This window comes from Anabrus simplex, chromosome 7 (assembly GCF_040414725.1).
Source record: "Anabrus simplex isolate iqAnaSimp1 chromosome 7, ASM4041472v1, whole genome shotgun sequence".
Classification (NCBI taxonomy): Eukaryota; Metazoa; Arthropoda; class Insecta; order Orthoptera; family Tettigoniidae; genus Anabrus; species Anabrus simplex.
The window spans coordinates 22275635-22347723 of NC_090271.1; positions in this window are offsets into that span (position 1 = coordinate 22275635).

Consider the following 72089-nt stretch of genomic DNA (forward strand, 5'->3'; position numbering starts at 1 on the left):
GCATAAGTAGGAACACATACTGACCAGTCAATACATAGAAATATTACCAACAAGAGAGTGTATTTCAGTGCTTTGAGATCTCGGTTAAGCCTAGCCTATATATTAAAGTGCACCATGGGAATTCATGTAAGTACCTACGTGTTAATACTCGTATAAGGTACGATAATATTCGGGGAAATCACATTAATGAGTTCCATTTTATACATACCTTTCTTGTGGGCTTCTGTTATCTTAGTAAAGGTGTCAAATACTCAAACGTTGGATAAGTATATTAAGTTAACCGAAAGAGTGTAAAAACCTTTTTGTAAGATTCCTACATCACCAAACACTGTACATGGCTTGAACTGTACCCATTTATGGTGTCATACAAAAATGTACTAACCAATGTTGGAATGACCAGCCTTGAAAATCAGATAAAAATAGCAGATGTCAACAATCTGCATAAATTATATTAAACAACGAAATAAATAATATGCATTTACTCTCCCTACAGGATTTTTGGCTACCTCGCTTACACTCAAGAGAACGCAGCGCGTTGAAGGCTGAAAGAGCTGTGACCACCGCCCACAACCACTCCGCGCTCTATACGTTATGCAAAAAATATAATGAAGCTGTTAGCTGTTCGGGATATCAATATTCAAATTCATAAAACGTTTTGCAGCTACACTGCCACAACACTAAAGTTAACATCACTCTGAAAACTGTTGCTGGAGGTACTGAATAATTTAATTACTAAGAAGTTTATTTTCTGCCTCTGTGGTGTAGTGGTTAGTGGGATTGAAAAGTGGTACGAGGGCTGGGTCCACTCAGCCTCGGGAGGTCAACTCAGTAGTGGGGGTGGGGGGGTTGATTCCTACATCAACGATGCTCGAAGTGGTTTTCCGTGGTTTCCCACTTCTCTTCCAAGCAAATGCCGCCATGGTATTTAACTTAAGGCCACTGCCTCTTCCTTCCCTCTTCTTTGTCTATCCCTTCCAATCTTCCCATCCCCGCCACAAAGACCCTGTTCAGCATAGGAGGCAAGGCCACCTAGGTGAGGTACTGGTCCTCCTCCCCATTTTACCCCCGACCGAAAGTCTCACTTTCCAAGACACCGCCCTTGCGGCGCAAGAGGTGGGATCCGCCGCTGGGTCCGAGAGAAAACCTATCCTGGACGGTAAACAGATGAATAAATAAATAAATAAATTCCCTGCGTAGTTCTAATTTTACTCACAAGGTAGCACATATTGTCCGTTGTCAACAGTGAAGGACAATACAAAGTCATCGATTTTTCTGAAAAAATTGTGAAACCACCGCCAGGAGCAAAGCGTTCTGAGGCTCCAACCATCCTTCTGGCTGATGACTTGACTGGCAGTTATTTTTTCTTTATACATATTCCATTTTATTTTCAAAATTATATAAGAACATCACAGCTCTGAGTGGGGTCATTGATCTATGGATCTACCAGTATAATAATATGCTGCTTTCTGAAGTTTCGTAGGTGGAGTGTTGCTCCATATCTGAACAAACAAGATGTCAAGAAATGTGGAATGTTACTATGTCATAAAGACGACTCTCAGAGGTGTGGTGGTCTTGTTTTACATAACAGTCAGATTATATCTTCTAACTTAGTCTAGTTCCGAACACTCCCGCAATATATAACATGGCTCCATCCCAGGAAGGAATTCCAGATCGTGGATAAGAAAAATGTCTTAAAAATACTGAATAGAAAGTCAAACCTAGCTGTTTAAGGTGTTTGTTTAGTGACAGGTCACATTAAACACAAAATATGTTGTGGGAGGAAATGGAAACGCTGACTGTTAGTAGGAGACTCTTTCAAGGAAGAAGCACCGTAAATTGAGATTTGAATTCGTTGGAAGTTTTTAAATTTTGTACATTGAACTTTAAGATAATTTCTAAGCATCAAAGTCAGAATATTATTCAGGAACATATAACCGAACAAAAATGAGCCAAAGAACTGAAATATGAAACACAGTATTGTGTTATATCACACCCCTGAACCTAGTCAATCTTAAGAAGCAGGTGAATGCGTGAATACTCCACGCATAATTTCCGCAAAACTTTTAGTGACACTTCGGCTCCCTAGTACTGAATCGGTAGACCTCGGTTGTCATCGAGATATGGATTTTCAAGCATTGGCACAAAAATTGAATCAATTATGCATCGCCGTGAGACATCTGGCGGTATAATCGTCAAACTTCCAAAATTATTGTTATTTATACAGCAAAGCAAAGGTATATGAGAAAAAAATTGAAATTTTGAAACCTACTGCAACGGCTGAGGAAAATCCAAGTAGATAATAGGGACACCTCAGAACTCCTACTCGGAAATGTACATCATAAGCAGTGAGGGCAGGAAAATAATAACAGGAGAAGCAGTTTGCTATGATACCCAAATAGAAAAGAGTTGTTGCACTTCATCCTCAGCAAGTCGATGAAACGAGCGGCGGCAAATACGGGAAAATTTGTTTCCTCGATTAAGAGCATTAAAACAGTTTCTCCCTGTCACCCTGGTCAAACTCCAGGCACCGCTGGTAAATATAGGTAGGCCAGCCTATTTTATTATGACCGATATTATTATAGACAACAAAGAAAAATACGTCACAGCGAGACATGATATACAGGGTGAAGCGTAATTCGCGCACTCGGGCGTCGCAGCGCGACTCCTCACATGCCAGCAATAAAAAAATGTCTGTCACAAAACTTCGTCCTGCGAGTATATCCGGCAGAAAAAGGACGTTGAAGTGTGGCAATCTAGGCACGTAAATGAGCGAAGGATGTGGGTAGATTTTGCAGTTGGAGGAATTAGGACGAGAATTGTCTCAGTGTATTCACCATGTGAGGGTGCAAATGAGAATGAAGTTGACAAGTTTTATGAAGGATTGAGTGACATCGTAGTCAGGGTGAACAGCAAGGATAGGATATTGCTAAAGGGCAATTTCAATGCAAGAGTTTGAAATAGAACTGAAGGATACGAAAGGGTGATTGGTAATGTGGGTATGATATGGAAGCTAATGGGAATGGGAAGCGTTTGCTGGAATTCTGCGCTGTTATGGGTTTAGCAGTTACGAATACATTCTTCAAGCACAAGGCTATTCACCGCACCGAGCTCGATAGCTGCAGTCGCTTAAGTGCGGCCAGTATCCAGCATTCGGGATATAGTAGGTTCGAACCCCACTGTCGGCAGCCCTGAAGATGGTTTTCCGTGGTTTCCCATTTTCACACCAGTTAAATGCTGGGGCTGTACCTTAATTAAGGCCACGGCCGCTTCCTTCCCACTCCCATCGTCACCATAAGACCCATCTGTGTCGGTGCGACGTAAAGCAACTAGCTAGCTATTCACCGCCACACATGGGAGGCTAGGGGTACCTGATCGATAATAGACTATATCTTAACAGACTTCGAATTCAGGAAATCTGTTAGGAACGTACGAGTTTCCTGGGATTTTTCCATGATACAGAAGACTATCTGATCTGTAGTGAACTAAGTATCTCTAGGCTCAGGATAGAGAAAGTGAAATCTGTCCGCAAACGAATAAGGGTAGAGAATCTCCAGGACGAGGAAATTAAACAGAAGTACATGGATATGATTAGTGAGAAGTTTCGAACAGTAGACAGTAAGCAGGTTCAGATATAGAAAGAGAATGGGTGGCATACAGGGATGCTGTACTAGGAACAGCAAGGGAATGCCTAGGAACAACTGTAAAGATGGGAAAAGGCGAACATCTTGGTGGAATGATTAAGTGAGAGCAGCTTGTAAACGTAAAAAGAAGGCTTATCAGAAATGGCTCCAAACAAGGGCCGAGGTAGACAGGAAATTGTACGTGGATGAAAGAAACAGAGCGAAACAAATAGTTGTTGAATCCAAAAAGAAGTCATGGGAAGATTTTGGTAATAACCTGGAAAGGCTAGGTCATGCAGTAGGGAAATCTTTCTGGACAGTAATCAAGAATCTTAGGAAGGGAGGAAAAAAAGGAAATGAACAGTGCTTTGAGTAATTCAGGTGAACTCGTAACAGATCCCAGGGAATCACCGGACAGATGGAGGGAATACTTTGAAAATCTTCTCAACGTAAAAGGAAATCTTCATGGTGGTGTTGCGAACAACCTAGCTGATGGGGAGGAAGAAAGTAATGTTGGTGAAATTACGCTTGAGGAAGTGGAAAGGATGGTGAATAAACTCCATTGTCATAAAGCAGCAGGAATAGATGAAATTAGCCCTGAAATGGTGAAGTATAGTGGGAAGGCAGGGATGAAATGGCTTCATAGAGTAGTAAGATTAGAAGGTACAGTACCTTCAGATTGGACAAAAGCAGTAATTGCACCTATCTATGAGCAAGGGAACAGGAAGGACTGCAACAAGTATCGAGGTATCTCATTGATTACTATATCAGGCAAAGTATTCACTGGGATCTTGGAAGGGAGGGTGCTATCAGTGGTTGAGAGGAAGGTGGATGAAAACCAATGTGGTTTCTGACCACAGAGGGGCTGTCAGGATCAGATTTTCAGTATGTGACAGGTAATTGAAAAATGTTACGAGAGGAATAGACAGTTGTGTTTATGTTTCGTAGATCTAGAGGAAACATATGACAAGGTACCGAGGGAAAAGGTGTTAGCCATACTGGGGGATTTTGGAATTAAGGGTAGATTATTGGAATCAACCAAAGGCATTTATGTTGACAATTGGGCTATAGTGAGAATTGTTGGTAGAATGAGTTCTTGGTGCAGGGTACTTACAGGGGTTAGACAAGTCTGCAATCTTTCACCTTTGGTGTTCGTAGTTTACATGGATCATCTGCTGAAAGGTACAATGTTTCATGGAGGGATTCAGTTAGGAGGAAATGTAGTAAGCAGTCTGGTATATGCTGACTACTTGGCATTAATGGCTGATTGTGCCGAAAGCCTGCAGTCTAATATCTTGGAACTTGAAAAGAGGTGTAATGAGTATGGTATGAAAATTAGCCTCTCGAAGACTAAATTGATGTCAGTAGGTAAGAAATTCAACAGAATTGAATGTCAGATTGGTGATACAAAGCTGGAACAGGTAGAAAATTTTAAGTATTTAGGTTGTGTGTTCTCCCAGGATGGTAATATAGTAAGTGAGATTGAATAAAGGTGTCGTAAAGATAATGCAGTGAGCTCGCAGTTGCGAACAACAATGTTCTGTAAGAAGAAAGTCAGCTCCCGGACGAAACTATCTATTTTCAGACCAATTTTGCTTTAGGGGAGCGAAAGCTGGGTTGACTCAGGATATCTTATTCATAAGTTAGAAGTAACAGACATGAAATTAGCGAGAATGATTGCTGGTAAAACAGGTGGGAACAATGGCAGGAGGGTACTCGGAACGAGGAGATAAAGGCTAAGTTAGGAATTAACTCGATGGATGAAGCTGTACGCATAAACGACTTCGATCGTGGGGTCATGTGACACGAGTGGAGGAGGATAGGTTACCTAGGAAAATAATGGACTCTTTTATGGAGGGTAAGAGGAGTAGAGGGAGACCAAGACGATGATGGTTAGACTCAGTTTCTAACGATTTAAAGGTAAGAGGTATAGAACTAAATGAGGCCACAGCACTAGTTGCAAATAGAGGATTGTGGCGACGTTTAGTAAATTCACAGTAAACTTACAGACTGAGCGCTGAAAGGCATAACGGTCTATGATGATAATGAACGAATGAATTTCGAATCTCCGACTTCAAATGAGACCGAAGAGCCGCAAACTGTTAGCTTCAAACGCGGAAAATCTTTAAAACTACGTCCGTGTGTGAATTACAGTCATCCTCGAAAACATTCAAGGGGGAAAACAAGAAACAAAAATTGAATGCAATAAAACATTGAAACGAAGGCTATGGTTTCAAGAAAATGGATTTGTAAGGCTCACTCCTCTTTTCTTTCAGCCGACGTCTTCATTAGTCAAAGAATTGGACTTCTTTCCAGTCTCAGAATATTGTTCAATGTGGCCAGTGGAGGATGTTGCGGAAGCGCCAATTACGGAGAGCACTTGTGGGGTAACTCAGGCCTCTCGTATGTGCTTGAAATTCCATATGTAGAAAAGCCTGTCCATTAGAACAAAAGGAAGTTATTTAAATAAATTGTGTCACGTTGCCAGTGACTACTACATTTAAGTTACTAGTAAAATATCTTCACCGAGCAAGTTGGACGTGCGGTTAGGACCACACATCTGTCATGGTGGTGGTGATTATTGTTTTAAGAGGAAGTACAACTAGGCAACCATCCTCTACATAACACTAATCAGACGGAAAATTGGAAGGGATCCGAAACTTCGAAAAATTAAGATATCTGCCAAAGCAAGACAAGGGCCACGAAGGGCGTGAAAATGAGACTCCCTAGCCCTCGCAAATCTAATAGCGTCGGGGTCGGAAGAGAACAAGAGTTGACCAAGTGAGGTCGGATAGAATAAATGAAAGTGAGGAGCCTGGCACAAGTAAGTGGAAGCAATGCCAGGACTCAGCTGAGGGCCCCGTGGTCGCCAACCCACGCTCCAAAGTTCAGATCCCTTGGGGCTCCTTTTAGTCGCCTCTTACGACAGACAGGGGATACCGTGGATGTTATTCTACCGCTCCCACCCACAGGGGGAACACATCTGTGAGGTTGCATTCGGGTGATATTGGGTTCGAACCCGACTGTCGGCAGCCCTGAAGATGGTTCTCCGTGGTTTCCGATTTTCACAGCAGACAAATGCTGGGGCTGTACCTTAATTGAGGCCACAGCCGCTTCCTTCCCACTTTTCTAGCCCTTTCTTCGCCTTCGTCATCATAAGACCGATCTGTGTCAGTACGACGTAAAGCAGCTTTCCGTACCCTGATAGGGTGCGGTGGGTCTTCTAGGAGTGACACCGAATCTCAGCCCGGGAGATGTATTGCGGTGATTTCAGATATCGAGGTGAGAGAAGAGAGGCCATGGCTTACAAAAGTAACTGTCCTTGCGTTGGTGAGGAAAATAGAAAACCACGGAAAACTATTGTCAAGACAGCCGACAGTGGGACCAGCCCACCACGTCCCGAATGCAGAGCTTCAAAAGCCACTGACCACTGTTAGCGAGCTAGTGACCCAGTTCTCAGTTGATATATGACGCATTTAGGGTGGGCTAATAACGATACGTCGCCCGCACGTTGCGTGGTAACGCCCGGAACATTCGCTTTCTCACATAATGAATAATACCATGTCTGTTTCACTAACCTTCGTCTTTATGTCACAATAAAACTAGCAGCTCATTTTGTTACTATTACAGTGATGCTGCTGTTCATCCCAAAGGTGTTCGGGACTTGGAGCAGGTACTCCACAACATGTATCTGAACCACGAAGGAATGGTCCTTGCTTTGTGGACAAGGGCATTGTCATGCTAATACAGAAGAAAACAAGGGTGTCTGACAAGAAAGTGGTTCGTTCAGTACGCTTTAGAGCGCTGTGGTACCTATCACTTTCTTTCTTACTTACAATTGGCTTTACGTCGCACCGACTCAGACAGGCGTTATGGCGACGCTAGGGAAGGAAAAGGCTAGGAGTGGGAAGGAAGCGGCCGTGGCCTTACTGTAATTAAGGTAGAGCCCCGGCATTTACCTGGTGTTAAAATGGAAAATCACGCATAACCATCTTCAGGGCTGCCGACGGCGGGATTCGAAGCCACCATCTCCCGAATACAAGCTCACAACTGCGCGCCCCTAACCGCACGGCGAACTCGCTCGGTACTTTAATTCTTAGACCTACCAAAGCGATGACTGGGTTCAGTGCTTTTCTGACGTTTTACTTCACAATAAACCGGGCAAGTTGGCCGTGCGGTTAGAGGCCCGCGGCTGTGAGCTTGCATCCGGGAGGGAGGGGGTTCAAATCCCACTGTCGGCAGCCCTGAAGATGGTTTTCCGTGGTTTCCCATTTTCACATCAGGCAAATGCTGGGGCTGTACCTTAATGAAGGCCACGGCCGCTTCCTTCCAACTCCTAGGCCTTTCCTATCCCATCGTCGCCATAAGATCTATCTGTATCGGTGCGACGTAAAGCAAACAGCAAAAAAAAAAAAAGAACTTCACAATAATATCACTAACAGTGAACCTGGACGAATGTAAATCCCGCGAAATCACTGTGACGGAATGCCCGAACTTGTAGGCCCCTACAATCATACGCCATCCCGTTCTCTACGCTTACTCATTCTGACAGAAGACATGTCTATGATCATGAAGCATTCTGCCTGAAGTTATACAGCCATTGGTGTGTTCGAAGAGTTTTGGTCACTTAGTACATGGGTACAGCATTTTTACATCAGTCTGGCACAGGCCGGCCAGAGATTTTTTTTTTTTTTGCTAGTGGCTTTACGTCGCACCGACACAGACAGGTCTTATGGCGACGATGGGACAGGGAAGAGCTTGGAGTGGGAAGGAAGCGGCCGTGGCCTTAATTAAGGTACAGCCCCAGCATTTGCCTGGTGTGAAAATGGGAAACCACGGAAAACCATTTTCAGGGCTGCCGACAGTGGGGTTCGAACCCACTATCTCCCGAATACTGGATACTCGCCGGACTTAAGCGACTGCAGCTATCGAGCTCGGTTCAGGCCAGAGTTAAATGGTTGTGACAATATGGAAGCTGCTGGGGTATGAGTGGTGCTGAGTAATGACATTAGAAGCATGGCTAGTGAGTCTGAGTGTTACAGAAGCTGCTAGTTATAGAACAGGTCGTGCTGCAATTATCATTTCTGGCCCAGTGAGGAAAACAATGGCAAACTACCTCACTGTTCATGACTCCACACACCTCTTTATAACGCTGCCCGCGGTTTTTCGGGATGCTGTCTGAGTATCCAACCAGCCTTCAGACTAAAGACTTAACAGGCAAACACTCACAAGTCATTTTTAACTGCCGTATATTTTTCTTAAAGTATTTCTCCATTATTATGAAATCTTGCTTTATTATATTTTCTTCTAATATCTTGTTGTCTAGTGATTGTTCTTGTATAACTTACACCAAAGCAAATCCCATATTACAACAGCCCCGAAGACTAAACGACCACTGATCAGCCCGAAGGCCTGCAAATTACGAGGTGTTGTATTTGGCTCGGCGAATCCTCTCGGCCGTTATTCTCGGCTTTCTAGACCGGGGCTGCCATCTCACGGTCAGATGGCTCCTCAATTGTAATTACATAGGCTGGGTGGAGCTCGAACCAGCCTTCATATCCAGGTAAATAGAAAACCCAGACTTGTCCGGAAATTGAACCCGGGGCCGAGGGGTTAAGAAGTAGGCACGCTACCCCTACACGGTGGTGTCGGCTTGTGTAACTTGTAATTTCGTTTTATTTGCTTACTGTATCACAATTTAAACTGTGGAAGTTTTAGTCTGGCATCTCCTTGCCGCAAATGTAGTTGACCTTGATGGTGTACCAGCTCCTCTGGAATAGTTTGTTTCTTGAGCACCTCCTTCAAGATTTCTACGTAGCTGTAGGTCTTCGTCTACCAGCTGCTGGTTGTTCAATTCCCAAGACTCCATAAACTAGATGGTTTTCAATTATTCGTTGGACATGACTATACCATTTTATTTGCCGAGTATCAATCTCCTCTATAATTTGTGTGACGCCCACTGACCCTCGTACATGTTCACTCGCGACCCGATCTCTGATGATCACACCTATTGACCAAAGCAGCGTCTACATTTCAGCAACATCCAGTTGCTTATTTTGTTTGTACTTCTTCACGTCCTAGTAGTATACGTCATTGTGGATTTGACCAATGACTCACAGATATTTCCTTTTAGTTAATCCGGTATTATTTTGTCACACGCTACCCCGGCTATGTACTTCTACCTCATCCACGCAAGCCTCATTCGGCGTATCACGCCAGAATCTCTTCATTTGGGTGTTGACCGCAGAACCAACAATTCTCAGAGGAACATTACCTTACTGTCTTTATTTCTTTTGCCTTGTCTTTTCTTTCCTCTATTTTATTATGTGAGCTGATCTACACTAAAAGCTGTCTTTCTAACTTCCTTCACGGACTAATTTCAGAATGACTAAAAAATATGAACTAGATGAGAGTGCGGGAATACTTCAACCAAACCAAACACCATGGCGCAAGAGCCCCGAAGGGCCATGGCCTACCAAGCGGCCGCTGCTCAGCACTAAGGCCTGCAGATTACGAGGTGCCGTGTGGTCGGCTCGATGCATCCTCTCGGCCGTCATTCTTGGTGTTCCAGACCTGGGCAGCTATCTCACGGTCGGATAGCTCCTCAATTGTAATCACGTAGGCCGAGTGGACATCGAACCAGCCCTCACATCCAAGTACAAATTCCTGACCAAGCCGGGAATCGAACCCGGGACCTCCGTGTAACGGGCAGGCACACTACCCATACACCGCGTGGCCAGCGCAGGTATACTAGATGATCAAAATTTCCGGGGGTGTGCCAACAAAGGCGGTTTTCCGAAAAAGACTGAAAATCCAAACTAAAGGCTCTTCCATCGTCACACTGAAAACACGTCAGTTTCCCGGCTTTAGTTATTTCCATCAACGAGGTCCAAGGGCAATCATTCATCATCCCACTGATCTGGATGGGATTAGTAGAATCATCTTCGGTATCCGCTGCCTGTCATATGAGACGACTAAAAAGGGAAAGTCAAGGGCTCTCAACTGTGAAGGGTAGGTTGTATTGCCTCATTAATGTTATGTTTGCTATCCAACGTTCTTTGTTCAACTCTTGTTCTTTTCCGACCCTCAGGGTATTAGCTTTGCGGGGCCTAGGGCGTTAAACAATTTCACGCCCTTCGTGGCCCTTCTATTTCTTTTGACGAAAACTTCATTCTTCGAAGCGTCTAACCTCTCCTATTTTCCGTCTAAGTAAGGTTAATAGAACATGGTTGACCAATTTTACTTCCTCTTAGAACAATAATCGCCACCATCGCAACCTTCAACAATATGAATGTTCTCCTTGAGATGTCAGTGTTTCCCTGTACAATATTGTACAATATTTTGTGTTCAGGAGAATTGAACTGAAAGAAATTTTAACAATTTCCATTCAGCGTAGTGAGAAACATATTATTAAATCCAAACGGACAAATATTTACAAAACACTTTGTTGATGTAAAGGATATTGCATTAAACTGTTGTGTTCACCTTCCACTCTAGTAACCTTCTTGATATCGCAGTCCACTTTTCTATAATCGTCCATTAAATGCCAATGCATAGTTCACGTATTGCATTCCATTTTCAGTAACAAGATCAACAACATTTACTGCACTTCGGAAGTTATCATTTTATCAAAATAATCAATAACAGAAATTATCGAGTATTATACGACGTAACCCGGCACCGTAGTCCAAAAGTAGGGAGGGTTGGATTCTCGGCCAGAGTCTGAGGCCTGGTTCGATGTCCGCTCAAACTTCGTGAGAACAATTGCTGATGGTGAGATAGTGTTCCCGATCTGGAGAGTCAAGAATACAGTCGAGTGAAATTGTCGAGCTGACCACCCGTCGCCTCGTAATCTGCAGGCTCCCAGACTGAGGTTGGTAGGCCAGAATCTATTAGGACTGTGGCAGCATGGTATTTATACCAGATGAAGCAAAGCCTTGTGGGTGGTTCTTTACGTCCATTTAAAAAATCTCTACTGTATCTACTCATCATGTCGAAAATTACTACAGCTTATTCAGAGGATTATTTCAGAATGTGCAAAAGAATTATTTCATACAATATTCTTGTATGTTAGGTCAATTATCAAATATATCACTAAGTACGGAATAAGACAAGCTATGGGATATGGCAAAGAACTTCCTTTATTATTTTTTTTCTAGTGGTTTAACGTCGCACTAACACATTCAAGGTTTCTGGCGACATAAGGATTGGGAAGGATGCGGCTGTGGCCTTAAGGTACAGCACAATCATTTCCCTGGTGTGAAAATAGGAAACCACGGAAAACTGTCTTGAGGAATACGGACAGTGAGATTCGAACCGAGCATCTCGCGATTGCGAGTTCACAGCTACGCAACCCTAACGGCAAGGCCTACTTGCTCCGTACACATTACCTCAAACCGTTACAGACCTCATGGACATGGCCTACTAAGCGAGCACTGCTCACCCCGAAGGCCTGAAGATTACGAGGTGACGTACTTTTCCGCCGCTATCCTTAGCTTTCTGCACCGAAAATCCTATCTCACCGTCAGATAACTCCTCACTTGTTCTGAATGGTCCTCGAACCAAGCGTCAGATCAAGATCAAAATCCGTGACCTAACCCACAATCGAGCCGGGGTATTTCCAGTAAGAAGAAGCGTTATAACCAGTAGACTTTGAAGCCGGCAATGGGAGACACAATAAGTCACCGAAAAGAAGGCCGTGTTTTTTTCTTCACCAGGTATTAAGCTAGTTCAAAATAGAAGGTAGTACGATGCCCACATAAAAGTCTAAGTAGTTAGACAGGACAGCGCACGACATTGGGTAGGATTTAGACCTGAGGTCACGGAGAACGTAAACCTGTTAAAAAGAAGCCGCAGAGACGGACCTTGTTTCGATGATACGGATTTTGCATAATGATTAGTTCACGACTGTTGTAGGAGTACGACAGAGGGTGATGAGGTAACTCCCGGTATGAGTAATGCAGTATCAGGATGGCCAGCACTGCATGCGAGGAGAAACTCTTTTCTTCCAACGATATTCTAATAAGGCCATTCTCATTGTTAGCTGTCTCGTTGGATCAGAAGTAGAGTATTCTACCAATGATCTCATGTTCGCGAAGAATAGAACGGATTTCCGAGGTTCGGTCAAAAGGTTTTGGCATTCACTGTCAAAGTTGTTTTGTTCTTCCAAGAATCGGAGTTACTTTCCTCTTAACCTCTGATTAGTATTAAAGAGGGTTCATAACCAAGTTACTTTGCTCCTCATCATCTCGCAATGTCCGACTCGTTGGCTGAACGGTCAGCGTACTTGCCTTCGGTTCAGAGGGTCCCACGTTCGATTCCCGGCCGGGTCGGGGATTTTAACCTTAATTGGTTAATTCCATTGGCACGGGGGCTGGGTGTATGTGTTGTCTTCATCATCATTTCATCCTCATCACGACGCGTAGGTCGCCTACGGGAGTCAAATAGAAAGACTTGCACCTGGCGAGCCGAACCCGTCCTAGGATATCCCGGTACTAAAAGCCATACGACATTTCATTTCATCTCGCAGTCTCCCGGTCGGGAAATACCAGCCCCAGTAATGAGAATGTTCTGTGTGTTACGTGCAATTACCCCCAGGGTACTTCATTTGGTGATGCCCTCTGGGTATTTAATTGTCTTTATGTCCTGCATGGTCACCGTTCATAAAAATGAGAGGGTCCTAATGCCAGAGAGTCATTCGTTAGATGTTTTATTTATTTTTACAACTTGCTTTACGTCAAACCGACACATATTAGTCTTATGGCGACGATGGGATAGGAAAGGGCTAGCTGTGGGAAGGAAGCAGCCGTGGCCTTCACTACGGTACAGCTCCGGCATTTGCCTGGTGTGAAAATAAGAAATCACGGAAAACCATTTTCAGGGCTGCCGACAGTGGGGTTCGAAACGACTAATCCTATCTACCGAATGCAAGCTCACAGCTGCGCGCTCCTAACCGCACGGCCAACTCACTCGGTCATCATCATTCGTTAGAGTCCGGTTCCATGGTTAAATGGTTAGCGTGCTGGCCTTTGCTCACAGAAGTCCCGGGTTCGATTCCCGGCAGGATCGGGAATTTGAACCTTAAATGGTTAATTTCGCTGGCACGGGGAATGGATGTATGTGTCGTCTTCATCATCATTTCATCCTCATCACGACGCGCAGGTCACCTACGGGAGTCAAATCAAAAGACCTGCATCTGATGAGCCGAACTTGTCCTTGGACACTCCCGGCACTAAAAGCCATACGCCATTTCATTTCATTCGTTAGATACCGCTTGCTTCTTTTAATTCGATGTCTTAGGGTGGTGAATTCTGCAATACGATGCCAACAGAGAGGCGATCATCGACCCCTGTCTGAGTCTGACTGAGTCTGTTTCATCTTTCTTAATCGGCCTCCATTGTACAAATTCTGTTTGTGATAGTGTTATTATTTGTTTTAACCTCCCACTAACTAATATTTTTACGGACTTCGGGGACGTCGAGGTGCCGGAATTTAGTCGCGCAGTAGTTCTTTTACGAGCCAGTAAATCTACCGACACGAGACTGACTTATTTGAGCACCTTCAAACACCACCAGACTGAGCCAGGATCGAACCTGCTAAGTAAGGGTCAGAAGGCCAGCGCCTCAACCGTCTGAGCCACTCAGCCAGCCACATTTGTTTCTAACGGAGTGTGAAATTCATTTCTTTTCTCAAGAGTCGAGCGCGTACGCCACGATGGGCGTGAAACTGAAGGAATTCGTAGGTCTTACAGACTTACTGTCGTCGGGGTCGAAAGAGAACACGTGCTGATCAGAGGAGGTCGGGGCAACTGATGGGATTGGCGCAAGTGGTCATACAATTTCAGACTCAGCTAGCGGTATCGTGGTCTCCAACGTACGCTACTAACGTCACAGCCACTGGGGTCCGCCCTTTACGACAGGCAGGGAATACCGTGGATACAGTTACCACCCGCAAAAGGAGACATATATGACGGAGTACGGAGAAACAATATGTGGAGCCACCGAGCGACTGGCTGTGTGGTTCGGGTAACGCAGCTGTGATCTTGCATTCGGGAGATAGTAGGTTGGAACCCCATTGTCGGCAGCCCTGAATATGGTTTTCCGTGGTTTCCGATTGTCACACCAGGCAAATGCTGGAGCTGTACCTCAATTAAGGACGTGGTTGCTTCCTTCCCATTGCTAGCCCTTTCCTCTCCCATCGTCACCATAAGACGTACCTGTGTCGGTGCGACGTAAAAAAGAAACGAAAGAAACATATAACCCTTCGAATTTGACATTGATATGATTTAATTTTAGTTTGCGTTTAGTGATGACAATTTGAAGTTTTAAAGTTCAACTTGCGTTCAACGTCTTAAATTTACCAATAATTCTTAACTGTTGTTTGCCATATGGAATATATAAACGATTTTTCGCGATCACTACGGTAAGCTTTAACATTCAAAGACCGATCATTGGTGCCTACTGTCCATGGGTACGTATTGCAAGGAGCAAGTAGGTCGGTAACGTCTTTGAGACGGAGCGAGTGGCACTCCTGAAGCCTGTGGTGTGTGATGGGGAAGGCGCACGGAAAATAAACGGCGGTTGGTATGCGGGGATGTTTATGGGGTGGAAGGATTACCTTCGGTTGTAGGACCGTTTTGTCATCTGTTACGTAATAGAAAAAATAAGGCATCACTGGTATATGTGTTTGATTGAATCCGAATGTACAGTTGAAGGTGTGCTGTAAACCTATCTCTGTCCGAAATGTATGCCCCACATACATAGGTGAAAAGTGATATGTGGCCTCATGCCAACGGTATGCAATAACGGGTTAAGCACGACAACTACGTGGTCCAACCATACGTAACCTTGCATGTTATATATGTGTCAGATTTTCCACTATGTGTTGGTCTCAGAGCATCAATTTGAGAAGTATCTCCATGAGTCAGCGTTCCACCTGATTATACAGAATAACAATCACACACGATGCGTGCATATTTCCATATATAGTGCTCGTTGCGGCCTTGAACTATAAAGACGTTTCCTACAGCCTGTATACTGAACCCTCCGAGCTACGTATTGATGTGTGTAATTCACCGTACCATCCTCTCTCCACATCCGTGAAATCAGAGATGTCAGTAATGATATTCAGAATGAATACCACTATTACCTCCCGCTAAATTGATAGATGCTTCGCTGTGAAGGAGATTCTGTTTCTTCTGCCAAGTTAGAAGTGGAAATTATATGATTCGGAAAAGCAAGGTTTAGGAATATCACTGAAAATTTAATTGGTGAAATTCGCGACTGGTGTTTGAGAGATATTTGTAAAATAATTCTAAGTTGTTGTCCTCTTAGCCTTCATATCGGAAACCATTGCTCTCTTATATAACCAATACTCCTTCATTTCCTCACATCAATCATTAACAAAGTGATCTATTAACAATTAATAGACAGGGCGAGTTGGCCCCTGCGGTTAGAGGCGCGCTGTTGTGAGCTTGCATCCGGGAGATAGTGGGTTCGAATCCCACTGTTGGCAGCCCTAAAGATGGTTTTCCGTGGTTTCCCATTTTACACCAGGTGAATGCTGGGGCTTTTCCTTAATTAAGGCCACGTCCGCTTCCTTCCAACTCCTAGGCCTTTCCTATCCCATCGTCGCCTATCTGTGTCGGTGCAACGTAAAGCCATTAGCAAAAAAAATAATAGGGTTGTTAAAATTAAATTTTAGGTTGCATGATGTCCGAAGATATATTATTTTCAATGCGCCCACAAAGGATTTTGAAAATGAAGGTTTTTCTGCGCTTCAAGAACCTAATACCGTCGGGGTAAGAAGAGAACAAGAATTGTCTAAGTGAGGTCAGATGGAAAATTGAGAGTGAGGAGCTGGGTACAACAAAGAGGAAGTAATGCTGGACTCAGCAAGCGGACCCGTGGTCGCAATCTACACCCCCAAGTTGAAAGACACTGAGGGTTAAACGTAGCTAGTGAAACATAAGAACAAAATACCACATGAGTTGGATTAGAAGTCAAGTCCAGTTAGCACATTGGTCGAAGTCACTCGGGGAAAGATTTACTAGAATTTGTCCCAGAAACGTTCGAACTGAAATGGAAATGGAATGGCGTATGGGTTTTAGTGCTGGGAGTGTCCGAGGACAAGTTCGGCTCGCCAGATGCACGTCTTTTGATTTGACTCCCGTAGGCGACCTGCGCGTCGTGATGAGGATGAAATGATGATGAAGACGACACATACACCCAGTCTCCGTGCCAGCGAAATTAACCAATTAAGGTTAAAATTCCCGACTCTGCCGGGAATCGAACGCGGGATCCCTGCGACCAAAGGCCAGCCCGCTAACCATTTAGCCATGGAGCCGGACAACATTCGAACTATTAGGACAAGATACGACACTCCCAGCTGAGCTTACAACATGAATCACACAACCGCACTGACAGGTAATTTCAGAAAATTACATTCATACAAACACTGGCGGAAAATGAAGTCCCAGGACCGAGAAGACATTAGCTTAGAGAAATGCAATTTAAGCTAAGCAATTGTTTAGGTAACGTATTTATTTCATTAAAGTGTCCAGGTCACATGTTGAAGTATGGGCGAGAAAACACGTACATTTTGGTTCGCTAACAACCGCTTTAGTCGCCACAATTTTGAAACCATGCATGGAAACGTACGAGCATAGCATCGTACAGGTGACGTATGCCATTTTGTGAGATGGAGTTCAACGTCTTACGCACTTTGTCAGTCAAATCAGCAACGGTTAATGCTCATTTAAGATAACCGTAGATTTGTAGTACCGTAATGTCCCTTACGTGCTCAAAGGGCGATGGTAACCACGCAGACCAAGGCAACTGGTCGACACTCTGTAGAGAACGTTGGGTGACAGCAATGGTGTAAAGGCGACCGTTATTCTCCTGGAAAACACACTGCGAATGAATGGCAGCCCAACCAGTCTGATATACAAAGCCGCAACAGATCTCCACTCCGCTCTCCAATGAGCTCTAGTTTGACACCTCTGAAGTTTCAGATGGCAGTGATTCGGAGTTAGTGGCATGACGGCTACAGGACGATTGGCTCGGACCTGACTCTCGAGTAGTCGATTTGTTACAATTAGCCGTGGTGCTAACTGAAGCTCCAATGACTGCTGCAGATGCAGTACAATCCATGTGGTGAATACGACGGTCTTCACACTCCACAGTGTCCCGTGCTGCCGGACACCGGTCTTTTTCAGACACTGCTTTTCCATGACCATTGTTGCCAACACCGATGCAGTCTAGATCCATCCCCGTCAAGTCTTTCTGCAATATCGCGGAAATAACGTCCACCTTCATGTAGCCTTATTACGCAATCTCGTCCAAACTCAGTAAGTACTGGTACTGTCTCCTTCGTCTCCATAAAGGCATGTTTTGTCTTCTTCGTCTCCATAAAGACATGTTTGACTCACACCTATGTCATAACGTCAACACTAGACGATGACTAACGCTCACGAAGTTTGCAGCCCGTATTTAAAGTAAACTTGTTTGCAACAACATAGCGGCTCTAATAGCACCACACACAACCAGCGAGCAAATGTGAATAAGCGCCATCCTTCAAGTGTATTTTATCTAGCACAACTCCTTCTTGATGTTGAGATTTCATTCTTCGCCATACATACATACTTATCACGTAATATCTGTACAACGGCACAGTGCTGGGTTTATAAACATGCCCGCTGGGCTCGGGCTCAATGCGACAACATTTTAGGGGACACGAAATTCGTCTAAGTAGTCTATTTTATTTTCAATGCAATATAAATAGTCTACTTTTTAATGATAAGGAATAAAAACATCAATTAATACCCTCATTATTACAAGGTATTCATATATTTTAAAATGATGATTTTTAACATCAATAAATAGAGTTATTTTGTACCAGTTTCTTCTATTTTCCATTTGTTTGCGGTTCTATTGTTAAACTAATCATTCCATTTGTTTGCGGTTCTGTTGTTAAACTAATCATTCCATTTGTTTGCGGTTCTATTGTTAAACTAATCATTCCATTTGTTTGCGGTTCTATTGTTAAACTAATCATTCCATTTGTTTGCGGTTCTATTGTTAAACTAATCATTCCATTTGTTTGCGGTTCTATTGTTAAACTAATCATTCCATTTGTTTGCGGTTCTATTGTTAAACTAATCATTCCATTTTTTTTCGGTTCTATAGTTAAACTAATCATTCATAATAAAATATAATATTATACATATACGTATCTTTATGATTATTTTTGCATTTCCAGGGGTATGAAATACTTTTTCTTTACAATTTTGCTTTACATCGCACTGACACAAATAGGTCTTGTGACAACGATGGGATAGGAAAAGCCTAGGAGTTGGAGGGAAGTGACAGAGACCTTAAGAAAGGTACATCCTCAGCATTTGTATGGTGCGAAAATTGAAATCACTGAAAACCATCTTCAGGGCTACCGATATTGGGGTTTGAACCCATCATCTTCCGAACGCTAGCTGATAGCTCTGTACAACCAACAATTTATAAAGAGTAGTAAAATGATAATAGGGGGTGCATTCAACTTATATTTTATTTACAAAATTACAAATATTGATGCGTATAAAAGCATGTGTCCGCCTCCGTGGTGTAGTGGTTAGTGTGATTAGCTGCAAACCCCCAGAGGTCCGGGTTCGATTTCCACCTCAGCCATCCTGGAAGTGGTTTTCCGTGGTTTCCCACTTCTCCTCCAGGCAAATGCCGGGATGGTACCTAACTTAAGGCCACGGCCGCTTCCTTCCCTCTTCCTTGTCTATCCCTTCCAATCTCCCCACGCCCACTCAAGGCCCCTGTTCAGCATAGCAGGTGAGACAGCCTGGGCGAGTTACTGGTCATCCTCCCCAGTTGTATCCCCGACCTGATGTCTGAAGCTCCAGGACACTGCCCTTGCAGCGGTAGAGGTGGAATCCCTCACTGAGTCCGAAGGCAGAACCGACCCTGGAGGGTAAGCAGATTAAGAAAGAAAGAATGAAAGCGTGTGATTTTCACACCAGACAAATGCTGGGGCTGTACCTTAATTAACACCACGGCCGCTTCCTTCCCATTCCTAGGCCTTTTCTATCCCATCCATGCCATAGGACCTATATGTGTCGGTGCGACGTAAAACGAGTTGTAAAAAAACATGTGAAACCGTATCCGCCTGTTTTGTAGAAACAATTTGAACCCTCGCCGTATAATTTGGGACTTTGAAAACGAACAGTTAAAATTGCTGTAAAAATGAGTTCCCGAATGCGCATATAAAATGTTGCAGCTTTTAATTGGGACAGGGTTCGCTCCGGAAAATTGTAAATATTGGGCTTTGATGTGAATTAAAACTCAGAATTAGGCAAACGTCTCAAATATTTCTTTGGGTTACAGTATTTGTCTCTACAATTTGTGAGTGATCGGTTTGTTGAATTACAAAATATAATTATTCAAAATCTCAAATGAATGACTTGATCGGGTATGTGTTCGAAGTCTACTTCAGTGATGATGTCAAATTTTCATCAGTGTTGTGGGCTACTGATCCTTGAAACGATCCCCGATCGACAAATGGAGAAGAATCATTCCTTGGACATTGAGAACTTCAGGAACCACACATCCTTCTGTCCATGTTCTAACTGCAATACTTAAGTACAGGGCCGGAACTAGCAGGTTTGTCGGGGGCGGGCAAAGATCAGTTTGCCGCCCCCCTCCCCCGTTTCCCCCTCCCTCTCCCTTCCGCTACCTCTGAAATATAATACCTTCCTAAGCTATTTTTTAAATGTGGCCGTTGAAATTACACACGATATGCATACTATTAAGAAGTTTTATTTATGAAGAACACTTATATTAATATACATATTAATACATACATTACACTTGTATTGAAAACCACATATTAATACACTTATACATGACTAATACAAATAATTTGTTTGTAGTGTAACTCAATTGAAACTACGCAAAAATTTCTTATGTGTTGTACCTCAAAATTGAATTCTTCGAGCTTTCTTAGCTGCAAGTGTAATGATGATGTCTTCAAAGTTGATAAGGGATGCTCGTTTGTGCTCAGTTGATATTATACTTACAAGGGAACATCGGCAATGGCTAAGTCGCCGATCGCGATGAAACTTGGAAAACACATTGAGGTACACGTAAAAATGATGTCGGCATCAATTTTGGGTGCCAACATTCATTAGGGCGTTAACTACGGGGCCTAAAAGTTGCGACTTTTCAAATTCTGCGCGATCAGCGATGAATACCTGCTGGCCAATGCTAAGCTGGCACACTGCGTATCTAGAGACACGCCTCTGCACCTCCTACCCCCTCCCCCCTCCTCCAATTGGTTCGCCAACGCACGTTCCCCTTCTCACCGCGCTTGCCGGCTGCTTAGCTGTTCAACGAGACCGACTGCTTCTTTTCGTACTGTAATTATTGGAATCCTTTAAATTACGGTCCGTTTCACACATAATGATAATAAATAACCTACATTTATATACCCATATTTTATTCAAATGTTATATTTTCATTCCTGCTAATTCCGGTGAGTTGTCACATTCGTGGGTACAACTCCGAGTTAAGTACCACGGAAACGTGGGATGGGGTACCACGTCCTACCTACGCTTAAATTATTATTTACTTCTAAAACGCCTTAAAGCTGTCGATAGTGTCCTTTAGAGTGGACATACATATGGAATTAATTAAATTAAATCACCCACCACTAAATAAATCTCCCACCTTTAAACAACGTTAAATACCTTTTTATGTAAAGAAATTACGTGTCCGGGTAGAGGATCTCAATGAATGTAATGAGATTCGGTACCTCGGGATATCAAAACCTGGTTACAGGTCCAGATCTTCTTTTTATGACCCCTTCCCCCCAGCCATTTTGTGTACGCTACCAGTTGTGTCATAACGAAACGACATCGCGGACGACAACAACAACAATTATAAACTCCGAGTTTGAAACTACTGGTATTTTTCGTATTGCGTACTCTGGTATAATGAATAGGCCTATAGGTAGAATGTTTTTATTTGTGCTTGTACTGAACGATTTATTTATGTTTTGCAGTAACAGGCACAACACATTTCAATTGCAGCAATGGTTGTCGAATATAAATTAATTTAATGCATAGGCAACTTCGATATGAGTATGACATGGAATGTAGTAAAGTTTGACGTAATAAGAAAAGCCTTGAAACATAAAAAAGATGTGCATTTAGCCTATGTACGCAATAGATATACAGTAATCACAGGCAGACCTGTAGTCTTACTGTCAGTGGCGGCCGGTCAGTACGTGCTACCGGGCTCCAGCACGAAGCTTGGAACTGTAAGGAATATTATTTATGTATAGTACAATTATCCTGGTGCCTTTTCGTTGTTCTGAGTACGATATGAATTTGTGTTTTGTGAAAATCAGGACGAGATCTGTCGAACACCTAGCGCCGTTCTCCCGGGGAACAAGGCTCGTGCTCATGTGAAGTGAGCCCTTGCTTGTAGCCTGAAGGAAGCAATACGCAGGCGCAGCCAAGCTTGCAACACTCCCCCTAGCCGGCGGAGTATACCATAAACCGGGATCAACTTTCACTGATCCCGTCTATAGTTACTTCCTCTCCCGCAAGGGGGTAGAAGTGCTCGATGTCTCCTGCTACCCGGGGCGCAGCGAGGGATCCAGTCGGCCGTGCTTATGTTGAACGTGGTGAGCGAATCTGCCACTAGAGAGTAGCATCGTCTGGGCTCGAAAGTAAAGCGTAAGTGGAGGCAATCTATCTCACACATGCTTATTAAAATATCCATCTTCCTTTTGTGTCAAAAATAAGGAATTCGTAGGTGAGTCAAAGAATCTTTGAGTGACTCTAAATGTTATCCCGCATTACAATGTAATTTACTCTGGTGAAATGAAATAGCGTATGGCTATTAGTGCCGGAAGTATCCGAGGACATGTTCGACTCGCCAGATGCAGGACTTTTGATTTGACTCCCGTAGGCGACCTGCGAGTCGTGATGAGGATGAAATGATGATGAATACAACACATACACCCAATGATGGTTAAAATTCCAGACCCTGCCGGGAATCGACCCCGGGATCCCTGTGACCAAAGGCCAGCTCGCTAACCATTTAGCCATGGAGCCAAACATTTACTCTGGTAATAGGGAAGGTTCCAATGAATCAGTTGGCAGCTCTTTCAGTTGCTTTGTGCGGTTTTTAATCTCGCGGCTATATTACTGGTGCGTGTTTTTTCTGTCATTGTGTTAGTGCTAAAGTTTATACGGAGATTTATCAAATTATTTATCCACTGCAGTGTATATAAAGTGAAATTAAATTAGTGTTCTTAGTGGGGATCTATATTTCCACGATTCTATTTGCACTGATGTAAGTTGCGCCATTAGGTTAGTAAAAACAATATTTCTCGAATGAATTATTTATCTCGTAGACAGTTGTTGAATAATTCATCTGCTTCCAAATTAATGTTGTTTTTGTTTGTTCTGAGTTATAAATTGTGAGAAAAGTTGTATTATTATTATTATTATTATTATTATTATTATTATTATTATTATTATTATTACCAAGTTTGAAGTATGCGTTGTTCATCATGGCAATATACAGATTTAAAACAGCGTATTTAGCTTGTTTCTTGTAGCACGTAGGACGATTTTTTCACGAGCCGCCACTGCTTACTGTACCGGTACTTTTGCGTTATAGCTGACGAAGGTCTATGTATTCAACAAGTACCGATATTAAAGTATCACACTACAGTCTTCTGGGTATAATGGCAGTTACATACGCAAAAAGTTAAATGGGTATTGTACGAACTGGTACAATAAAAAACAATTACAAGTCAACACAATAATGACTCCGTAACAATTACATCGGGCAAACTCCCCGTCAATAACTGATAGTAAACAAAAACAATATTTGGTCTATTCGAAACACTAAAAAATAGTGAAAAGAAAACCGAAACAAATCACAATTAACAACGGGCACCGTACTTTTTTTTTGCTAATTGCTTTACGTCGCACGGACACAGATAGGTCTTATGGCGACGATGGGATAGGAAAGGCCTAGGAATTGGAAGGAAGCGGCCGTGGCCTTAATTAAGGTACAACCCCAGCATTTGCCTAGTGTGAAAATGGGAAACCACGGAAGGCCATCTTCAGGGCTGCTGACAGTGGGATTCGAACCCACTATCCCCCAGATGCAAGCTCATAGCCGCGTGCCTCTAACCCCAAGGCCAACTCGCCCGGTGCAAACGTTTTCATAAACATTTCAGAAAACTTAAACTGACTAATACAACGAGGAAATTACAAAGGAGAGATATGAGGTAGGCTGATAGAGTACGCAAAGTGTAGCACCGGTTCTCTTCGACAGCTAAGCGGCCGGCAAGCGCGGTGAGAAGGGGAACGTGCGGTGGCGAACCAATTGGAGCGGGGAGGGGAGAATCTGCAGAGGCGTGTCTCCAGATACGCAGTGTGCCAGCTTAGCATTGGCCAGCAGGTATTCACCGCTGATCGCGCGAAATTTGTCGCAACCTTTAGGCCCCGTAGTTAACGCCCTAATGAATGTTGGCACCCAAAATTGATGCCAACATCATTTTTACGTGTACCTCAATGTGTTTTCCAAGTTTCATCGCGATCGGCGATTTACCCATTGCCGATGTTTCCTTGTTAGATTAGACAGTCTCTCCTGTCCGATTGTACTTCTCATGTAGTTTTTGATGGTTTTGAGTTTGCGAAAACTTCGCTCTCCAGATGACACTGTAACTGGCAACGTGAGAAACATTCTCAGTGCAGTAGTAATGTTAGGGTATCCTTCCTCTAGTTTATTTTTATAAATAAGACTTAACATTTCTCTTGATGTGGTTCCTTTAAATTTTCGTCAACTGATAGAGCATGCTTCTTGAAACTTTCTATTTCAAATTTAAATTCTCAATGTTGAGATCAGCAGTGTAGATATTTGCCAATTCTTCTGCTTTTATTTTAAGATCTTTTACTTGCATTTCTTTGATTCGAACTCCATTCAAAAATCCAAACGTGCTGTTTATGTTGTCCAAAACCTTAAACCTGTCACTGAGTTCCGTAATCATCTGGTCAATAACCTCTAACATAGCTATTGGTACACATTCTCAGTACTTGTCGGAGCTTCATCGCCACACAGCTCATCAGGCATTTTTCTTTTTTCTGAGAACTCAGATGGTAGATCACTCATGCTTGCTAAGAATTTACCCTCAGTACTGGCCTCAGATGGAGCAAACTCTCTGCAAGACTTCAAGAGTGTTAAAAGACAGCCAAATCTACTGTTACATCTTTTCTTTGCAAAAACTCATTGACATTATTGACCTTTTTGGACAAAGCATGCCAAAAACATGTGAAAACGATGAATTCAAGTTTCCGAATATTTTTAAAAAGGGAATGGCCTCACTCTTAGTTTGAGGTGTTGAGAGACCATGGTTTCTAAGATCCCCTAGAGCCTGCACAACTTTACCGTACTGTTTATACACAGGTTCGACCGCATCTAATCTTGCAGACCATCTTGTATTGCTTTCAGCTTTCAATGTCAGTGGCACATATTTTCGGAGAACTTCCCAGCGTGAAGTTGAAGCCGCAAAGAAAGAATACATGCTGTTCAAAGATCCGAAAAAATTCTGAGCCTCAATAGTATCACAGGCCGCATTAGCACCAACTACAGTAAATTGAGGGAGTGAACAGCACATGACACAAAATATGCTAGCTCGTTCTCCTGAAGTATTCTGGACTGAACTCCTGTACACTTCCCGGCCATATTTGTCCCATTGTCGTAGGATTGGCCTCTACAGTTCTCTAAGTTTAGTCCATTTTTAAATCAATGTTATTTTCTAATGACAGTTTGGACAAATAGTCGGCCTTAGATTTACTCATGCCTTCTATGTTAATTTGAAGGACTCTTAACACAGGACCCAAGGGTTTGGTTGATTGGCTCTGAAAAGAGCTTCTGTGAGCTGTCATTTGTTTGTGTACCATTGGTCAGGAGACCTCGAGAGACAGTCTGACCGCCAAGTGCTGATGTTCAGTTCAGTAATGGAAATTTAATTCCAACTACCTTAGCAGGGGCACCACGGGCAGGAATCAGTGCGACTGTGGTGAGAAGAAACAGACCATCCGTCATATTGTCACCGAATGTCCTAGGAGGTCATACTCCGGTCAGCTGAAGGAGTTTGTGTGTGCTTCTGACGGAGTTGTACAATGGTTGGACAGCTTGGATTTAAGATTATGAACTGTTTTAGAGATTGGTTGATTGTTTAAGGTGTTATATTGTTTGTTATATTTTTGAAAATTTGTATGTAGAGTTATGTACTAGCCATAAGCTAAATAATAAATAAATAAATAAATAAATAAATAAATAAAATAAATAAATAAATAAATAAATAAATAAGTCCATCTTTGTCTAATTTTTGGGGGGGTTTCTTGGCTGAGACCTTCACCTGTTTTGTCACTAAATTGGAAAGAATCAATAAAACTTTCTTCTACCTCGGATGTACTTGTTCAATCAATCAATCAATCAATCAATCAATCAATCAATCAATCAATCAATCAATCAATCAATCAATCAATCAATACTGATCTACATTTAGGGCAGTCGCCCAGGTGGCAGGTTGCTTTCCTAGCCGTTTCCTAAATGATTTCAAAGAAATTGGAAATTTATTGAACATCTCCCTTGGTAAGTTATTCCAATCCCTAACTCCCCTTCCTATAAATTAATATTTGCCCCAGTTTGTCCTCTTGAATTCCAACTTTATCTTCATATTGTGATCTTTCCTACTTTTATAAACGCCACTCAAACTTATTCGTCTACTAATGTCATTCCACGCCATCTCTCCGCTGACAGCTCGGAACATACCACTTAGTCGAGCAGCTCTTCTTCTTTCTCTCAGTTCTTCCCAACCCAAACTTAGCAACATTTTTGTAACGCTACTCTTTTGTCGGAAATCACCCAGAACAAATCGAGCTGCTTTTCTTTGGATTTTTTCCAGTTCTTGAATCAGGTAATCCTGGTGAGGGTCCCATACACTGGAACCATACTCTAGTTGGGGTCTTACCAGAGACTTATATGCCCTCTCCTTTACATCCTTACTACAACCCCTAAACACCCTCATAACCATGTGTAGAAATCTGTACCCTTTATTTACAATCCCATTTATGTGATTACCCCAATGAAGATCTTTCCTTATACTAATACCTAGATACTTACAATGATCCCCAAAAGGAACTTTCACTCCATCAACGCAGTAATTAAAACTGAGAGGACTTTTCCTATTTGTGAAACTCACAACCTGACATTTAACCCCGTTTATCAACATACCATTGCCTGCTGTCCATCTCACAACATTTTCGAGGTCACGTTGCAGTTGCTCACAATCTTGTAACTTATTTATCACTCTATAGAGAATAACATCATCCGCAAAAAGCCTTACCTCCGATTCTACTCCTTTACTCATATCATTTATATATATAAGAAAACATAATGGTCTGATAATACTGCCTTGAGGAATTCCCCTCTTAATTATTACAGGGTCAGATAAAGCTTCACCTACTCTAATTCTCTGAGATCTATTTTCTATAAATATAGGAACCCATTCAATCACTCTTTTGTCTAGTCCAATTGCACTCATTTTTGCCAGTAGTCTCCCATGATCCACCCTATCAAATGCTTTAGACAGGTCAATCGCGATACAGTCCATTTGACCTCCAGAATCCAAGATATCTGCTATACCTTGCTGGAATCCTACAAGTTGAGCTTCAGTGGAATAACCTTTCCTAAAACCGAATTGCCTTCTATCGAACCAGTTATTAATTTCACAAACATGTCTAATATAATCAGAAAGAATGCCTTCCCAAAGCTTACATACAATGCATGTCAAACTGACTGGCCTGTAATTTTCAGCTTTATGTCTATCACCCTTTCCTTTATACACTACTATAGCAACTCTCCATTCATCTGGTATAGCTCCTCCGACCAAACAATAATCAAATAAGTACTTCAGATATGGTACTATATCCCAACCCATTGTCTTTAGTGTATCCCCAGAAATCTGATCAATTCCAGCCGCTTTTCTAGTTTTCAACTTTTGTATCTTATTGTAAATGTCATTGTTATCATATGTAAATTTTATTACTTCTTTGGGCTTAGTCTCCTCCCCTATCTCGACATTATCCTTGTAACCAACAATCTTTACATACTGCTGACTGAATACTTTTGCCTTTTGAAGGTCCTCATATACACACTCCCCTTGTTCATTAATTATTCCTGGAATGTCCTTCTTGGAACCTGTTTCTGCCTTAAAATACCTATACATACCCTTCCATTTTTCACTAAAATTCGTATGACTGCCAATTATGCTTGCCATCATGTTATCCTTAGCTGCCTTCTTTGCTAGATTCAATTTTCTAGTAAGTTCCTTCAATTTCTCCTTACTTCCACAGCCATTTCTAACTCTATTTCTTTCCAGTCTGCACCTCCTTCTTAGTCTCTTTATTTCTCTATTATAATAAGGTGGGTCTTTACCATTCCTTACCACCCTTAATGGTACAAACCTGTTTTCGCATTCCTCAACAATTTCTTTAAACCCATCCCAGAGTCTGTTTACATTTTTATTTACCGTTTTCTACCGATCATAGTTACTTTTTAGAAACTGCCTCATGCCTGCTTTATCAGCCATATGGTACTGCCTAACAGTCCTACTTTTAAGACCTTCCTTTCTATCACATTTATTTTTAACTACCACCAAAACAGCTTCATGATCACTAATACCATCTATTACTTCAGTTTCCCTATAGAGCTCATCTGGTTTTATCAGCACGACATCCAGGATATTTTTCCCTCTGGTTGGTTCCATCACTTTCTGAATCAGCTGTCCTTCCCATATTAACTTATTTGCCATTTGTTGGTCATGCTTCCTGTCGTTCGCATTTCCTTCCCAATTGACATCTGGCAAATTCAGATCTCCCGCTACAATCACATTTCTTTCCATGTCGTTTCCCACATAGCTGACTATCCTATCAAATAATTCCGAATCCGCGTCAGTGCTACCCTTTCCCGATTTGTACACTCCAAATATATCAAGTTGCCTATTATCTTTAGAAATGAGCCTTACACCTAGAATTTCATGTGTCTCATCTTTAACTTTTTCGTAGCTTACAAATTCTTCTTTCACCAGAATGAACACTCCCCCTCCCACCCTTCCTATCCTATCTCTACGATACACACTCCAGTGCCGTGAGAAAATTTCTGCATCCATTATATCATTTCTCAGCCATGATTCAACTCCTATTACAATATCTGGTAAATACATATCTATTAAATTACTTAATTCTATTCCTTTCCTTACAATACTTCTACAGTTCAACACTAACAATTTTATGTCATCCCTGTTTTGACGTAACGAACTACTTGAGTCATTTGCTCACTGTGGCTGATATCCGGAGTGCAGTCAAATATTAAGGAATAATATTTCGCATCCAAAATCTTGTTTTATCTTTTGCCTTATGTTATTCGCAATTATTTCTAGGAACTTATCTTGCATTTTATGTGGGAAATACGAGATTTCCCCTTTCTTATGCCGCTCAAAATGTTGTAGAATAGGGACATTGTAATGCGATATAAGTTCTACTATGTTCAAAAACTTTCCACTGGATGGGTCGCTGAAATCACAGTCTTCTTTAGTTCCTCGGAATGGACTCCTTGCTTTGCTAGGAATAGAATAGCATCGATAATACAGCGGAATACCGCCTTCCAGTCAGACTCTTCTTGATGGATCTGGTTTTGGAGTTCTGCATCAAAACCTCCCTTTCCTAAACAAGATTCTAAAGGTTTCCACGAACAAAAGTAAAGTTTGTGGTTGGATGAAAGTTCGGGCAAGTTTTCACTGAGTTTTCTCCAGTTAGTAAGTCCTTTTTCTTTAGCTAATGAAAGCACTTGATTTGAACACAATTTATAGCTTTCTTACTTTCACTATAGGCTAACCATGATCTCTTTACTTTTCTTCCATTTTTTAGAACTTTATAAAACCTCTCTTTGGTAAAGTAACGTCCTTCTCTGCTGCTATTACTTAAATTTGGCTCGATCAGATTTTCAAAACTCATTTTTGTCATTTAACAGCTTTCAGAATCTGAAAAACTCTGCGGCCATGAACCAGGATCCCTAAAATCAAAGGAAAACTAGGACGTTTCTTGAAGACCAGCTGTAGAGTCTGGACGAGATAATAATTCATCTCCATTCGCTTCACAAGTAGGACTGAGTTTCTTGCAAAGTTCGACATGTTGCGTGCCTTCCTCTCCAGCTTCAACGTCATCTAAAATATTAAAAGCCGGTATTAAAATTCAATCAGTAAGATGATATATTACAAAATGAAGTATTAAAAAAAATTGTCGTAAAGTCCGATAAGGCACAATTAATTCATCTCTTCCCTAATGTGCTATAATTTAATTATTGAAATAAAAAATAACATTTACTTACCTGACTTTTCTTTTGAGCCATCATCTTCATTAACATTAGGTTAAAAAAAATGCTTCTAATTTTGGTGTTTGTGACAGCACATCGCTTTCTTTCTTCCTTTTTTATTTGGCAAGTTTTCTATATTCGGCTCCACTGAGTCGTTTTCTGCCATCCATAATTTGGAACCTGATAAAAACGCAGCTCAAACTGTACTAAACAATTCCGTTTTCAAAACGCTGATAAACGGTAACACGAATAACTAATCAACACTCCGAACACTAATAACTAAATACTAAATGCAAATAAAATAAAACAACTGTCGGTTCGTATCAACACACGCAGACAACAACGTACGCAGGCTGCATGTGTAGACTGCAGGTGTCTGTTTAGTTTACTGTTTACTGGAAGCAGAAAGGGGGTGAGATAGATGAGATGCTCGCGCATCGCGTCAAGGACAGACTGTTTTCGAGCTCGACCCCTCTGCCCAGCGCTCAGGCTACTAATTATTCATATCAGTAGTAGGCATAACAGTATAAGACTCACTACAGACCCTGAATTACGTTAATTCCTGTGTCGTGTCTTATAATGAAGAAAATAACTTGGTATACAGTCTCAGTGTAATAAAGTTGATGGACTGGGCAACAAAATTAAATAAAATTAAACAATATTAATTGTGGTATTATTGTTTTGAAAAAATTAAATAACTTACTATTCTTTTTAATCTACTTTTTAAATTTTGCCGCCCCCTGAAATCTGCCGCCCGGGGCACGTGCTTCCCCTGCCCCGCCCTAGTTCCGGGCCTGCTTAAGTAAAGCAGAGCGAAATATACATCTAGATGAACACTGTTACGAACAGAAAATTTAGAAAACATATCATGGAAAGACATGAATATAACATGGATGTTAGGAAAAGTTATTGAATTAGTGCTTCAATGCAACAAAAATGTTGGGACACCGCTATCAATCATAGCGCTGTAAAGAAAAGGAGAATACTTTTCGCTTAGATTAATCCCTCGGAGAATGCCGTGGACGAGATGACCGACATCTAAATGGAGGGGCACTTGCCACACTTGAAGGTATGCGTCAATATTCATTTCCGTTAATGTTATGTCCATTTTTGCGATAATTTAGAAACATTAGAATTTGCCTAAAAGAAGCAAGTAACGCACCGGCCTCAGAACGGTTTCAGAACTAATTCTTGGTTTTTTTTTTTTAAACACCTAAATGGCAGTTACGAACGTTGAGAGTTTCGTCTACGAATTACGTTATAAAAAATTAACGATGGTTGGCTGATTACCTCATTATTCAAATGAGAAGTACGTAATCACGTCGCTCATTGGTCGAAGGTAATGTGTACGTCCAAAACACAACACATGAATTCAGAAATCGTAGTTCAAAACCAGTTCTACATTTCTGTTGCTATAATCAGGCATTTCAGGTCGATTAGGTACCGCTTTAGAAAATGAAAAGAAATGGCGTATGGCTTTTAGCGCAGGGAGTGTCCGAGGACAAGTTCGGCTCGCCAGATACAGGCCCGTAGGCGACCTGCGCGTCGTGATGAGAATGAAATGATGATGAAGACGACTCATACACCCAGCTCCCGTGCCAGCTAAATTAACCAATTATGGTTAAAATTCCCGATCGTGCCGGGAATCGACCTCTGTGACCAAAGGCCAGCATGCTAACCGTATAGCGATGGAACCGTACACCGTTGTAGGAGGGAAGAAACCTAGACACTCACGGTGCATACCACAGGGTCCCCTACTCTGAACCTGAACGAGATTCATTCATTCAAACGGTTGAATGAGGTTGCAATTTTCTCATGCTAAAGACGAAATTATTAAAATAATAACGATCTCGTTTCGAAACTTGTATTTGTCTTCGTCTACTTCTCATTTCTACAAAAATTCTCCCGCACTATTCATGACGTGTCCAGGGACATCAGGTCGTATTGTAATCCTTAAACTGGGGCCTAGGACTAAATTTATTTTAGCTACTAAGAAGTATGGAAACTATCTGTTGATTTTTTACAAGTTGCTTTACATCCTACCGACACAGATAGGTCTTAATGGCGATGATGGGATATGAAAGAGCTACAGGTGCGAAGGAAGGCCGTGTCCTTAATTAAAGTAGAGACTGGCATGAAAATGGGAAACCACGGAAAAACATCTTCAGGGCTGCCGACAGTGGGATTCGAACCCACTATCTTCCGAATGCAAGCTCGCAGCTACGCGCCCCTAACCGCGCGGCCAACTGCCTCAGTGGCCTGTGTGTTAGCGTATCCCCACAAAGGGAAGTAGAATTTGTTCAAATTCCCAGTATTGATTGTTAGCAATACCGTGTCATATTTCCTGGCGTAAGCTCGTGTTGTTGTTTGCAGCTCTTAAGGTGCGTATTGAGGACGTTGAATGAAGTCACACTTCAAATGCCAGCGACTTCTGCGTTCCACAGCATTAGGTTAATTACCAGTACCTACTAGCGTAGTGCTCGTATACTCGGTGAGTTAACTAATTCTGTGCTTCTGTGGAGATAATTTTAAAATAACCGCGATGACTATATCCGGCGTATTTACTTATTTTTTACAATTTGCACTGATGCAGACAGGTCTCATGGGATAGAAAAGGCCTACGAGTGAGAAAGGAGCAGCCGTGGCCTTAATAAAAGTACAGCTTGCTCTGAAAATGGGGAACCACGGAAAACCGTTCTCAGGGCTGCCGACAGTGGGGTTCGAACCCATTGTCTCCCGGATGCATGCTCATAGCTGCGAGGCGCTAACTGCAAGGCCAACTCACCCGGTTCAGAGTAAATTACCCATATCCTTCCGTTTACATTTTCGGTTTCGGAGAACCGCAGAAATATTGAACTAAACCTTGAGGAGCACTGTCTGCCTGGGACATCTTTTGATTTTTAATTTAAAGCAAAATGTTGAATGGTATTACCGGGCGAGTTGGCCGTGAGGTTAGGGTGAGGTTAGGGACGCACTGCTGGGAGTTTACATCCAGGCTTCGAACCCCATTTTCACACCAGGCAGGGGCTGTACTTTAATTAAGGCCACGGCCGCTTCCTTCCCGTTCCAAAGCGTTTCCTGTCCCATCGTCGCCATACATAACAACTATCTGTGTCGGTGCAACGTAAAGCCAATTCTTAAAAAAATATTCTAAATGGTATTATACAGTAGTCGAACCAAACTACAGTTCGTATATTTTCAATAGCATTTCAGAACGGTATTTATTTGATACTCGTCGTAGGAATGCATTTGTTTTAATATTACAGCTTACAAGAACTGTTATTACGAAGTAATTTCAAATGAATATATTTGTATTAGACTAGTACTGTCTCCGCAAATAGTTCTGTTAAAAATTCACTCTCAGTTAACAGGTAAACGGATAAGATTTCTAATCTTTGTATCGGATACATTTTGACCATACGAACAATAATAATGAAGTTAATTACAAATATAGTTTTTCCTTACCGAGTCCATCAGCAGCAGGCGTGATATTCTTGGCCGCAAGTACCTTTGCTGGCGAGACCTCGCACTTCGTCTTCTGGTATGGGCTAGGGCCCCCGGTCTCTTCCTTAGGTTTGAGAACATGAAGGATGCTAGTAATGGCATTACTTATGCGGCCAGTTCCTATTATGAATGGTGTGAAAATGTCGGACATAGAGTCGGTTGGTGCGTGCATTCCATTGGGCTTGGCAGACTGATGTGTAATAGTAAATTTTGACTCGGTGAAGAAAGCATCGGGAAACCACCTCACACGTTATGCCCCAAGGGTCTTCTTCAGCGACAAGTAGGTCATCATATGTTAGCTGACGGTGAAGCTGCCAAGGATCCAACCTTCCTCCAGGCTGAGTTTCCAAGAAACTTCGATAGGCAACAACGAAGTTCTAAAACAACGTCATTATGGAAAAAATTCTCTGTTTTGAAGCAAAATAGAGTATTTAGAAGTAGTAATACCAAAGTACGCGTTGCTGTCAAGTGAGGCAGGTGACGCAAGATTCAGTCGGCCATTAGTATATTCACCAACTTCTTTCCTAGGCACCAGATAGCAGGAAAATTTGCATGTCGAATCATTAAGGAAGTATTCGTAAACAGCACTCGGGTTAGCCAGTTCGAGTCCAAAAATTCCAAACGCCATATCGCAACAACCCCGAGGGGCTTGGCCTAAGAAGCGACCGCTGCTTAGACCGAAGGCTTGCAGATTACGAGGTGTCGTGTGGTCAGCATACCGAGTCCTCTCGGCCGTTATTCTTGGCTTTCTAGACCTGGGCCGCTATCTCACCGTCAGATAGCTCCTTAATTGTAATTATGTAGGCTGACTGGACCCCGAACCAGCCCTTAGAATCAGGTAAAACTCCCTGACCTGGCCGGCAATCGAACCCGCGGCCTCCGAGTAACAGGGAGACACGCTCTCCGCTACGCCCAGTTCGAGCCGTTGGTCGAAAAAGGTTTCACCACCAGAAAGTTGGCCGGCAGGGTAGAAGAGCTGGTGGTATACAATGTCTAACCGCTAAAATGCGTGGCTAAAGCCTGGATTCAATTACAAACCTCTCCACAGTGTTCATTTAGACTGAGCCCATGTGACGCTCTAGATGGTGAATTATCCATCGAATGGGGACATTAAGCCTTGGGCAGACCCCTTGGTGCTATTCGACAGGAGTGGACCATGTGTTGGCACCAGTTTACATCCTCTCCCTTCTTACTATCATATGTCACGTTATTTACTTCATCTCATTAACTCCTGTGACTAGGTTGACGTCAGGAGGGGCATCCGGTCGTAAAAGCTCGCCACAGATATTCCCCTCATTTCACACCCGACCCCTTAGAAAAAACGGGACACGCTTCGGGCACACGCACATCATCAGAGTAGAGTACGTTCTGAGGACATGGTAAGCCGGTCAGATCTTCTGCACACATTGGAGTAAAGCCACAGCGATTTTCATGTACTGCTGAATTAGCGTTCTGTGGGTTTATGCGAGCCTCACATGTACATACACCTTACAGCATTGCTAAATTTTACTTTGTTACGCTTCTCTGTCAGAAGCAGCTTACCCAATGTATTGAAGTATGAAATCTTGTTCTCTATAGAGGTTTTCAACCTCAGTTTAATAACACGTAATCTTAATTTCACAAAAAATAATTTCACTTTAGGAAAAAGTAAGTTTAATTTCAGAAAAAATAATCCCAACTTCAGAAAAAAGTAATTTCAACTTCAGAAAACGTCAGTTTAATTTCGGAATAAATATTAGTGAAATTTATATTTTCTATGTAGTCCTGAATAAATTCTGCGCACAAAGATGAATAACTAAACAAGAAGTTTATCGCTTTATACAATTTCTGTTTTTAGTTTTCCACAATGATGTCTTCCACTCGGCAGGATAATGCATCTGCACATGGTTGACTGACCAGAGGCACATCTGAGCGGTGACGGCTTGTATTCCACCATCAGCGATAATATCTAAGTGGCGAAGTAAGAATTCAATTTACGTCGCGGGTCTCTCACAGACATTGCTTAAAGTGTGCCTTTACAGTACTCCACACATGTTCAATTGGGTTCAACGTGAAGCTGTAAGGTGCTAGCCGACAAATGTACAACCCAATAACCTCTTGTTCTTGCAGTATTTCCTCACAACGGGAAAGAGCTAGAGCGTTGTCTTCCATGCCATGTCCTGTATTTTCCACCACTCGTACACTGTGCCTCACAAATTCGAGGAAGTGTTCTCGCCTGAATGCACCTCATTTCCGTTGCCAGAATTTTAAACCCTTGGAAGAAATGCAACCTAGGCCTACAATATGAAGTTTTGGTATTGTTACTGTTCGGTACCTTAACAATGGCGTTTTGTCCGCATCTTGCACGTCCTATAGGCAAGGTTGAAGCTTGTTTCATCAATGAATACTACATGCTTCTGATGCCAAACGAATTGTAGTATTTTCTCTACGTACTGTCTTCTTTCCGTCTTGCTTTCAATTGAATTAACTCCATCACGAAGGTTGTAAACTTTCTTCTGCGTCATTAAACGTCCATCCATAGTTTTGGACACAGTCTGCTGTGAAACAGTTATGCCTTTCTCTTGTCTTAAACATTGTCATGTATTTTTTAATGTAAGCCATGAATTTTCAGCTATCCACTGAATAATGGAATCCACGTATTCTTCAGGATGCCGCTTGCCGCCATGTTCTTTTCGTTGGACACTACCTTTTTCGAGCCAGTCAGAAGCAGTCTTCTACTTCACTTAACTAGCTGTAGCCACCTGTTTCTAGTTTTCACCATTTTCTGCTGCATTCAGAATTCGGTTATGCCATTGCTGGGATACCTTCTGGCATTTTCAACTTCGATGTCGAATAACTTCTCCTCTGTTTTCCATATCACACAAGTAAATAATAATTATTACTTAAATGTTGTACATAAAACAATATGTAATTGCACGGTCTGTTTACTCGTCTCGTCACTAAGACGACTAAAGCATTGCTTCGCTTCTCAGTGGTGGGAATAAAAATACACGAATACAGTAACGATTTGTTCGTGTTTTCACATATTATGACTTGAGCTGATTCCCTGAAATTAAATCAAATTTACTTTTTCTGAAATAGAAGTTTTAAATCTAAAATTTGGATTTTTCTGAAATTAAAATTACTTTTTCCGAAATTAAAACTACTTACTTTTTTTCTGAAATTGAGGTTGGAAATCAAAAGATACATGTGCATGCTAGAATATTAATTAAATTTTTCATCAACATAAGGGAGGGAACCTCCGATATTCCTGTTTACAATCACTCATTTTTCCATGTCGTGAACAATGTCGTCAAGTCTTACCTGTTGCAGTCTGTCCGCTCCAAATATAAATAGTTCTCTTGTGAGCGTCACCGGTGTTGATTTGCTAAGGATTCGACAATCAACCAACTATAGGTTTAGAAATGTGAATGTATAGCAGAATGGTGGTGGTAATGATTATTGTTTAAGATGAAGTAAAAATGGGCAACCATCTTCCATTTACACAATAAGAAGAGAAATTGAACATAATAATAATAATAATAATAATAATAATAATAATAATAATAATAATAATAATAATAATAATAATGTCCTTGTATTTACGTCCCACTTCCTACTTTTATGATTTTCGGAAATGTCAAGTTGCCTGAATTTAGTCCCGCAGGAGTTATTTGACGTGCCAGTAAATCTACCGACTCGAGGCTGACATATTTGAGCACCTTCAAATACCACCGGACTGGGCCAGGATCGAACGTGCCAAATTGGGACTGAGAGTAAGTACTAGTCTGTGAATTGAACAATGCAGTAGTGTTGCTACTAGGGTGTTATGTGCACAGCATGTTGCACACTAAAAGTCCTGGAAGTGCAGAAGGTACCTTCTCGGATATGAGTGTGTGGATAAGGAAAACTCTTACTTGTCCGAAGAAACGGAAGTGTCTCGGGAAATATGTCAGTAAAATAGTTGGCTTATGTTAACCATGTGACCGGGCGAGTTGGCTGTGCGTGTAGAGGCGCGCGGCTGTGAGCTTGCATCCGGGAGATAGTAGGTTCGAATTCCACTATCGGCAGCCCTGAAAATGGTTTTCCGTGGTTTCCCATTTTCACACCAGGCAAATGCTGGGGCTGTACCTTAATTAAGGCCACGGCCGCTTCCTTCCAACTCCTAGGCCTTTCCTATTCCATCGTCGCCATAAGACCTGTCTGTGTCGGCGCGACGTAAAGCCCCTAGCAAAAAAAAAAAAAAGTTAACCATGTGTAAGTGAGGTTTCACAAAATGAGTGCTCCAGTGTTACGGTGTGAACGTGAAAAGGAAATGGCAAAAAGGAACAGTGACACCATTGAATGTGCTTAATTGATTTGGAATGAATGTGGAACATTAAAAACATGTTTTTATTTTTTCTGGTTGTACTAGTTATTGTTCAAATACTAATTTGTTGTTTGTAAGTTTAAAAGTATAAATAAATAATTTTGAAAACCGTCTAAGTTGCTCAGCCGGATCTCTACACTCCTGTAGTATTTTGCAGACACTCGAACTTGATATTCGTACATTTCTTGCGCTACACGGGAAAGCATGGAACCGTGAACATGTTTTTGGGCTTATAACAGGGGAGAACGAGTACAGATTCACAGTTCTATGTTTTTCCGTGTATTGGAGAAAATGTACGAGTATCTAACAGAATAGAGTAGGGTAGAGGTTCAAAGAAGAAATTTTTCGCGAAGAAAACAAATACGGTATGATGTAGACATGATATCATCTTTTGGGCTTTTGCAGTGTCAAGAAAACAAGGTGACATCCTTTCCGTTTCACCGTGGCGACGTTCAATTCAACCCTTATATCTTCCTCGTGAACAGTCGACATTTTCTCCTGAAGACGCGAAAAGTAAAGAGTTTCACCTTGTGTTCTTGACACGGCATAAACCCAAACGTTTATGGACCGTGAAAGCATCAATGTCCACCTTTGTGGTGTAGTGGTTAGTGTGATTAGCTGCCACCCCGGGAGTCCCGGGTTCGATTCCCGGGTCTGCCACGAAATTTGAAAAGTACGAGAGCTGGAACAGGGTCCACTCAGCCTCGGGAAGTCAACTGAATAGAGTGATGTTCGATTCCCACCTTAGCCATCCTCGAAGTGGTTTTGCATAATTTCCCACTTCTCCTCCAGGAAAATGCCCCAATGATACCTAACTTAAGTCTACCGCTGCTTCCTTCCCTCTTCCTTCCGATCTTTCCATCCTCTCTCAAGGCCCCTGTTCAGAATAGCAGGTGAGGACGCCTGTGCGAGGTATTGGTCATCCTCCTCAGTGGTATCCCCCGACCCAGCGTCTCACACACCAGGCCACTGCCCGTGAGGCAATAGAGGTGAGATCGCCCGGTGAGTCCGAAGGAAAAGCAAGCCTGGGGTGTAAACGAATTAAGAACAAAGGAAAAGAAAGAAAGAAAGAAAGCATCAATCTAAACAAAATACACTCTTGACCAAGTTCTGACCTTTTTCAAATCACGATGTACCATAGGAAGTAAATAGTACTCGTTCTCATGTAGCCTGCGCTTCTATAGCAACGTATAGATGACGCTACCGTCCTAGTACACATACACGAACACTGGTTGCCATGGTTACAAAGGTGTCAGGAAACTGATGACGTCTATTCCAGATAGATGGTGGTGATTATTGTTCTAAGAGGAAGTTAAACTAGGCAACCTTCCTCTATATAACACTAATCACAGAGAAAAAATGGAAGGGGTCCGACACTTCGAAAAATGAAGGTATCGGCCAAGGGAAGACAAGGACCACGAAGGGCGTGAAAATGAAAGACTCCCTAGGCCTCGCAAACCTAATAGCGTCGGGGTCAGAAAAGAACAAGATTTGACCAAGGGAGCTCGGATAGGATAGGTGAAAGTGAGGAGCCTGGCACAAGTAAGTGGAAGCAATGCAGGACACAGCTGAGGGCCCGTGGTCGCCAACCCACGCTCCAAAGTTCAGAGCCCCTGAGGCCCCTTTTAGTCGGCTCTTACGATAGGCAGGGGATACCGTGGGTGTTATTCTACCGCCCCAACCCACAGGGGGTTTCCAGATAGACCAAACACATGTCAATGTTAAGAAAGAAACGGACCAACTCTTTGAAAAATGAAGGTATCGGCAAAAGAATGGGGAGGGCGCGAAGGGCGTGACTTCCAAGGCCTCGTAAACATAATACCGTCGGCAATAATAATGGCGTATGGCTCTTAGTGTCGTGAGTGTCCGAGGACGAGTTCGGCTCTCCAGGTGCAGGTCTTTTGATTTGACTGCCGTAGGCGACCTGCGCGTCGTGATCAGGTCGAAATGATGATGAAGACGACACATACACCCAGCCCCCGCGCCAGCGAATTGAACGAATTAAGGTTAAAATTCCCGACCCTGCCGGGAATCGAAACCGGGACGCCTGTGACCAAAGGCAGCACGCTAAACATTTAGCCATGGAGCCGGACAATACCGTCGGTGTCGGACAAGAACAAGAGTTAACCAAGGGAGATCAGAGAGGAATGGTGAAAGTGAGAAGCACGGCACTGTTAAGGGAAAGCAATCCCAGACTCAGCTAGAGGTCTGCTGGTCACGAACCAAGGCCCCCAAGTTCGGAGCTCCTGCGGTACTCCTTTCAGCTGCCTTACGACAGGCAGAGGATACCACGAGTGTATTTTACCACCGTACCCACAAGAGAATTACTGCTGTGTGGTTTTATAGGTGTTGGTGTCCAGTGGTAACATGACCATCCATTTCGTCCCAGAGATACACTCCCCTCCCATTTGTTTTCTTCATCCTCAGAGCTTTCTTTTATTTTTTATTCATCTCGTGACTTTCTGCGTCAGGAACACGTAATAGCTACCGAGGGGCCTGCCATTATCCCTGATGAGCAAAAACTACGGAAATGATTCTGTCCGGATCTGGTTGTGCAACCGTAAGTCCAGCAAGTTGTCTTAATGAACGTTAGTTGTTAATGAAGATCATCTGCAACCATCAGTGATATGGAGATGGCATGTTCAGACACCATTAATAAACGTACAATACATTTAGGAATGAGAACATGAAACCTCCTACGATTGTACAGCATTATTCTCCTAATAGACGATGCATCAGAACTGTTTGTGTCTAGAAACTACTCCCACACTATTAAACATCAGCAATTTGTTTCTGTAGATCTTTCTCAAGAATGTTAAAAAATGTTTTAAGATCTTTATATTGAAGCTTCCGCGGTGAATGTAACCGTTTATCCACCCTTCAACCGATAGAACATGTCAACATTTGACGAAGAATAGTGCGGGTTTTTTTTTTTTTTTTTTTTTTTTTTTATCTTCATTTCAATGTTGGTCCCTTAATTCCAAAATTGTGTACATCAAAGTTCCTTCTATAATTTTCAAACTATATAAACTAGCAAAAGTGGAATAACTAAGTTTAAGAGAGGAAGGTCCAACGAGTTTACGGAAATGGCGTTCGAGGTTAGCGAGCGGTGGTGCGGTGAAATCGGCGGGTAGCGCACGGTGTTTAATTTGTATTTATATGCACCACGAGGTCTAGACGGTATCTGCGAGCACCTGAATAAAACATTTTTTTCTGAACATTTAATATTTTGGCGTCATGAAACAAACCAGTCATCTCCGTACAGGCCATAAAGGTCCTTGGATTGGTGGAAGGTAAAGGCTTCCGCTATCCGTAACCTCGGTACATGGTGGGGTAGAGTGGTCAGCTCTACGCCCAGCCACCTTTGCCCCCAGGAATTGACCTGTTACTCATGTTTGGTGTAAGCTGAGTGAACCTCAGAGCAATGTCTAACCTCACGTAACCCTATATGCGTGTTTCTGTGGTGGTGAATAGTGTAGTGTGTGAATATCAAGAAGAAAGTGTTGAGATAAACACAAACACCCAGTCCCCGGGTCAGAAGAATTAATCTGAGGCGAGTAAAATCTCCGATCCGGCCGGGAATCGACCCTCTGAACCGAAGTTCTCAACGCAGACCATTCAGCCAATGAGTCGGATAGAAGGTGGCGGCCTATACAATTTCTAAACACTAGATTGTGTAGCAAAAGACTGGATTCGCTTCCTATCTTCTCCACAGTGTTCATATGGAGTTAGGCCATATGAAGCTCTTGATAGTAATTCGTCCGTCAGATGGAGACGTTAAGTATTATGTGGACCATTTAGTGTTATTCGACAGGAGTAGGCTACTGTATGTGTTGACACCGGCTTTCAGCCCACTGTACCTCATCATCATCCCACATATAGACGCGTAGGTCGCCCATAGACGCCGAATAATAAGACCTGCACCAGGCGAATCGAACATGTCCTCGGATATCCCTCGCACTAAAAGCTATAGGATAAATTATAATTATATGAAAATCATGGCTTTGTTCACTATTGTCTGACTCCTTTGCTGAATGGTGAGCATTGAGGCCTTCGGTTGAGAGGGTCCTGGGTTCGATTCCCGGCCGGGTCGAGGATTTTAATCGCGTGAGATTAATTCTTCTAGCTCGGGGACTAGGTATTTGTGTTTGTCGAAACACTTTTCTCTTCGTATCCAGACAACACACTACACTACCAACCACCACAGAAACACGCAATAGTGATTACATCACTCCGTATAGGGTTGACGTCAGGAAGGGCATCCGAACGTAAAACAGGGCAAAATTGTCATGTGCGACAGAGTTCGAACCCGCGACCCCACAGGTGTTGGAAAAGATGTAGAAGAAGAAGAATAAGAACAATGAGAAAATTGTATTGTTCACTATTATTTCCTACATAATTTAAATATAATTCTGACTTTGAACGCGGGAACTGCTAGTATATTATAACTCAGATTATCAGGGTTGAGGGATTGTAATAATTAATAATGTTATTTCCTTTACGTCCCACTAACTAATTTCTTACGGTTTTCGGAGACGCCGCGATGCCGGAATTTAGTCCCACAGGAGTTTTTTACGTGCCAGTGAATGTACTGATACGAGGCAGCGGAGTGATCCAGGATCGAACCTGCCAAGTTGGGGTCAGAAGGTGAGCGCTTCAACCGTCTGAGCCACTCAGCCTGGCGCTTTGTAATAAGAACACTAATTTTACATGGTAAGATCTCAGCAGTTTACATAGTTAATGAAATGAAATGGCGTATGGCTTTTAGTGCCGGGAGTGTCCGAGGACAAGCTCGGCTCACCAGATGCAGGTCTTTCGATTTGACTCCCATAGGCGACCTGCGTGTCGTGATGAGGATAAAATGATGATGAAGACGACACATACACCCAGTCCCCGTGCCAGCGAAATTAACGAATTATGGTTAAAATTTCTGACCTGGCCGGGAAACGAACCCGGGAGCCCTGTGACCAAAGGCCAACACGCTAACCATTTAGCCATAGAGCCGGACACATGATTAACAACTACTCTTTACAGCAGCAAACAAGGATATTCCTACTCAAACTTCCGCTTTTCTCTCCAGTTATGTCTGAGCGAATTCGATCCCCTTAACATAGCGTTCAGGACCAGACAACGCCCAGGAATTAAAAATCCACAGTTCTAGCCCTTCAGGCAAGCAACTCGATGTTGAAAGCATCCTAGTTATATGAGGTACGAATTTTAGGTAAATAAAATATAATAAATTATGTGAATATATTACTTATTCCTAAAAATTACAATCCTTTTCCTAATCATTCGTTATCTGGTCGATTAGATCATGGCCGACTTGATGCGTCGCTCGAGCTAGCTCCGAGCGCAGCGAGTGATCCAGTCGGCCGTGATTAGATTAGCAGTGTGCCTTTTTCTACCACTACGAGCGCTAATGTGAGTCAATGCATTGCTTCACTTAAGCCGTTATAACTGGTTATAACTACATTCGCCTTAGGGTATTGAACCAAGGAACGGATTACAGAAAGACTTATGTAAATTAATTTGGCTAGGATTTGAATAAAAAAGAAAACGAGTGAAGAAACAGGCGAGGTTAGGCTGTTATTCTTAGGAACTGCATTTAGGCCGGAAATCATTTTCAAAATTTGTTTTTGTTAGTTTGATACAGCTACCCAAGACTCACAATTTAAAACCTTTCCGGGCCTTTTAACCCCTCAACTTTTGGCACAATTGAGGAAATTGCTTAATATTACGTTTTTCGTAGTATGGGGACCCGTACCTCGTCTGCTAAGAAATGTTTTCAACGTTAAAATAAAGGCCCTCTACAGCGGGATGTTAGTGCTAACTCATGTGCTTAGCGAACCTGAGATGGCTGTAATGATTCATATCCCAAAGGTGGAAACAAGATGGTTCTTCCTTACTATTAACCGTAGGGGTGTCCGGCTTCGTGGCTAAATGGTTAGCGTGCTGGCATTTGGTCACAGGGGTCTCGGGTTCGATTCCCGGTAGGGTCGGGAATTTTAACCATAAATGGTTAATTCCTTTGGCACGGGGACTGGGTGTATGTGCCGTATTCATCGTCATTACACCCTCATCACGACGCAAATCAAAACGCATGCACCTGGCAAGCTGAAGTCCTCGGTCACATGCCGGCAATAAAAGCCATTCGCTATTTCATTTTACCGTAGGGGTAAGAGGAAGGTTTTGGTATCTGGAATAGTGTTGGTATCGGCAAAGAAAAGGCAGTGTGACAAAAGGCCACAAAGGAAAAACTGGGAACTGGGATCCAAGCTGACTTCGACATGGTCTTAACATAGTTGCGCCAAGCACCTCATTTCTATCTATCCAACTGTTACCGAGTTTTTGCGGTAGTTAGAGGTGAAAGAAGGTGCGGGTGTGAACGGGTCTCAAGCTACGAAATTAGAGTTCATGTAAAATTAACAAGGTTATATTTTCTTTTCAAAATAAGGAAATAACAAGCATGGCAGGTACAGAGTAGCAAGTCAACAAAATGTAGTTACACAATTTACTGGATTTGGGCTTCGCGCCCCGACTTCACAATGCTTGGGCAATCAGCCCAACCTTACTTCAAAATAAGTTTTAACAGAGGGGCAGAAAACCCCATTCATGCTCAGGAGCACTTGCTCCAAATTACACAGAAAAGCCTCCTCGAGGCATACAACACTCAATTTTCAAGAAAGAGCTACTCGCTCTCAAACTTTAAGCCTCTGAAAGGCCACACCAAACTCCACCTTCAAGTTGTCCTCTCAGGACATAGACACAGGGGTAAAATACCTAACCTACTGAGGTCTATTAAGTGAGAAAAGATTAATTACATGACCTCTAAAATAACAATTTGAGAGGAGGCGAACTTGCGCTCCTAATACTCTTTCTTTAAAACCTACTTGGCACTAGGCCGTTAATACAAGGGCTAATCCCATACTAAAGAGGTGACTTAAGAAAGAAACAATTTACATTACGTTAAAGAAGAATAGGTTGAGAAAAATAAGTTCACCTCAAAACAATATGAGTGGGAGCTCGAGAGGGTTAAGCACTCTCTATCCCGATATGTAGTTTAAAGATAGAATAGATACCAAAGGTCTTTACATTTTAAGGAAGGTTACATTATGGAAAAACTTCGGACCCGCCCCGAGAGTTAAACTGCTGAGCTAGCAAAGAAAGAAGTTATTAATCGGCCATTACCTTGTTGTTGACCGCTGCCGAAGAAAGAGGCGCTACCCGCCCCCTGCTATGTACTTTACACACTGAGAGATGGTACAGAAGTGGCGCAGAGACCCAAAAATCAGCAGTTTATATACTCTCGCGAAAAGTTCGAGGCGTTTTAGGGAAGAAAACACCCGCCCACAATCACTTTATTGGGTAGGGTACAGCAACATATTCAAGTTGGGGGAAGATACATCAGATTGGTCAGAAATTAATTAAAGAAATTCGGGATTGGCTAAATACAAAACAAGGGGAAAGAGAGAGGTATACAGCCAACTTAAACAATAACAGAAAGAAATTTAACAAGAAACAAACTTTTGAGATAAAAATTTCTCCAAAAAATAGTTCTTTCACATCGCACTAGGGTGCACCATTGTAGTTTTTCAGTAGTGTCCTCTAGAAGAGAAAGTTCACACTTCTTACTACCGGTAAAACAAAAATACATCAAAAGTGGCACAGTTCAAAAACTCCAAAATTTCCACGTAGTGACATCTTCTGAGAAACTTAAAAATTAATACCGTCAATAAAGTTCAGACTTCCTCCAGCAGAGGAGTTTCAACTGGCGCAAATTTTAAATTAGCGGTGTGGAGGTGTACCGCCCGGTACAGACCTCCCCCCCCCCCCCCCAAAAAAGTTCCTCAAGGGGTGACACATGAAATTTGTTTGAACGCAAGGTCCAAGTTTTGATGTTGATATGGAGATTAATTGCAGAAGTATTTATAAGATTTTCTTAATTTGGTTTGATTCAGTTTCAAAATTTTTGTAGTTACTGGTGATGTAAAGTCTTTATGTTTGTAGAAGTTGAATTCAGAAGGAAAACTTTAGTTTTTAAAGTTGAGGAAAATTTTCTAAGTCCACCAAATATTGCCGTAGAATACCCAAGAAAAGGTAGTAAAGTTGAACTGGAATGTCCATATAGCTGGATATGTACTTCAAACGTTGATGATTTTAACGGCCAGACCAGCCGCCACTGCTTGCGTTCAGAGGAGGCCGCCCGGGCCCCTCAAGTACCCTGAGATACCGCTCGCCCGCACTATGAGTGGTAGTAAAGTTGAACTGGAATGTCTATATAGCTGGATATGTACTTCAAACGTTGATGATTTTAACGGCCAGACCAGCCGCCACTGCTTGCGTTCAGAGGAGGCCGCCCGGGCCCCTCAAGTACCCTGAGATACCGCTCGCCCGCACTATGAGTGGAGCAGAGGTGTTGAAGCACGCCGCGCCCGCGGTGAACAAATACAGGCTGCGGGCCAGTAGTAGGTCGTGCGCCGCACATCAGCCTTAGCCGGGAGGAGAGCTCCGGCTCGCCGTGCACATGTCGTCCTCGCTGGGATCGAGGGGGCCCTTCCTCTACCCCAGTCGCGGCACAGTGCCGCGCGGCTGCGGGGGCACTGAAACATTAAAGTTAGGCGGCAGAATTTCTGTTGGACCAGAATAATAGTAGGGTACATTCATTGTGGAGAGGTTGAGGGGCGAGCAGCGTGCAGCAATTCATTTCAGAGGCGAGCCACTGTGTGTAGTGGAGCAGGAGACGGGAGCGTGGTAATGGCCGTGGCAAGGACAGGATGGCAGTTTAATGGTTCGGGGCAGGTTTTACAAAAATGCTTACATATAAAACAAAATATTATAGAAGGGGCAGAAAGCCTTAAAAGTGAAACTCAAAAAAATATAACCTTCATATTCCTTTTAAATTATATGAAGCAAGTTAACACAAAATTTACACTGGTTTCACCTGTGACAGGTGAACCCTAAATATCCTCTCGGTGGCTGGATTACTCAATAACAACGTAACCGGCGAAAGGAAATCGAGAATGACACACGGCCCATGAAATCTGGGGGCAAGCTTGCCCGCGGGAACAAAATTCTTGACCATTACCTGGTCACCTACCTTCAAATGGGTGGGTCTCCGTCCACGATCATACCTTTCCCTAACCTTTTCATGAGACACTTTAAGATTGGCTTTAGCCTTCTTCCAAAGATCTTTAATGTTATCCGGATCTATTGTCTCAGGTAGAATGTCACTCAGAGACCAGAGGTTAGAGAGCGGCGTGTTGGGAACAAACTTAAACATCAAAGAGGCTGGAGTAAATTTATGTGATTCATGAACCGCCGAATTCAAAGCAAAAGCTAACCAATGCAGGGACGTGTCCCACCTGGAATGATCTTCATGATGATAGGCAATAAGCGCGGACCTGAGATTACGGTTAACCCGTTCAGCCAGAGATGGTTGAGGGTAATAAGCAGAAGTAGTTACATGAGAGATGGACAAGTCAAAACAGAATTTACGAAAAAGATTTGATGTAAACGCCTTAGCATTATCAGACACAATATATTGGCACGGACTAAAAGAAGCAAAAATAGAATTTAGGCAAGTAATGGTGGATTGAGCGGTAGCCAGCTTAGTCGGAAATAACCAGGAAAATCTTGTAAAACCATCTACGCATACAAAGATGAACTTGTTGGCATTTCCCTTTGACTGGGGGAAGGGTCATACATAATCAATATACAGGCGTTCCATGGGGTGCGACGCTTGATGCGAAGACAAAAGGCCTACCTTGGTGGACATGGTGGGTTTACTGAGCAAACAAGATTTACAAGCTTTTACTAGTTCACGGATTTCACCGTCCATACCCTTCCAGATGAACCTTTCACGAATCTTTTCACGAGTTTTAAAGATTCCAAGATGCCCCCCTAATGGGGTCTCATGATAGTACTTGAAGATCATAGGCACAAGAACAGCTGGAACGACAACCTTCATCATCTTATCATGCCTCGAAGGGCAACATAGAACACCATTCCTCAGAACATAAGGGACAACATGTTCCCCAGAAGAAAGGGTTTCCATTATCGGAGCCAGAGTCGGATCTTCACGTTGGTATTTCTCGATATCCCTAAAGAGCATGGGAGCATCTGTTAAGATGGCATTAACATCAGATAGTATGGACTCGGGAGGTGATGAACTGTCGACCGCTTCATGGGTCTCGAGGTCGTTGGAAAACATACGGCTGAGTCCATCAGCGACAACATTTTCGGTACCTCGGATATGCCTAACATAAAATTGGAAGGCAGAAATACGGAAGGCCCAACGGGCTATACGACCAGTACGACGCGGCCTACCTAAGACCCAGCTTAAGGCTTGATTATCTGTCTCCAGGTCGAATTTGACATGTTCCAGATAGAGACGGAACTTTTCTAAGGCGAATAAAACTGCCAAACCTTCGAGCTCATAGATGGAATACTTGGCTTCTTGAGCCGACAAGGTCCTAGATGCATAGGCGATGGGTCGCCTCCCTAGTTCAGTCTCTTGAAGAAGGACTGCAGCTACTGCTGACGACGACGCGTCGGTTTGGACGATGAATTTCTTAGAGAAATCAGGCATAGCAAGGACAGGGGCATTACAGAGAGCTAATTTAAGATCTTCAAAAGCGGCTTGTTGAGAAGGTCCCCACTCGAATTTGATGCCTTTCCTACGAAGAAGGTTCAAGGGCGCCGCTCTATTAGCGAAGTTAGGAATAAACTTCCTGAAGAAATTCACCATACCAATGAACCTGGCGATACCTTTGATGTCCTTGGGAGGTTTAAAATCACGGATGGCCTGTGTTCTAGAATGATCGACTGCAACACCATCAGGTGACACAATATGCCCTAGGAATGACATAGAGGACTTAGCAAAGGCAACCTTGGACAACTTGACAGTTAACCCAGCCTTACGAAGGCGATTGAGAACTTCTCGCAGATGATCTAGATGTTCTTCAAAGGTCTCCGAAAATACGACGACATCATCCAAGTAGTGATACAAATACTCAAATTTGATGTCGGAGAAGACCCTATCTAGCAGCCTAGTGAGTACAGCTGCTCCCGTGGGGAGCCCGAAAGGCACGCGGTTGTATTCGTATAAATTCCAGTCCGTGGCAAACGCTGTAAGATGTTTAGACTCTTCCGCAAGGGGAATTTGATTGTAGGCTTGATTCAAATCCAAGATGGTGAAGAACTTGGCCTTACGGAACCATGACAAACAAGAATGAAGGTCGGGAAGGGGTACAGATTGTAACACCACCTTCCGATTGAGAGCCCTATAATCAATGACAGGCCTGAAGCCCCCTTGGTGTTTCGGGACTAGAAAAATAGGTGACGAATACGCCGACTTAGAGGGCCTAATAATACCATCCTTCAACATCTGATCGATGATTTCTTTCAGAGCCTTCATTTTAGGTGGAGGTAGCCTATAAGGTGGAAAACGGACAGGAATTGAATCCGTGACCTCAATTTTGTATTCAATAAGGTCAGTAACACCAAGAGTATCAGAGAACACCTCTGGAAATGACTGACATAATTTAAGAATACTATCAGCCTGCTCCTCAGGTAGATGTCTAAGGTCTAACAACATCTCATCCTGGGTAGGCGAAATAGATGAACATGATACAGAATTACACTTTAACAAGGGAATTTTACAATTGGAAGCAAATTTGAATGTGCACGACTTACTCTGAAGATCGAGCACAAGACCAGTGTGAGAAATGAAGTCAGCTCCCAATATGATGGGGCAAGACAGGTGCTTAGCCACAAACAATTTGATTTTCCATGTAAATTTAAAAATACGAATTTTGACATTTACAGAACCTAGGATTTCCAATGGAGATGAATTAGCCGAAACATATTGAACAGGAGAAGAGACATAGTCAGGTAGTTTACAAACAGATTGCAATTTTGAATACCATTGGTCCGAAATAATTGAACAAACACTGCCTGAATCTAATAGAGCTGTTATAGGCTCGTTATTTAACTCAAGGAAAGGAACAGGTGCGGGGGTATCCGCCGCAATCCGAAGACATTCTTTGGGGCATTAAAAAGATAGATTTGCAGATTGAACATTCCCTGAATTTACGACCTGTTTGCCAGGGGCTGAGCCTCGGGAAGGTGGATTAGTCGACTCAGCCGAAGCCACTAGTCACTTTTGATTGTTGTTGGAAGTTGCACCTGAAGTTGAGCAGGAGGGGGTGCTATTCGAATTGGGACAATTCTTGGCGATATGTGAGAAAGCCCCACATTTAAAACAGCCTTGTGATGAACCAGTTCCATTCCTTGTCTCACTAGACTTGAGCAATGGCCACTTGTTCCGAAGATGGTCGGGCGATCCGCAAGCATAGCATTTACGAGGTGTGACTGGTCGGCGAGCAGGAGGAGGCCGAGGATGACCAAAAGAAGGAGGGGGTTCTTTCGCGACACGCAAAGAATCGGCGTATCTAACTCCTTCCGCTGAGACGGCCAATGCTTCAAGTTCAGAGAAGGTTTGCGGGCACGCCGCGAAACACAAGTATGACCTATAGGATGGTGAAATTCCTTCTACAATAGCCTGTACAATTTGATCTTTAGGAAAATGAAGTGCAAACACCCTAGTATAGAATTTAATATCTTGGATGAATTCTGCTAAGTTTTCATCCAAACGCTGTACACGATAATAGTGCTTCTGAATAAGGGAGGACCTGGCCCTAGCCGGGATGAAGTTAGCTAGCAAGTGGGCGTGGAAATCCTCAATAGATGATTGCTCGGCAATGGCCCTTACGATTTTGTCTGAGAGAATACCAATAGCATAGGGATAGATGATTTGCAAAATCTGACATGGGGAAAGAGAAAACACAAGGGCATGATCCTGAAATTCAACTAAAAATCTTAAAAATGAAATTACGTCACTGGTGGTATTAACGGAAAACTTAGAGATACCTCTGAGCAACATTGCCAATGGATGAGGCAAGCTGCTAAACCCGGGTGACATAGTAGGTAAAGGTTTCAGTAGCAAGGAAGTTAATTCCGAACGTATATTATTCAACGATGCACGGCGTTCAGACTCGTTGTCCAATGGGGCAGAGATAGTTTGAGCAGCAACGGTTATCCTATTGGCTTCTCCCTTAGGAGTCTCTTCCTCGCTACCTACATTCATCGTGGTGGTTTGATCAATTTTGGGAGGAACTTCCCCAGTTAACAATTGAGTGACCTTGCTAGATAATTCAGAAATACTCTCAAGCAACGTACTAGCTTCCTTCCTCTGAACGTCATTCAACTTCAGAGACAACAGATCGTTAACCCTATTTGAAAAATGATATAGCCTGGCTTGCACACGCTTAATTTGATTAGGAGAAGGATCATTTTCGTCAAAAAAACTAACTACCGATGCTAGCCCAGTAGTATTCTCGGTGATCGTGGAAAGAGAGTCATCAATTTCTTTCTCTCCCAAGTTGGGGATGGAAATAGGCAAATCAAGGGACTCTCTAAGCTTGTTGGTGTCTATCGCAACCGTGCCTCCAGATTGCACATTTCTGATAGTTAACTCATAGATCAACTCCTCCCTGCGCAAATAGTTAAGATGGAGAACATCGCGAGGGCCGGGCATGATGACAGAACAATTTTGAAACAGGAAAGATCAAAAATTCCAGCAACTGAGAAAATTGTTAGAGTTTGAATCAAAGCAATGTTTAGCCGTCAAAAGGGGCTAAATTGAGACCCATTCAACTACGCTCTGCTACCACTTGTTACGGAGTTTTTGCGGTAGTTAGAGGTGAAAGAAGGTGCGGGTGTGAACGGGTCTCAAGCTACGAAATTAGAGTTCATGTAAAATTAACAAGGTTATATTTTCTTTTCAAAATAAGGAAATAACAAGCATGGCAGGTACAGAGTAGCAAGTCAACAAAATGTAGTTACACAATTTACTGGATTTGGGCTTCGCGCCCCGACTTCACAATGCTTGGGCAATCAGCCCAACCTTACTTCAAAATAAGTTTTAACAGAGGGGCAGAAAACCCCATTCATGCTCAGGAGCACTTGCTCCAAATTACACAGAAAAGCCTCCTCGAGGCATACAACACTCAATTTTCAAGAAAGAGCTACTCGCTCTCAAACTTTAAGCCTCTGAAAGGCCACACCAAACTCCACCTTCAAGTTGTCCTCTCAGGACATAGACACAGGGGTAAAATACCCAACCTACTGAGGTCTATTAAGTGAGAAAAGATTAATTACATGACCTCTAAAATAACAATTTGAGAGGAGGCGAACTTGCGCTCCTAATACTCTTTGTTTAAAACCTACTTGGCACTAGGCCGTTAATACAAGGGCTAATCCCATACTAAAGAGGTGACTTAAGAAAGAAACAATTTACATTACGTTAAAGAAGAATAGGTTGAGAAAAATAAGTTCACCTCAAAACAATATGAGTGGGAGCTCGAGAGGGTTAAGCACTCTCTATCCCGATATGTAGTTTAAAGATAGAATAGATACCAAAGGTCTTTACATTTTAAGGAAGGTTACATTATGGAAAAACTTCGGACCCGCCCCGAGAGTTAAACTGCTGAGCTAGCAAAGAAAGAAGTTATTAATCGGCCATTACCTTGTTGTTGACCGCTGCCGAAGAAAGAGGCGCTACCCGCCCCCTGCTATGTACTTTACACACTGAGAGATGGTACAGAATTGGCGCAGAGACCCAAAAATCAGCAATTTATATACTCTCGCGGAAAGTTCGAGGCGTTTTAGGGAAGAAAACACCCGCCCACAATCACTTTATTGGGTAGGGTACAGCAACATATTCAAGTTGGGGGAAGATACATCAGATTGGTCAGAAATTAATTAAAGAAATTCGGGATTGGCTAAATACAAAACAAGGGGAAAGAGAGAGGTATACAGCCAACTTAAACAATAACAGAAAGAAATTTAACAAGAAACAAACTTTTGAGATAAAAATTTCTCCAAAATATAGTTCTTTCACATCGCACTAGGGTGCACCATTGTAGTTTTTCAGTAGTGTCCTCTAGAAGAGAAAGTTCACACTTCTTACTACCGGTAAAACAAAAATACATCAAAAGTGGCACAGTTCAAAAACTCCAAAATTTCCACGTAGTGACATCTTCTGAGAAACTTAAAAATTAATACCGTCAATAAAGTTCAGACTTCCTCCAGCAGAGGAGTTTCAACTGGCGCAAATTTTAAATTAGCGGTGTGGAGGTGTACCGCCCGGTACACCAACAATCAGGTGATCAACTGGCAACAGGAGTGGGGAGGGGATAGTGGTACCATAATGACATTGTTATAGGCTCCTCACAAAAATGTGTGTCGAAATCCAGCCAATGTGTGAAGAATGTTTTACATGGAAAATCACACCTTTGTGTTTCCAAATTGGAAGTACGGCGGCTATGATGATATTAACAATCAGGTTGAGCTACAAGCTTGCTGCATATGGTCCCGAAATAAATTTCTTCCATTTCACTATTTTTCCTTTTCTTTTCCTTATACTCCCATGAAAGAAAGGTTTCGTGAATGTTGATATCGTGATTCTAGCACGGGTCCTCGAGTTATTTGCGGAATCCTACCTCTGGGACGTGACTTCCAACACGTGCTGGCCGAGATTCGAGCCCCGTCCACCTTGTTCAGAAGCCACTCTCGGCTATCACCTACCCTGTTCAATACACTTTTCCTCATTCTGCTGTCCGCAAAAAAGCTGAATGGTTAGCACGCTGGCCTTTGGTCGCAGGAGTCCCGGGTTCGATTCTGTGCTGGATGGTGAATTTCAACCATCATTGGTTAATTCCGCTGGCGCGGGGGCTTGGTGTGTGTGTATCGTCTTCATCATAATTTCATTCTCATCACGATGCGCAGGTCGCCTGCGGGAATCAAATCATAAGACCTGCACCTGGCGAGCCGAACGTGTCCTCGGACACCCCTGGCCATTTCACTTTCCCATTCAACCAAGATTAATGTTTTGTTTACTCGACAGTAAACTCCCTCCCACCCCCTTGTGGGTGGAGGTGGTAGAATTAATACCCATGGTATCCCCTGAGTGTTGGTTTGCAATGCCTGAGTTCTGACATTACTTCCACTTTTTTAAGCCAGGCTCCTCACTTTCATCTATCCTGGCCGACCTCCCTTGGCCAACTCTTGTTCTTTCCCAACTCCGACGATATTAGGGTTGTGAGGGCTAGGGAGTCTACCATTTTTATGCCCTTCGAGACCCTTGTCTTTCTTTGGCCGATACCTTCATTTTCCGAAGTACATGATCCCTTCCATTTTTCTCTGTGTTAAGTGTTAATAAAGGATGCTTGCCTACTTATACTTCCTCTTAAAAAAGTAATCATCATAACCAACACCACCACCAATAAACTCCACCCACCAACACTATAAGACAGACGTATGAGAAAGTAAAGCTTCCATTTCTTTGCACGGTATTGTGCGGTACAGGTCGTTATATAGCTGATAGGATGGAGATTTGCAGAAATAAATGCCTCGAGAGATTACTCTGCAACTTTCACAGTGAAGTAAATATTTCAGGAGGATTGTACGAGTTATTATGAAAGAGCAGACAGACTTATGAAGTAACTCAGATCATAGGCCATCCGAGGATCATCTCCTTACTGGGAGCACTTTGAGAGAAGGTCGAATTAAGGTAGCGTAGGTTTATGAGAGCCTATCCCATCACTGATGACCTTTTATCTCGACCTTGTCCTAGATCTCAGCGCACTTGTTGCTCATACAGTTTGTTTAATTGAGGAGCCCACCCCGCGGCCACACTCTACTGCTACAGGTGGTCAAATATGTTCAGCCCAGACTACACAGAGATGATGGCGCAGATTGTTCGTGTGGTGGCTGGTTTAAAAAATGGAATCTTTCTCTCAATGTTCTGAAATGTAACAGAACATCATTTTCATTGCTAAAGCAAGGAATAAACATACCTACACCACCCAGGGAAATACACTGCAATCGGTTTCTCGGGTAAGGGACCTATGTGTTCTAAAAGACTATAAATTGACCTTCTCTGCTCGTATTGAGTCAATACAATCCCGAGCTATGCGTAGTCTAGCATTCCTTATAGGTTCACTCAAATTAATCATATTAACGCCTTAACATTATACTTCGTCTCATATTTTCTCCCCATTATTGACTTTTGTTCCCTTTTTGGTCCACATGTATTATCACAACCATATCTCAACCTAACAGTATTTTTAACCTTCATTGTTAAAGCTCACAATTCCTGTTTTTAAGAACACAACTATGTCTAACTTCTTGAACTGCCTGGGTATACTTGATCTGCGAAGCCGATTACAGTTCATAAAATTATCAAAGGCTGTACCAAATGCAATACCGGCAATACTCTTCCAACGTACTTCGCCACCCAACACGCACCCGGCGTTTTCATCATGTGTCCCGTCCGCGTTTAACATTTTTACACATTACAACACTCCCGTCTCCCTACTCCTGGTAACTTGATATTGACATATTCACACCTTTCTCATCCTTCAAACGCAGAATTAAAAGATTCCTCTGAAGTCCTTTCCAGGTTTCCATTTTCTTCGGTCCCTCCAGCCCACGACCTTTCATCTTGCCAACTCTGTCACCGACCCTTGCCAGTTGTCGTCGCCATTATTGTTTCATTGCTATTGCTGTTATTTTACAGTTGATACTTAATGTTGTTGTTTATCCCAATTGTTATCTTATTACACTTATTTAAATCTATCTATATAAAATAAGGCCGGCCCCATGGTGTAGGGGTAGCATTCCTGCCTCTTACCTGGAGGCCCCGGATTCGATTCCCGGACAGGTGTGGGATTTTTACCTTGATCCGAGGGCTGGTTCGAGGTTCACTAATCATACGTGATTACAACTGATGAGCTATCTGACGGTGAGATGGCGGCTCCGATCTAGAAATGCGAGAATAACGACCGAGAGGATTCGTTGTGCTGACCACACGACACCTCGTAATCTGCAGTCCTGCGGGCTGAGCAGCGGTAGCTTGGGAGGCCAAGGCCATTCGAGGCTGTTGCGTCATTGAGGGGGCGGGCTATATAAAATAAGAGTTTTGTCCCTACATTGCTCAGAATTTAAAAAGAATGGACTTTCTGTATCGGTAATGTCCATATAACAAGGAAATGCACTTTTTACTTTTCCGTAATGTCTGTCTGTCTGTCTGTCTGTCTGTCTGTCTGTCTGTCTGTCTGTCTGTCTGTCTGTCTGTCTGTCTGTCTGTCTGTGCATCACGAGAAAACGGCTGAAGAGAATTTAATCAACATCAGTATGTACAGTCGGAGAATGACCCACTACAATCTGGGCTATAATTATTTTATACACGCTGAGTAAAATGGTAGTTTAAGGGAAGCCCTAAAACTTAATTCTCAAATACCGGTATTTATGTTATTAATGGTCCTACCGGGCGAGTTGGCCATGTGCGTAGAGGCGCGCGGCTGTGAGCTTGCATCCGGGAAATAGTAGGTTCGAATCCCACTATCGGTAGCCCTGAAGATGGTTTTCCGTGGTTTCCCATTTTCACACCAGGCAAATGCTGGGGCTGTACCTTAATTAAGGCCACGGCCGCTTCCTTCCAACTCCTAGGCCTTTCCTATCCCATCGTCGCCATAAGACCTATCTGTGTCGGTGCGACGTAAAGCCCCTAGCAAAAAAATAAATAAAAAAAATTAATGGTCCTGTCATTGAATACTACATAACTAAAATTATATATAATAACATTTCCGATCATTTATGTCTTATACATTTTTGCCGTATTGGCTATGATAACAGATATTCATGAATTTGCATTGCGTTGCTAAGTCCATATCACCGCCGAGCCACGAGTAAATGGCTAAACATAATTTATTGAAAATCGGTATGTGGAGTCGCGGAATAAGAAGTTACAGTCTAGGCTATAAATACTTTTATACATCCTGGATGAAATGGTACTTTAGGAGAAAACGCCAAAAAATTCAGTTTTAAATACCTACAGTATGTTATTGGTCCTATCGAAAAGTACTACATAACAAAAGTGATAGATAATACAATTTTCGATCATTTACGTTTTATTCAGTTTTACCGTACAGACAAAATTGATCAACAATACTCTAACATTACATTGACCATTGTTTGTTGTGATGTTCTTTGTCTCTTATGCTACAACTCATCTCCGATAGATGGGATTACTGCTGCGTACCGAGTATAACAACCTGCCTGATTATTGGCGGGAAGTAGCCGGGGTTGGGGACTTGGATCATTTTGTTTTTCAGCATGCCATTCTTCTGGTTCATACATTTTCTGATACTGTTGTTACGTAACACACTGGTTCATCATAGTATTCCTTCTATTCGATCCCTACTCTGAGGCACTAATTTGAATGAGCGATATTCCTACTGTCGTCATTGTAATGACCTTTGTTGATTTCAGTTGGAAAAACCACAAAGACAGTCTTTCTGAGGGTGTAAAAAAGAATCAGGTGGTGAGTGAGTGTCTACCATTATAATGAAAATTCAACCTTTCTTCATATGAGAAAATATGTACCGTATGTTGACTTCCCCGTGCCGTTTCTGGGGTAACGTTAAGAGCTATGCAATTTAATACTCACAAAGTGTACACTACCAGACGTAGAATTCTGGATTCCGTAGTGAAACGCGGGTTCAGCAGCTAGTTTGTTGTATTATTAGTGTAAAATGGCCCTCCATCCGCTGTTGTAATGATTAAATACGGTAAATAAATGAATACATAAAATAAGTTTTTGTCTGTGCATTGCTCAGAATCAAAATAATTATATTTCTGTAGGTATCAGTCGTGTCCACTCTAAGAAGGAAATACAATTTTCAGTTCTCCGTCGCCTCTGTCTGTCTGTCTGTCTCCCTGTATGCCTACGCGCAGAAGTAACACCACTGTCTCGTGAAACGCATTTAAATTTTCCCGCGAAGCGATCTGTTTGGCTAACTTCATAAATAACAACGGCGCGATAAATCGAATTATTTATATCAAATTATTTATCAGAATGACCAATCCTATATACTACAGTGGCGTAAGGCATACTTTGTTCTATGGAAACCCATGAATTGGGAAATATGAATAAATATACAGTATGTATGATCAGTGTCCTCCCTAGAACATTTTTAATGGGCCGACCGCCCTACTAACGTAATCTAGATATATGCTAGTTCCATAATATTAATACATGTTTCAGTTGTTAGGTGTTCCAAATTTTATATACTGTAAAACTCTATAGGCCTATTTATATGACAAATCTTCATTATTGTCAGAATAATTGCATCAATTTCATCGGGGTTTAAATGTTTAGCTTGACTACCACATAATGTCGTGCGCGAGCGGTGCCTGGATTAGCGTGGAATGACGTCACAAACCCGTATGGCACTCCATAGCGACATGGCAAGCCCCGTGTTATAAACGAGCAGTAGAACACTACACGTTCAAAATGCTTTGTTACGATATGTCTTGTTTGTGATAACACTAAAATAGTTCAATTTTGCAATCAAGATTTACCTGTCCGATATTATTGACGCCCTGAGGGGAATAAACTGACATTTCATCCTATCCATTCTTTACGCCCTATCTCCCGCCCGAATACTCATTCATGACACCCGGCTGACGAAAATTTCTAAGGAGAACACTGCATGTATTTTGAATATTCAGCCCGAAGGCTAGTTAGATCGTGAAAAAATTCCGCCATCAGCAGTCATAGATGATTAGGTGACACAGAAGTGGCGTACGAGGGAAAATAGGAGTGAGGTACACTCATGCTCATAAATTAAGGATAACTGCATATTGTGGTGCCACACAACTGGCGTTAATAGTATAGGCACATAGTGAACACAAACGAAACATATCTGTAAGTCCACGGTATTTGTGATAAGTTGAGAAAACCGTCCCAAAACACATGTGCTACAATACGCCACTGTTTCCTGCACATGTACCCCGACATCAGTATGGGATATGATCACCATGCACACGTACACAGGCCGCACAACGGGTTGGCATACTCTGGATCAGGTGGTCGAGCAGCTGCTGGGGTACAGCCTCCCATTCTTGCACCAGTGCCTGTCGGAGCTCCTGAAGTGTCCTAGGAGTTTGAAGACGTGCAGCGATAGGTCGACCGAGAGCATCCCAGACGTGCTTGATGGGGTTTAGGTCTGAGGGACAGACAGGCCACACCATTCGCCGGATATCTTCTGTTTCACGGTACTCCTCCACGATGGCACCTCGGTGGGGCCGTGCGTTATCATACATCAGGAGGAAGGTGGGACCCATTGCACCCCTGAAAAGGCGAACATACTGGTGCAAAATGACGTCCCGATAAACCTGACCTGTTACAGATCCTCTGTCAAAGACATGCAGGGGTGTACGTGCACCAATCATAATCCCACCCCACACCATCAAACCACTACCTCCATACAGATCCCTTTCAAGGACATTACGGGATTGGTATCTGGTTGCTGGTTCAAGCCAGATGAGAATCCGGCGAGAATCACTGTTCAGACTATACCTGGACCCGTCCGTGGACATAACCGGGGACCACTGTTCCAATGACCATGTACTGTGTTCTTGACACCAGGTTTACGGGCTCTCCTGTGGACAGGGGTCACTGGAATGCACCTTGCAAGTCTCCAGGGGAATGAACCATGTCTGTTCAGTCGTCTGTAGACTGTGTGTCTGGAGACAAGTGTTCCAGTGGCTGTGGCAAGGTCCCGAACAAGGCTACCTGCAATACTCCGTGGCCGTCTGCGGGCACTGATGGTGAGATATCGGTCTTCTTGTGGTGTTGTACACTGCGGACGTCCCGTACTGTAGCGCCTGGACACGTTTCCTGTCTGCAGGAATCGTTGCCATAATCTTGAGATCACACTTTGTGGAACACGGAGGGCTCGTGCTACGACCTGCTGTGTTTGACCAGCCTCCAGTCGCCCTATTATTCTACCCCTCATAACGTCAACAATATGTGTTCGTTGAGCCATTTTCACCACACAGTCACCATTAGCACGTCTGAAAACATCTGCACACTTACTCGCTGCACCGTACTCTGACATGCACCAACACACCTCTGCGTATTTGAACTGCTGTCAGAGCCACCGTGCGATGACCGCAGGTCAAATGCACCACATGGTCATATCCCGAGGTGATTTAAAACCGCAAACCGCCCACCATAGCGTTGTTTTATCATGTATCAGCATTATCCTTAATTTCTGAGCATGAGTGTAGTTTCCCGTTGCTTTTCACGTCGAGCGAGAAGTTTCTATTACAGTACATATCAGTTTGCCAAACCCACTGAATCGTACTCAATAACCGACCCAATCAGTGACATTTTCAACCCCACCCATCGCAGGAACAGGCTACATAAGGAATGGCCATGGCTAGCCGTTTGGATTCCCGTTGCCGGAAAAATTTCACCAGCAGTATGTTGGCGGCAGTGTGGTGGTGGTACACAATTTCTAATCATTAGGTTGCATGCCAAATGCCTGGATTCAAATGCAAACTTCTCCGCAGTCTTCATATGGAGTTGTTGATTGTGATAGGGACGTTAAGCCTTGAGTGGATGGGTTGGTGTTATTCGACAGCAGTAGACTGTGGACCGACACCGGCTTTCACCCTTTCCCTTTATACTTATATGGCATCATTAATTTAATCTAATGAACGTCAGGAAGTGCATCCGATCGTAAAACTCGCTATGAAGGTTAATTTCACTTCATACCGGACCCGGTAGGGCAAGGGTTGTAACACGAACTCTTATTGTGTTCCGTTTAAAAATAGGAACAAGAGAGGTTTTACTCCAGGCGAAAAAGAACGGGAATAACTGTTGTAGGGTTAAGGCCTCTTCTTTGATTTACGGAAGACAGAAACTCCGTAATTTTGTCCTTAAAACAGCAATCATTAAGGTGTATAACTGCCCACGGCGGAGGAGAGTTATTATTGCTTTCCTCTCAAGCAGTCTCTGGTAATATGCTCTGCTACCAACCGAGCAATCTCTACAAATGAATTCCTAAATTATTCCATCATTCTGAATGACAAGCCCAAACTTTGTAACTGTTATGCAAGTTCCATTATAAACACATACGGTATTGTGAATCGTAGCCCATCTCCTTTCTCCTTAGAGCGAATTATAAATTAGTCTCTCTTCCCAGGATTACGTCATGCCTTGTATCTGAACAGAAATACATTTTTCTTAAGGCTATGACAAAGGAAAGTCAAGGTTTTTTTACGTCTAGGTCCAATTCTAATCCATCGCTTGCGTGAGATCAGAGATCTTCCTTGCAGTGGTGTCATTTGGCCAGCCAGACTCTTCAGGAAGTACACGAGTGGTAGAGATGACATCAACAGTTTGTACTTATATAATTACAATCAACTCCGGCCCTCATTACCTTGTTTTATTAACATTCCCACTTACGGGCCTACACTTTTCTCCATGTTTATTGAATGTAAATTTATCGAATAGAAGACTGCATTCCATTACGAATACATCATGCAACAGCTAGAACTGAACCTTGTTAAGTCTATGAGCAAAAGCATACCCGTGACACGGAACGTACAAAGGACTGCAGCTTGAGGATATTTGAGTGGTGGTGGAGGTGATAATTATTTTAATCCTTTTTTTATACATTCTTTAAAAAGATAGGCTCCTTCGAGCAAGTGCACACTGAGTGGTACAATATACATCTACTATATTACCGACATCAGTTAATGTATTATTATATAATTATCTCCCTATATATAAAACGCTAACGTGTATTTTTCACAAAACTCAAGCTCTTTGACCAAAAGGAGTTAAAAGGTGCGGTTTGTACCAAAATCTTCCAAATCGTCTCAATAGTACAGGAAAAATCTTGCATTTCTTGAAAAGCCAACCGAACTACATTTATTTGATGTAATTCATGTATACTAATATAATAAAGAGGGAGTGCGAATTTAGTGAGTCTGTGTATATCTGGAGGGTAATCTCAGAAACTACTGGAACGATTCTAAAAATTGTTTTACTAATGTAATTATACATTATCCCTGAGGGACATGGGTTGTAGTTTATTTATAAACAATTCATATGGGGGAGGGGGGTGCGTCGCGGGGAGATATAAAAATACTAGGCTAATAGGTTTGTCCAACCCTTGTCCCGTTACTCTACGGGGTCGGGTATGAGGTGAGATGAATCTGTTGTGGCGGATTTTTATGATCGGATGCCCCTCCTGACGTCAACCTCATCAGAGGAGTTAATGAGGTGAAATGAATGACGTGATATATGATAGTAGGGAGAGGGTGAAACTTGATGCCGGCACATAGCTTACTCCTGACAAATAGCACCAAGGGGTCTGCTCAAGGCTTAATGTCCCCATCCGACGGGCGAATCACCATCAACAGCGTCATATGCCCTCACTCCATATGAGCACTGCGGAGAGGTTAGGAATTTAATCCAGGCTTTTGGCACGCAATCTAGTGATTATAAATTGTATACCTCCACCTCCACTCCTACCATTCGCTGCCGGCCAACATTCGGATAGTGAATATTTTCTCGACAAGCGAGACTCGAACCGGCTAACCACGGTATTAGACCGTTTACATTTCGACGCCTTAGCGATCACATCCACCAGGCGGGCTAAACATTGTAGGCTAAAAAAATACGAGGCTAATATAGGTGAAATATCGATTTTGTCACACAAGGACGAGACAAAGTTCATTTTAAGCCTCTTGACGCAAAGAACAAAATTCGGTTAGCTCTACCGGTCCGGAAAACATGTTTCAATGCCCTAAAATAAACCGTTATGGAGATATTGGCACCACACTACGCCTGCGCCAAGAATCGGATCAAGAAATGAACTGCCGTAACCATGGCAACGTCAGCAACAAGATTCTAGAGCAGTGAGATTATGCATGTACGTTTGGGCATAGCTGCCAACCAAAATTGGTACACATATGACTTACCATCCGGAAAAATTATACTGTTGTATAAGACACTCATAGGACTCCTTTGGGCGGGGATGGATGGGTAATCTATATATATAAAGTAACTTCTCCTGACTAACTGACTGACTGACTGACTGACTGACTGACTGACTGATTCATCATCGCCGAGCCAAAACTACTGGACATAAAGAAATGAAATTTTGGGAATACATTCATATTAAGATGTAGATGCTCCTTAAGAGAGGATTTTTGTATGTTCCTTCGCTAAGGTGGTGAATAGGGGGTTGAAATTTTAAAATGTGTGTACCTATATCTCAAAACTTTAAAAGTTCACAGATGTAAAAATTGGTATTTAGAATCTTCTTTAAAAATAAGGAAACACGTATTTTTTGGTTTTCAGTAAATCCCAATAGGAGGGGTGAAAAACAATTAAAAACGGGTTGAATGCCTTTAATGAGGATACTTATATCTCAGAAACTGGAGATATAACAGACCTGAAAATTGGTACTTTTGATCTCTTTTAAAACTAAAGAAACACGTATTTTTTGTTTTTGGAAAATCCAGTTAAAGGGAGGGTGAAAAGGGGGTGAATTTTTAAAAATGAGTGCATCTATATCTCAAAACATTTAAAGTTTACAGATGTAAAAATTGGTATTTAGAATCTTCATTAAAAATAAAGAAACACGTATTTTTTGTTTTCAGAAAATCCCAATAGGTGGGGTGAAAAGGGGTGAAAAAATGGGTTGAATTCCCTTAATGAGGATACTTATATCTCAGAAACTGAAGATATTACAGACCTGAAAACTGGTGTTTGGGATCTCCTTTAAAAATAAAGAAACATGTATTTTTGTTTTTGGATAACCCAATTAATGGGGGAGGGGGGTGAAAAGGGGTGAATTTTTAAAATGAGTGTATCTATATCTCAAAACTTTTAAAGTTTATAGATGTAACAATTGGTATTCAGAATCTCCTTTAAACATAAAGAAACACGATTTTTTTTGTTTTTTGTAAATCCCAATAGGAGGGGTGTAAAAGGGTTGAATGCCTTTAATGAGGATACATATATCTCAGAAATTGAAGATAATACATAACTGAAAATTTGTATATGGGATCTCCTTTAAAAATAAAGAAACACGCATATTTTTGTTTTTAAAATATCCAATTAATGGCGGTTAAACAGGAGAGACAAATTGGGGTGAATTTTTCGAAAGACTATATCTACAGAATATCTGAGAAACGTAAAATATTACAGACGTAAAAAGTGGTTATTTGGAATTACCTGTAGATGTTAAGAAACATAGGTGATTTGTTTTTGGAAACTCCCCTTAAGGGAAAATAAAAAGGGATGAAATTTTAAAATGAGAATTTCTACAGAATATATAAAAAAACTTAACATGTTACAGAAGTGAAAAATGGCATTTTTTATCTCTATTAAAAATAAAGAAACGTGCATTTTTAGTTTTCGGAAATACCACTTCGGTGGAGGGAGAGGGATTAAAGTGACTGAAAATGGTGTTAACTTCTTTTAATTAGGCTACTGATATCTCAAAAATGAAGATGTTACAGACGTGAAATTTGATATTTGGGTATGCTTTAAAAGCAAAGAAACACGTATTTTCGGAAAATCCAATGAAGGGGCCGGGTGAAAGAATTGAAAAATTAAATGACTTAATTGTATGAGAATACATACATCTAATAAAAATAAAGTTGTTACAGACGTGAAAATTGGTATTTGGATTTCCTTTAAAAACAAAGGAAAACGCTTTGGGGGGGGGGTTGGGCGGGAACCATCTTGCGGGGCGGGAGTGAAAAGGAGTTGAATTCCTTTCACGAGGACGCATAAATCAAAAGCTGAAGAAGTTCGAGTCGTGATAATTGGTATTTAGAAGATCCTTTACTATTAAAGAAACAAGTAATTTTTGCCGGAAAATTCACTTGGGGGGGGGGGGAGGAGTGTGAAAGGAAGTGAAAGAAAGTGAATTAATTTTATGGGGATCCTTATATCTCAAAACTGAAGGTATTAGACGTGAACATTTGTGCTTGGAATCTCCTTCAAACATAAGGAAACACGCCTTCATTTTTTTTGGGGGGGGGGGATATAAACTGAACGGTGGTGGGGTGTAAAAGGAGGTTAGACCAATTATTTTACTGCTCATAATGTACTTATAAGGATCCTCCGTTGCTCAGGCGGCAGTCTGCAGGCCTTTCACAGCTGGGTTCCGTGGTTCAAATTCCCGTCACTCCATGTGACATTCGTGCTGGACAAAACGGAGGCGGGACAGGTTTTTCTCCGTATACTCCGGTTTTCCCTGTCATCATTCATTCCAGCAACACTGTCCAATATGTCATTCATTGATCATTGCCCCAGAGGAGTGTTTCGGCAGCAGGCCCAATTCCTACTGTCGCCGCTAGATGGGGCTTTATTAATTCCATTCCTGACCCTGTCGAATGACTGGAAACAGGCTGTAGATTTTCGATGTACTTATTCTGATTATAAAACGATCATTTTTTATCGATTTCAACAGCCATGTTTTCCTTCGGAGAACGTTCTTAGATTACAGTAGATTCTCCTGGCATATAAATAAAAATTTAAACTCATTTGAAATAAACGATAGGAATGAGATTGACCGTCCGATTGTTCACCTCTATAATAAGTTCAATAATGCAAGGAACTATGTCATTCGTATCGCCAGAAATCCCGCACACTTGCCTACGCGCGGCAATGGTGCTGGTCATATTGTCAACAACGACAATGGCAGCAGATGTAATTTACCGCCAAGTAGCGGTCTTGCATATTGCTGTGGGGTCCAGAATATCTAATAATAATAATAATAATAATAATAATAATAATAATAATAATAATAATAATAATAATAATAATAATAATGTTCTGGACCGTCGTCAAATTGTGCGGAACATGCTGGAAACGGGTCCTGGCCTGGTAATGACTACGAATACAGTCCAGCCGCGGGTTCAGTACCGCCAAGGCACCCAAGACGACACCACACCGGATCTCCTTCAGAATTTGATCCATACTAAAAATGCTTATAGGAAAAGATGGCAAAGATTTAGGGACCCAACTCACCGGGTGGAAAACCTGGACTTAGCCAGGGAAGTACGAAATCGATTGCTGGAAAGAAAGATTGAAAAATGGGAGGAACTTTGCCGTAATCTCTCAGAAAACGAGTCAGATCGCGAATTTTAGCGGATTCTCTCAGAAAACGAGTCAAATCGCGAATTTCGGAGGATTTTTATATATAAAACGTTAAGCATTCAATTATAATTTTCAGTATAATACCGTAGCGAAGCACGGGTATCTTGCTAGTGAAATATAAAAATAATAGCAAACGACGTATATCAAATGCAGAATCCATTATTTTTGGAGTCGCTGAGGTGAATAGTCACACTCCAGATATAATTTAAGTCCAAGATCAGCCCCATTGGCACGGCGGTGAGAAGGAGCGGAAAAGAATATGTCCAAAAGGATCAATATTACGGAAGAAAGTATGCATTTTCCAGCATAGCTCTCAACCAAACTTGGTACACATACGACTTACTATCTGAAACCAAAAACGACTGTGGGGGAAAGAAACCCTTAGCACCCGGATATTGAACCCATGACCTACCACCAAGGGTTCAATATTAACGTCGAATCCATAGTTTTCAAGGTCCCCGAGAAGAACTGTGACAATCTGGATGCCGTTTTTAAGTCATAGTTCAGCTCCAGTCGGAATGTCCAATATGACCAAGATTATGGATGTATGCGTGTATGCGCAAATCGTAGCAGTTGTACGACCGAGCTTGGCATGGTCTATCGGGTTGTGTTGAGTGTAATCAGCAGTACGGTAACGTAGTGAGTGCTTCAAAACAGCCAGATAGGTTAAGAGGGGAGGACTTGGAGTGGGGATATGAAAATCCGTGGTTCGCCTTATTTTCCGACCTGTGATTGAATGTCCGCGAATATTTGACCGATGCTTGGTTTGGTGCGGTTTGATGCTCTTATGGAAATAATTACTTATGTTTGTTTTAACGCATAAGGCATCCATAATACACCGGGATAGTTACGATTAAATGGTATTCGATACTAATGATACTACATCATCAAACATTGTATGCAAAGAAGCTTAATAAGTCAGAAGTAAATTCACCCTTCGTACGGATGTCAGGAAACAGTAAGGGTAGGCGTGGGGATGCGGATTTCCACATGTGAGAGTTCCAGTACGGATACGCCAGTTATTATTATTATTATTATTATTATTATTATTATTATTATTATTATTATTATTATTATTATTATTATTATTATTATTATTGGAAGGCAGTTTTACTATATGGTAATAGGAAGCTCTTCTCCTTTTCCCAGTACAATCAGAGAGCCTCTCTATACATTCGTAGAGCTCTGAATTGTGCCGTCTACGGATTTCTTCATCTTCCTTTATCGGACCTAAGATCATCCTGAGAATTTTCCCCTCACTGACTTCCAAAATCCCAGTCAGACCTCTTCCGTTCAATGAAAGACACTTCACGGCATATAGAGCATCTGATCGTATGACTGACGTGGTTGGCAGAGGGATGGCAGCGTGTGGGGGGAATGGCTGGACAAAGGACTAACCAAAATTAGGTATGGCTAACAAAACACAAAATTAAACATTATTTCTTTCCTTCCTACTATTAGGATCTTTTAATCACAAACACAACTGAAAATACCATGAACTCTTTACCAAGGAGCTGAGAAGCTCGAGAAATTACAGTTGAAAATCTCGTAAATTCAGAAAACGATATAATTTCAAGAGCTCGAAAGCTCAGAAATATTTACAATACCACAAGTTCGCAATCTCAGAAAAGTTTGCAAATCTTGCTGAGTGAAGCTCACATTTCGAGTGGAACATTAAAAAATTTTACCCTCAGTTATCTAAAATTTTACACTCTGAGAACAGAGAAGGCTATTGTTTTAACATCCGGGAAAGTACAGTACATAGTTGTGAAAGAAGCCTTGGCTTCTAAGAAATTTTACAGGATATGAGTCTTGAACCCTGGAGCTCAATTTACAGTTCATTCATTTTACAAAGTGCGCTTTTGTGGGCCATGAAATTACACACCTCAGCAAAAAATACTTGAAACAGTAAATACACTGTACATAAGCTACCCTCGAAAAAAAGAGGGATAAGGCCCACACAACCCGGTCAAGAAGAAAGGAAGGTTACGTTTTCAAAGGCCGAAAACCAAAATGAAATCGAGGCAGAAAATGTAGATCTTCAAAATTAATTTAATCACAATCAACTAAGTGGGCGTAAATCCCGATGCCACAGACCCCAAGCCCATACTACGAAGTGTCCAAGGGAAATAAAATCGATGCCGAAATGAGTGAGAAATTCAGAAAATATAAAAATTTGGTCACTCAAAATTAGAGGAGGGTTACGAGGGTAACCGCTCGTGCTTTCTTACATTTGAACAAGTTTCCATTAGGGAAGGAAAATTTGAAAGTTTGAAGACAGGAAGAAGAAGCCTGCATTTAATCAAAGTAAAAAATAATGAAAAACTATATTTAACTTCGAGGAAAGCCAGGTGACCTAGCACTTACATCCTAATGGGGACGTATGGTTCACACAAAGCAGTTTTACTTAGTTTAAAATTCTTCCATACCTCTTTATTTATTTTACGGCTCAAGATGCCGGGCCCGCGCTGCACATCTCTCGAAGATCTCCTCTATCCTCCGTCAAGTAGAACGCAAAATAACTCTGCCGCAAGATCAGACAGCTTATACTCAAAATTCTCCTCTTACATGGGAGGTTGGCCGAGTATACCAGATGTTATCAGTAACCAGCAATTTGATTGGGCCAAAGGATTTTAATATCAACGATTATGATAGGTAGATATCAAGCTTTTGACAGATCAAAAATGTAATGACCATTTCGATCAAAACAAGCAACTGAATGTAGATAATTTGCCCAACGTCTAAATACAAATTTTCTCAATAACTAGTAATGAATGGTTATGACCCCAAGAAAGCGTTAGCAAATAGATGTCAGAGATATCTAGTCCTCAAAGTAAAAACTTCTCGGATTTCGCGTAGTTCTCAGTTTTTAATAGATGGATGCACAGTAGGAGAAGGTACTAATATGAACTGATGGAGAGGGCTTACTGTATTATTATTATTATTATTATTATTATTATTATTATTATTATTATTATTATTATTATTATTATTTAAGCCAACTAGGGAACGGTTATTGGTTCGCTTCCACTTAATTGAATGGAACCGAACAGTTGTTATTTACACTCCGCTGCTCTCACCTGGAAGAATCGAACGGGAATCATAAAACCCGTAATGGACTATTTTATAGCACTTAACTCCTTCGTGTGAGGAGGTTGAAACTGAAGAGCGAAAAAGAATACGGAGAATATTCTTCACTCATGAAATGAACTTCACAATATAGCTCAGAGGAGAGAATGTGACCATCCCTGAATATATATTTTGTGGCATGAAGTAAATGCAGAGAATGGATATAATTTGTTACGAATTTAAATATTATAACTCGTTTACAATCTCTTAAGAAGATCCTCAGTTCCAGCCCTTAAGGCAAGCAACTCAGTGTTGAAAACATCCTAGGGATATGAGCGATGAGTATTAGGTAAATATATCTTTCATTTATTCCTAAAAATTGCAATATATTCTTAATCGTCGTTATCCGGTCGATTAGGTAAACAGTTTGCCTTTTTCTACCACTGCGAGCGATGATATAAGTCAGTGAATTGTTTACGTTAAGCACCACTACGAGCACTAATGTCAATCAATGCAGAATTTTACTTAAGTCCTTATAACTAGAGTCGGTGTGGATACTTTTATAAATTTCAAAAAATGTCGGAGAGTATTGAACCAAGGAACACAATGCAGAGAGATTTATATAAATAAGTTAATTTGGCTAGAATGAGAATAAAAAAGAAAACAGAGGAACAAGCGATTTTAGCCTGTCTTTCGGGAATTGAATTTAGGCCGGATTTTCGAAATTAGTTTTTCTAGTTTGATAGATTTATCCAAAGCTTTCCGGACCCTTTAGCCCTTCATTTCGGCACAATTGAGGAAAATGCTTATTTTAGCGTTTTTCATAGTATGAGGAGACCTACATTATCTGCTAAGAAGTGTTTTCAACATTGATAAGTTGATGTGAAGTGGTTATACCGCCATGTTGACCATGAACATGAACATTCTCCTGGGTTCGATTCCCCGCAGGGTCGAAGTTTTAACCACCATTGGTTAATTTCTCTGGCACGCGGGCTTGGTGTATGTGTCGTCTTCATCACCATTTCATCCTCATCATGACGCGCAGGTCGCCTACGGCAGTCAAATCGAAAGACCTGCACCTGGCGAGCCGAACATGTCCTCGGACACTCCCGGCACTAAAAGCCATACGCTATTTATGGACATTCTCATGGTTTTCGATTTAGGCAGATGTTATTAGTGGGCTGTGTACTTTATAATAACACTGTTTTTTTGTTTTACGTCCCCCTAACTACATTTACGGTTTTCAGAGACTTCTTTTTTTGCAAGTTGCTTTACGTCGCGCCGACACAGATAGGTCTTATGGCGACGATGGGACTGGGAAGGGCTAGGAGTGGGAATGAAGAGACTGTGGCCTTAATTAAGGTACAGCCCCAGAATTTGCCTGATGTGAAAATGGGAAACCACGGAAAACCATCTTCAGGGCTGCCGACAGTGGGGTTCGAACCCACTGTCTCCCGAATACTGGATACTGGCCGCACTTAAGCGACTGCAGCTATCGAACTCAGTTTTTGGAGAATTGTGTACTTCATCTTGTTACAGATTTGTTATGTTTGTTATATAATGAAAGTTTTCATATTAGTCTATTGACAGTACAGTAAAAAGCACTCTGTGTAGGAATATCTTGTGGTTTGTGAATGAATAAACAAATAAATAAATTGAGAATCCTCCAGATCAACACAGAAAAAAGAGAAAGCCGTGAAAGACAGAAGGAAGATAGTGGGTTCAATTGTCGGCATCCCTGAAGATTGTTTTCCGTCGTTTCCCGTTCATACATCAGGCAAATGCTGGGGATGAAACCTTAGTTAATCCACGGCTGCTTCCTTCCTACTCCTAGCCCTTTCATATCCCATCGTCGCCATAAAACCTATCTGTATCGGTGCGACGTAAAACAACTTAAAAATGATGAAATGGAGATTTTATATAAGAAATTATTTAAAATGGTTTATATGTAAAATAGTTATATCAGTGAAATAAGCAGTCTTTGCTGAGGCTTGTATCACAATCTGTTTCGTAACTGTTTTGAAGGTACCATTATGAGCTCGGGAGAAAACAAACTGCCTCGCGAACCGAAATTGTTTCTTTAACAGGACATTTCTACGCTAGTTACTATATAACCTTGGCAAAGGTGTAATTTCTCTGACCCACCTCATTTAGTGGCTAGCAAGTGACATCTCTCTCAGCTGTGAGAGTGTCTCAGCAGAGAACGAACACTCGCCAATAATGACAGGCCCATCTCCCAAAGTAGTTGTACTTAACCCACACTCACAAACTCGTACAGCTGTATTGTCTCCCATTATTGTGCAAATCATTCTCTAGGATTACTATCTACCTGTGATGAAGAGAACACGTGAACGATAAGTCGCACTCTTGAAATATGAAACATGTTTTAGCAGCGATCACAGTTCCTGAAGCATCCTTCAATATTAAATGCAAGCTGACCTTCCTTTCACATTCGTATTTCTTACGATTAGCAAAACATAAGCAGAATAAATTATTGCATTCCTTGCAAACGGCATGAGAGGAAAGACCAATACTGGACGTTATTCACGGCGGATGAAAGGTGGAAAACAAAAGTATATAATTATATAATCGTAGCTGCAAGCCTTATTGGGACGAAGTTGAATAAGAAAGCAATAAATTCAAGCCCATCTCTGCACATACCATAAAATCCTTTAGAGGTCGTTTGTCTAAGAACATCTCTTTCGAGATGGTATCTGCATCACAGAAAGTACAGAACCCTATACCAAACGATCACTCACCACCTCCGGCATTCCACATTTATATCATAGCAAGAGAAGAACAAATAAATTGAAACACAAAATTCAACTGCTGGACCTGATTAGATGCCTCAGGATGTCATAAAAGGCTGTGCGGATGTTCTCATAGAACCATTGGCTTTCAATTACAATTTCATTCATTGGTACTTCCTACAATGATAGGATTCCTAAATCTGACATATAAATTGGAGTACATATTTTCTGGAGTTA